The 72,089-nt window shown below is 37.5% G+C and overlaps 1 protein-coding gene across 1 annotated transcript; it reads right to left on the bottom strand.

Annotated features, from left to right (window-relative positions):
* Nucleotides 1-14,894: 14,894 nt before the first annotated feature.
* On the bottom strand, nt 14,895-69,808 carry LOC139721662 (semaphorin-5B-like). The gene is made up of 17 exons (XM_071632989.1): nt 69,711-69,808; nt 60,063-60,163; nt 59,202-59,344; nt 46,278-46,337; nt 45,124-45,264; nt 42,952-43,078; nt 39,604-39,750; nt 37,281-37,426; nt 36,933-37,050; nt 33,793-33,847; nt 33,071-33,224; nt 30,243-30,399; nt 29,160-29,218; nt 27,280-27,385; nt 23,548-23,778; nt 21,227-21,324; nt 14,895-18,884 (listed from the first exon to the last, which is right to left on the bottom strand). Exons 2-17 carry the CDS (start codon nt 60,142-60,144, stop codon nt 18,756-18,758), a joined length of 1,953 nt encoding a protein of 650 aa, XP_071489090.1. The 5' UTR covers nt 60,145-60,163; nt 69,711-69,808; the 3' UTR covers nt 14,895-18,755.
* Nucleotides 69,809-72,089: the final 2,281 nt, after the last annotated feature.

Raw genomic sequence — 72,089 nt, 5'->3', positions numbered from 1 at the left:
ATATTACCATCTGACTTTTTGCAGTGTACGTTATACGTGCGTGATTTCTTGGACATGCCCATATACTGTACTATACGTTTTGCAGACGACTTCATAAAAACAGAAGATGAAAAGAGGAAAATTACATAAATACATACTAAATACAAACGAATAATCTACATCAATGATCATCATATATCAAGAGTTGAAACTCATTCTCTGCACGTTGCATTGACCTATATAGGCACTACATTTATTCTTTTAAAAATTGAACTATAGATTATGACGTCTGATTTAACACCATTTCACTCAGTCCCCAAGATATATTAGTATCCTTTGAATACTCCAACATGTGTTTTTTTATGCCTCCGCCACGAAGTGGTGCCGGAGGCATTATGTTTTCGGGTTGTCCGTCCGTCCTTCTGTCCGTCCGTAATGTATTTTGTGGACAGCGTAACTAAAAAAAAAAAAAAAACACTTTTGAGGTATCCTAATGAAACTTGGCATGTATGTGTATCAGGGGGTGAAGTTGTGCGTATCAACTTTTGGGTGCACATGCTCAAGGTCAAAGGTCAAAAGGTCAAGGTCAAAAACATAAAATTTCACTATTTCCACCATATCTATGCAATGCCTGAAGATATTTTCTTGAAACTTAGTGTATACATGTATTACCCAATTAAGATTCTAGTTTAGGGTAATGAGGTCAAAGGACAAAGGTCAAAAGGTCAAGTAAAAATATCAAAACTTCACTTTTTCCCGTACCTTGGAAATTGTTCAAGGTATCTTCATGGAACATAGTATATATACATGTATACTGACTAGCAGTGATTATCTAGAGAATTTAGGGTTCATGGGGTCAAAGGTCAGGGGTCAAAGGTCAAGGGCAACACTTAAAAATTTTGCTATTTCCCTCGTATTTATGCGATGCCAGCAGGATTTTTTTTTAACACTTGATGTATCCATGTATAACCTAATAGAGATTCTCTGGAAAAAAAAATTTTTTTTGGCTCAAAGGTCAAAAGGTAAAAGATCAAGTGAAAGTGCCGAACTAACTTTTTCCTCCATATCTCGGAAGTGGCTCGAGTTATCTGGAAACTTACTACATATTTATGCATGTTCTGCCTGACAGTGATTATCTTATGAATTTTAGGGTCAAAGGCCAGATGAAAATGGTAACAATTTACTATTCAATACAAAAATTGCAGTTTTTCTCCATACCTTGAAAATTACTCAATGCATAAACTTATTAATGGGTCAAAGTCAAGTTCAAGTCCTTAAATCCCCAAATACATGCTCTCCTATTCATCCAATTAAACCTAGGTCAAGGAAGGTCAAGATTCAACACATTTGTTACACACTTGTCATTTTAATATTTTGCCAATTTTGTGAAAGTGTAATCACACATTGTCCACATGTACTATAGACCTATTAGGAGAATTATGCATTATGGCGGAGGCATACCAGTCGCCATAGCGACATTTCTAGTTGTTTCTGTAATTCTGTTTTTAAATGTTTGTTAAAGAATGAAGCAATCAGAACATTGAATATTTCAAGTCATATCGCATCTAAAACAAACTTTATTGCACTATGATAACGTTTCCGAGTGAGTTTTTAGCCCACCTTATCAAAAAAGGGTCACAGGGGGGGGGGGGGGGATCCCAGAATTCCGTAAAGAGGGGGCGCCTTTACAAAATTAAGGGAGCGCATGTTCCCCTACCCAATTTTTTCTTTTATTTCTTTTGTTTTAACAAAAAAAAGGGGGGGGGGGTGAGCGCCCGGTGCGCTTTCCCCACCCATCCCCCGTTCCTCCACTGGCTCATTAATGCGACCTTTGTATAATCATATATATATATATATATATATATATATATATACAGGGGTTACATAATTATAGTTCAGTCATTTGAGAAAGTACTAGTGACTGTACGTACGTATCATGTTTGTAGCAACGAATAAGTGACCCAATTTCACATTTTCAGTTTCTTTTTGAAAACCCCGTGACGGATTTTCACAATACCTAACAGGAAGCATCCCTGTATAGCGGGGTGGTAAGATCTTGATTGTTACAAGATGGTCACCATGCTCCTAAATCAAAGGTCCTGTTTACCTTTGGGAGCAGTGATTTACAAAATGTTCAGGCTATCACTTTTGATGCATATGACAATGTGTAGGTCAGTTGTATCAGAAAACATTTACCCTATGAAGGGGTCGGTGCGATAGTGCTAACCCACACAAAAGTCATTTTGAGATAAATCGCCATTGAATCACTGGAAAGTCCACACATTGTACATTAATAAAACATGAATGCATGCATTTTTTACCATCTTATTGTTTAAATTCAAATATATTTTCACGGAGGTTAGAGTGAAGGATAAGGATTATGAAAATGCATGTAACTCAATTTTGACGAGTGTTAGTTAGCACTATATTGCACCGACCCCTTCATTTTTTTTCCCGCAATAAAGCGTGAAATATAAGAAGATATCACTATTTTTCTCCTTAAACTATAACGGTAGACGGTTTATAAATCTGGAAACATTTTTATCATAACTATTGTTCACATTTTGTATATTTATCAATACTTAACATCGATTATCCTGGTTCAAAATTTTACATTTTTCAATCCCAAACTAACATTGTAGATCTATTTTGAAGCACTAATGCTGGGTTTTTGTTTCATCTGTATAAAAGTGGTAAATTATGCCTTTAATGAATCTCTAAAAATTTTCTCCGAAACAGGAGTGATAGCGATTATCTAATGCTACGAATAATAAAGTACTTTTTTGTGACTGCAGTTTAACTTTTGCTCATGCTGAATCTGGCGGTGATCCTTCGGGCCCCGGGGAGAAAATTGGGTTCAGTATTTACATTTGTAGTTCGTCCTTAAAGATGCACGGTTAAATTGATTCATGTCATTGTGGGTGTTATTGTATACAATGGACATCATTCACCACTGGGTAACTCGTATGCAGAAAAAAAGTACTTTTTCCATTAAAGAGAAAAAAATGTAAAGAAATACTCAGACAATACTTTGAGTAAATATAAAATTCAAGGTGGCTCCCTTAGGGTGGATATCAAATAGGGGTCCAGTTTTGACATTTTAATCTCCTCTTGAAAACGCATGACCACTTTTACAAACTTGGCAGGCATTATTGCAAGTGGGATATAATATACACAATTAACATCATGCCTTTCTGGAGGTCTTTCAAAGCTTCCCAAGTTTAACAATAAAAGAGGGAAAGTCTGCAAGAGTTTGTCGGAGATGACCTTAAGAAGCTCGTGTGAGCGCGAGACTCCCGGGCCTTTTGTTAGATACACCGATCTATGAAAAATCAGTGTGATACAGTAACTCATTTGTGTAAAATTGTGATAACATGGCATGTTTCGTGTTTTTTCCACCCTTATGAACTCTCTAGGCTGGCTTCATCTCTCAGAAATGCGGACTTCGGGGAGTTGTGGTGGCGGATATACTACTGACGTACACGATAAAAGATTTGGAATGACCTCGATCTTTTGCTGTATTGTATTCAAATCAAAGATGGAAAGGAGTGTAAGTAATAAATGTCCATGCTGTAATGTTTATGTAATTATATTGATAGAGTTGCATGGAAATATGTATATTATGCATGACATACTCTAGACTTTCAATGATGCATGAGCATCGTATATAAACACTTGTGTCTTTAATTACACACTGCACAATATGAATAGCTCTACCACGTGGACATGAAATTGAAAACGAAATACCACCGACAATTTATTTTTCCGTTAAAGTAAATGCCAAATATGTTTTTTAATAAACTTCAAAGAGATGAATTATGCATCTTAGACCATTGTATATTGAAGAGAGTAATATACTGTATTATCACAATACATACTGCCCTACACTTTACAAGGTGAACCTGAACTGGTCTTCTTTGACATTATCGTTTGAAGGGCTTATCACATGGAGGTTAAATATTATCCTTGGTACTACAGGCCTACAATAGTTTTAAGGGTAAAAAGAAACAAGAGAAATGAATGACAGGAGGAATATTGAAAAGACCTTGGCAGACCATGATAGTGACCAGTATGACCTATACTGACTGCATTGGGAGGAAAGGCAGTCATTTTCTCGTGTTTGGTCAAATTTCATGAACATGTTGAACTGTTGGTCTACGATTTCGCGAATGATAGTACAATGTGTATTCTATTCAAATTGTGATGTCTCCGGAAGCATTAGTCGTATGCTATTTTTGCTCTAGTTCACTTTCAATAAGATAAGTGATGGGTAGGTGAAGATGTCGTTGGCTGTTATGGTCTAAACGTGAGATCAAGCGAAACAACCTTCTAAAAACAACTTATTAGATAACAGTATAAACACATGTCATTGCCAATTATCACATTAACTAAATCCTGTTCATCTGAAATATAATGTGACTAAGATTCACATGACTATAGTAAACTAATGATCATGAACAATTCAGTGGACTTCACTGTAGAAGCAAGGCCGAAAATGATCATCAAAACGTGAGATGGTGTTTTCTGCTTATACAGTCTCTTTTGTTTAGTTTTTACAAATGTGTTTACATAGTCATTGTTTGGCAAGGAAGCGAGCTATTTTTTTCATTGTTGTCTTATGTTCCCCCTTCTCATGATTCCTATACCTTTTCTTACCTGTAGTGCAACCTTACAGCTATTCATAGGACCATATGTCAGATTAGCTCTGTGGAGGTTTCCTTTGTTATTTTGTTTTTAATTTGAATTACAGTGCATTAGGATTCAGATGGTAATATCTTCAGAAAACAGTATCTTGTCATATATTATCTTGTGTTTTGGCCACCTTCCGGATCCCTTACCATACATATAGTAATGTCAGTGGTTTATACCGTATTGTCATTAGACAACTTTCCTTTACATTCTCAAATTGTGATGTCATTTCACTAAATCCTTTCTATACGCATATTATATCATCATACGACATTATTTTCTTATCATATTCAAGTGTCACCTGCATACGTAATCCAAAAATTTGTCTTAGAGATTGCCGCAAAGAAAAGACTTTTAATTTTTTTTCTCCTGAAAAGTCAATTTCCGAAAAGTGATCATAGTTGAATACTTGTACTTTGCAAAAACAATAAATGAAATGAAATTTAATAGTAAGGAAAAGGTTACTTGGGACTTGGCGTTCAATTAGTTTACACGGTAAACAAAGGTATGAAAAGACTGGTGAATGTAGGGATCTTCTGCAAATGATTCGTTGCTTGTGCCCTATCCGCTTAAAATTAAACACAGCATGCATTGTTTTACATGTATTATTAAATCAATTTTTATTAGTTCTTTATTATAATGCATGTACACCTGTAGTATACAAAGTTGTATTTGGATATCTGAGGGAAGACATCCTTATGCTGCTAATGGCGTATAATGCCGCCTTATATTCTACGCTATGAGCAGCATTATGAGCTGTAGCTCAGATTTTATAGATTTTAGTGTTGGGTCTTCTGTAAATCCAGTTATACAATATAAACGTTTACCATCTGGGGTAAGTAATGGTAAATGTATGAATTCTATAATAATGCACCGTTCTGCTTTCTAAGTTAATACACTTCTTATAATGTATATGTGTGTTTCTATTGCAAAGTTATCGAATTAAAACTTGCTAAAACATCTTCTTAACATATGTTTTGTCGCCTAGAATAATCCCTACAGTCTAATTATCTTATTTTGATATTTTGGGTGTAGATATTATAGGCATCACAAGTCACGCGATAAAGCGCAAGCATGCACGATGACAGTACTGACACAAAGAAAGCATAAGAGTCCGTCAAACCTTCAGAGACTTTAAAAGATAATGCGCTAAGATGGATATCAACACAGACTTCTAAAAGTGTGTTCTGTATTGTTTACATTAAAAAAACAGTATTCTTTGGCATCTTGTACAGCAGATCTCGGTTAATATTTGTCATTTTAAAGGTTCATAATTGTTCCAAAAGTTTGTTATTCGAAAGGCATAAAATTGTTATTACTGAATTGAAAAAGGGATTGTTTATTCTCACTTTAAACATTGTATTACTGAAGTGAAATAGGGATTGTTTATTCTCACATTTAATATTGTATTATTCCAAAGGTAAATTTCTTCGTTCCGAGTTTTCATTACTCCATGGGTCGGTTTGAGATCATTATTTCGACATCCGTTTGGCCGAATACCAAATAGGCCTAAGGTTAATTCGTCAATCGTATACACTGTACTCGAAAATGGAGAATAGTTCCTCATTCCGAAAATGAAGTAAGGTTGTATGATTGATCAGAAAACTATCAAGGGTTCGTTAATCCGAAAAATCAAATAAGCTAATAAAAAAAAAATACTTGTATTATTATGTAAGGTTGAGATTTGCTGTGGGTTTCTTTGAATTATTGAAGTACTAATATGACAAAGAAACCTATATAATAATGGAAAAGTTTTCGTTCAAGAAAAAAACAGATACTACTCAGAGTCTCTAAGTTGTATAGTCAAAGGAATCATTGGAGTCAAACCTATCATTGTGGATCGCTGTATTTTTGTTCCTCGGAAAATTATCTGCAAGCTGCGTAATTGTATTTTTTTTTAATACACGTATCCGTATAATACACAGTCAACAGTCCAGACACCGCATATGGCTTTCACATGCTGGTAAGTTGGCAGGAAAAAATATTGGGTAGTGGGTCATTATGCTCGACGCCAAGGTTGACGTTTATTATCTGAATGATACCTAACAAACAGTGTAACCAACTGCTTTAATAAAAGGACTGTGGGTTCAAAGAAGTGTGTGTGTGTGTGTGTGTGTGTGTGTGTGTGTTTGACAGGTACGATTGTATGTTGTGATCGCTGAGACCTGTATGATAGGGGTAATCCCGCACCATGGCATTATTCACTACCCCGTGCCTTATGTAGCTGAAGTGGCAAATATTACATGTACTTGAAATTGTTTCTCTCAGACATTAGAACATTACATATCTGTGTTTTCTTTGACATGTTGGCAATGATTTTTACCTCTATACTATTGGCAAATAAATATTATCAGAATATAAATTGATCATGGTAAATGCGGTCACATGTAATGATCACCTGCATCTTCACTGAAATATCTCGCACGATGACAAATATGGCGTTTGAAAGGGGAAGTGCGTAAACCATTCCGTTTTCATTTTTCCCAACTAAACCTCAATTCACCAACAACAAATTAAAACAAAGTTTGGCACAGAATGAATATGCTGGTTAATAAGCAGGCGGCTCATTAAGAGCTAATACTCAGTACAATGACGCTCAGATGCAGGCCAACTTTTATTTGTACAATGTACCCCATATCAATATGGCACATTTATACCTCAAGGGCCTATCTCACTGACTTGTACCTCTACTTGCCAAGTAATTGCGGGTCAGGACATGAAGTGATATGGTTCATTCAGTATAGAATGCACATGATTGTATCTTTGGTTTCACTAAAATGTCTTGCACAGCAATGACGCACACGGTATTTGAAAAGGAAAGTTTGCGGAAACATTCCTTTTTTATTTTTCCAAAATTCATCCAAATCAGAACAAAGTTTGGCACAAAAATGAATAATACTAAAGAAGTACCACAAAGAGCCAAGAGAACGAAATCTAAACACAAGTAAACAATAAATGTTACATGTACTATACGTCTCAATGAATACCTTACATTTCCCAGGTCAGTTTCATGATGTTCTCACGATCTGTTTAGAGAAAAACGGAACTGTGTACCGAATATAAGTGAAACAAAAAATATGTGCAACAGAAGTAATAGACACGAAATACAACTTGTTTAAAACTTCAAATTATGCAAAAACACCAACACAACCATACAATGAATGCCACACCCACACTTTATATTTCTGTGTAAGTACATAAAAAGTAAATAATCAAGATCCAAAGTACCCACTTAAAAGTAAAATATAGCTACTCCCAGCCAATTTCATAAAATTGTCATCCATTTTCATTTTATGCGCATTTGAATTTGTATGTTTGAAGCAATGGAGTGACTTTGGTCAATCAACATCAAATTTAATAGTGCTTTCCAATTCATTTTAGGTATCCTATTCACTGGTAACAAGTTCAAATTTGGATGTAAATATCATATTTCATGTTTGAAAATGAATGTTCAAATTTGCACATTGAAATCAAAGCGATAGGCTGGGCAAGCACTTCAAAACACTTTCAATACTGTTTTGAACCATCAATTTTCAAAACTGAGCATTCAGTTGTAAAATACACATAAACAATTGAATAATGTTACATTATCAATAAATAAGAGTAATTTTGTCCTTTTAATCATTATGTGACTCTTACGTTTTATGTCATTATGATCAGCATTTTTCATTAATTTGGGAAACATCCAGATTTTTCCTCTGCTCAACATCTTATTTGAAATTCAACATAAATCCTTCTCATTATGATCGTCAAATTTTTGTTTTCAGTATGATCTCAATACTGTTTTTGTGATCTTCATTTCAAATATTCATTGTATCATCATCATCATCATATGTAATCCACATATAAATGTTTTCATGATTAAATTTAGAATACAGTACACACAGGTAATGTACATCGTACACGTTAAGTTTGAATGCTCCTATTAAGAACTTGTTTGCCTGTTGCACTTGCGAATTTAACATTTGGAATGAGCTGGTGACAAGTTTTGACAAAATTAACCATTCCTAAAATGTTTGCGCATGTAATGAATCAGAGTGCGTAGATGGCCTTTTAAAATCAGTCGCCATCACATTTGATAGTTTGAATGACAAGAAAGAATTGATGACCAATGCTTGAGCATATCTGAAGAAATTAATACTTCTTACAATGAAATTGAATGACAAAATGATGAATTTGGCTGGGGGAAAAAAGCACAAAAAAAACTATAAAATCAGACTGCATTATTCATATATGACAGCGATATCAACTAATTTAATGTGCATGCATAATGCCAGTTGAAGACACACAAGTTGTCATTTCTTAAATCCATGAATGTTTTTATCTAGGTATAACTGTCAAACACATTACACAAATAGCAATGACATCTGAGTATGGCAAGATTGAAGAGTAAGTAATATACTAGAATTCCTATCACTCTCTGGAGCATGTCAAAGGCACTCCGATATATATATCAACAACAGAATATACACCCATTTATGTAGCATGCTATTCTAAATTACACATAGCTAATTTATGTTACAGGCATCAAAACATTGATTTGATTAATCTGCCTGTAATTACTCAATTTCGTTTTATATCATTTTGTAGCGTAATTCATTATTCGCTGTCATCTTACATATTTTCTGAGGGTCCCATATGGTACAAGCTTTGCTTTTTACTGGGACCCTCCATTTTCATTCTTAATTAATGAAATTTTACTATATATGCATATGTACAATAAAAAAAATACAATTGCGTTTTCTTTATTTGTTACATACTTTCACATGTTCTTTGTTAATTCATGGGTTTTTTCTGCAAGTATTACAAATATGTTCTGTTTATTCATTTCTTTATTTGATGGAAATGCAAATTTGAAACTTGAAACTTCAATCTTGCATCTTGAATTTTAAGTCTTATTTCATCTTATAATACACAAGGCCCTTTCTGCATAAAAGAAAGTATCCTACTTCTGGATTTGGCAATGGCTTCTTTTGCTTGGTGCACCTCATAATTACCTAGCAAAACTTCAAAAATTACAGAATGCAGCTGCTTGTGTAGTAACCCTTTCCAACAAAGACACTCACATTACATTGGTAACATTGTGTGCCTGTCGAAAATCACATTGTTTTTAAGATTCTTTAGCTTTTCTTTCACTGTTTTAAAACGGCTCTGCTCCACAGCATAACATTGGTCTGTATAATCAATACATTACCTCTAGACTTCTATATTCCCTGAACTCTGGCATCATTTTCAGCCCAAAGTTTCACATGAAGTGGGTGAACAAACTTTTGCTCACGCGAGGTCTTTTTTTTTAATGGAACTCACTCCCTGAAGTTATTAAGAATATCAATTCCATTCAAGCATTTAAGAATAATCTCAGGAAGTACTTAGTTAATTCATCTTACAATAATAGTTATCATTTTAATATATCCTGTACTGTTTGTCATTTTGGTCATTTTCTTTGCTTATGCACCTCAGCAATTGTATGTATTTAGTATTTTTGCATATGGTTGCTCTGAGAGCATAATTATTAAATGGATTTGGTGCCTTATATATCCCATATATCATTACTACTATTATGATTATGAAAGCATTGGTATTGATCATGAAGAAAATGAGCACACAATTACCTGTTATAGAGGACTCCTGGTAACATGGTATAACTCGTTATAAGATGAAGAGTGCAAAATAACTCTTTTCCTTGGTATCATGTAGTTCAACACCTGACATACCTTCATGAAAGCTTAATGCTGTTAGAAAAACGATACACAGCAACCAAATGACACAGCACTGTTAAATGTTCAATACTATAAAACACGATATCTTGGCGGCATGAAATTTTCACAAATTGGAGCCGACGGCCTTTTTTGCCATATGAAATTTTTGTGAGTTGCCTCTAATATTTACTGCATATAGTGTAGACAAGAACTTTCGCGAGAATTTTACTTTTGCGAATTTTGGCTCTAGCATTTTCAATTCGTGAAATTAAAATGCACGCAAACATTCGTTTTACAGTATGTGGTAAACAAAAGGATAACTCTTCAAAATCCAATTCAAAATCATGCCACTAAATCACTGCCAGGCACCGGTAAAAATCTTATTTTAAGTCCTATGCCTTCATTCACAATGAGACCATCATTATGAATATTAACCTGGTTGCAAGGCAAGTGAAGAGACATTGCTGAGTTTTTGTCTCGCCTGTAGCAGCTGTTTTCACTTCTCATTTCAGTCTATTTTGAAATTATTTGTGTTTACATATTTCCCACAGGTACTGTATGCGCTGTTATTTTCGCGTACAGATATTTTTGCCGACGTTTTAAGCATTTTCGCGAGACATTGTTTTCCCGAATCGATGCCAACGCTTACGTTTATGCTCTATTTACACAGTGCATGGAGTCATTTTTTCATGTTGTTGAATTTGCGATCCAACTGTGATTTGCCAAAATTTGCAAAAATTAAACCCTCACGATAATAACAGCTTATACAGTGATACAATATTAAAAGAGTGAAGAGGATGTCTTTCATCATTCAAATGAACTGAGATGAACAATACAACATGTATACAGGTCACTCCCAATACAAACAACACGATTTTACTGAAATTTCATAAGGCCTACAGCAGAATGAAAAAGCAGGTCCCAAAATTATGAACAATAATGTCCATAGTGCAAAAGGAGCCATTCGATTAAAACGAAATTTCAATGTAACAAATGTAAACATTCAGTTCTGAGAAAGTTGTTTTATAATGGGAGTTGCCTGTACTTGATTTATAGACACCGAGATCTTGGCATCAACACACTTGCTACCTTTCTAGTGCATATTAGAAGCAATGAATGATCACAAGGGCTTTTAATCATACAGTACATTTACAGGTGAAAGACATGTATCAATCTGCGCATATCTTTAGTATAACACTGCAGTAATCAAGCATTTCTAGTATCAAGGTGCACACAAACCACAACTGTAAACCGTGATAGAAATACAGCATGAAATTTTTGCGAATTGGAGCCGACGGCCTTTTTCGGGAAATGCCGCTGGCATTCAATGTATATAATGTAGACAAGAACTTTCGCATGCATTGTAATTTCGCGAATCTTGGCGCTCGCGAAATTCACGAAATCAAAATGCACGCGAACACTCCTCATTTGACAGTATTCAAACTTGACCTTAAATACAAAGGTCGTCCACGTTAAAATTGGTACTTGTAAAAAATCTAATATTTGACGGTACAGCATTTTCAGATTTTAATAAATTTGCTGAACTGTAAAAATACCCCCCCAAAAAAAAACAACAACAACAGACAAACAACCCTATTAATCTGCACAATTATTATCCATACATAAAAAGTGTACTTGGGTAAATTGTCCAGTGCCAAAAAGAGAAAAAGATAAACTTAAAGAAATGATTGCACTAAAATATCCACATTCACAGAGTACTTTCAAGCTTGTATACGTGTCGCAGCATCTTTAATATTAGTAGTAATACATGTAATAATGTTTTATCTATCCAGGGTAACCTCTTCAGTGTTCCCACTGCTCTACCAGAGGGCCCTGCCATTATTATTACCCCAGCATTGACAGGTACCCATTTATACACCTGGGTCGAGAGGGACATAGTGGGTAAAACCATCTTGTCCAAGTATGTAAGCACTGGACGTGAATCACACTTGTGTCCTCCAACTGGGAGTCAGGAGTCTTATCCATAATATGCCACAGCGCCCCCACACATATTCCTCCTTCTGTTCATTCTGCTTCTCTCAATCTTGAAACTGACAACAGATCCCCAATTCACCTGTATGTACCAAGGTCTTCGAGATTGCGAGGACCGCAGAGTAACCCAACATCAGGTAACATCCCAGCATGACGATGGACAATCGATGAAGGAATCCAGTCCTTGGGTTCTCTGTAATCAACTGCTACAATTAATCTGCATATTTACGAGCAAGACATCTAACATGCACATTGTAAGCTGCTATCAATGCTAGACAATGCAGACATATGACACAAATAGAAAATTACAATTAAATTAAACAATATTCCACTTTATACCGGTGTTCTAGCTTTGTCAGTGAAATAAGCTACTGTAAAAGTGGACATTTGTGCGGTGTTAAAATTTTCATGCATTTCGCGCAACCAAAAACCAGAGCTAAAATAAAAGCATGCCAATATTTTGTTCCAGTAGTGCATGTCTGGATTCCACAGAATTAAAAACACACAAAACTCATTACGCATTTATACAAATATACACTTTTGCAGAACTCAAGTTCCGCAGAAGAAATTACATGCATATATATTCATTCTTGCTTATACAGTAAACTCATGCATCTTTTAGTTGCTGAGAAAATTACACATCAGTCTTACCAATATACAAATATCATTAGCAATAAAAATCATACAAATCTATAGTTTATATATGATCAGGTAAAAGTTGGTATCACACATAAAGATTAGTTTCAATCATACACTGTTTTACACATCTGCCATGAGCAGCATGAGTCTTTCAATGTGGGCAGAATAGCTAAATATTTTTTTGTCTTTTTTTTTTTGTGTGTGTGTCTTTTTTACACACACTACATCACAGAAAACTGGTATTATTTCACTTTAACGGCTAAAAGTAAAATGATAAGATTTTTATCAAATGTAACAATAGTTCAGTAAGACCTGCTCAATCAGCCACTCGAGCAAAACACAAAAGGTGGTCTTTGCAGACAGCCGTCCCCTATACACAGGTTAACAGTCTGTCTGATTTCATCATATGTGATGTCTAGGATTCACATCTCAAACCTGTCACCAGAAAAAATATCACTGTAAATGGTTATAAGGCATTTCCACTTCTGGTATCTCAGATATACACACATGCACAAAAAAAAAGAAAAAAAAGGAAGAAAGGAATAGAATAAAATAAAAGTACATATAAATATACACACATGTGTGTGTGTGTGTGTGAGATACACATAATTAACTTTCATTTAATTTCAAATGGTAATCTGCTTGTCCCTTTATGTAGTAGGAATAAAAAAAAAACAACTAATAGCGTGAAATAGTAATTACAATCTACAAGAGAAAAGTTTGTAGTGCACGATATACAGTAAAATGTAACCTGTTGGAGACAAACTAGGCGTCAGGTGGCCACTGTAAACAAGATCTTTTCCACTTTTATGGATGAGTTTGTTGAGGTCACAAATAACAGGCAACCACTATTGATGGGTGGTTGCTATGGGAGGCTTGATTGTACAAAAATTTCATAGTAATTTGATCCAAGGCCAGTGACTAAGATGCAGCAGCATAATCTTAGATAAATATGCAGAGCAAAGTGCCATAATGCTGTTTTTAACCCTAATAACACTGCACATCTGCACCCACTGACAATTTTTATGATTCTTGCTTTACTCCTTTTTTTCCCCCCTCAAGTCTTGCGCACATTGTAACACCATATATGCCCATATTGGATATAGGCCTACAGTGGCGGATCCAGAGGGGGGCGCAACCGGCGCACGCCCCCCTTTAATTTTCTTTAAAAACAAAGAAAATAAAAATAAAAAAATGAAATGAAACCCGGAAGTGGCACCAGAAATATTAGTCACGCCCCCCCCCCCCCCCCCCCTTTACAGAATTCCTGGATCCGCCCCTGATATACATTGTACCTGTGTGGTGTTACATGTCAATAAGTATGCACATGTCATCAAAGTTACTCTTTACTACATATATTTGTGTGCAATCAGAAACTGTCAATTCACAGAGGCTTGCATTTCTAAACCCATTGAAGATGAGTCCCGAGTATACTCTGCTGGTGTCTATGAGAAATGTGTGTTGTAGCAAAAATCAGTCCGTTCTCAATGGGTTAATGAATCTTGCACAGAAATTGATGTTGCACTTGCTCCATACTTCTTTTTGGTTCATATCGAAAGTGAACAAAGTTTGGAAACTATGATATACATGAAAAGAGCATAACTGTTTTATGTTATCACATGGTAAAAAGATTTACTGAGTAAAACCTAGAGAGCGATAAAATACATTACAATTTTAAACAATAAAAAAAAAAAATGAAACCATTGTAATCACAAGAGAATAAAAGTCTTTCGTACTTTTTTTTTCAGAGTAAACTGGAATGTAAGCATATCATGGCAATTCAAACTTACATATACTTTGATAATAATCAAGGGAAAATTTGCAATTGATGGAAAACCAAAAAAAAAAAAATTATAGAGATATAAGATAAATAAATATGACTTTTTTTTCCAATTATATTTCCTGGATAAAGGTCTAAGGTCACTTATGGTGCAAAAGATTATGTAAGAACTCAAGTCAATTCAAAAAATGTTTGGTCAAAATTGCAAATGATTTCTTTGCTTTCTCTCTCATTTCCAAAAAGGCAGCACTCATCTCTGTACTTTGTCCTCTTTTTGCACAAAAAATTGCATATATAGTATGCTAAATATCTCCCCCCCCCCAAAAAAAAGAAAATATATATGTAATAATACTTACAGTTACAATATTAGGGAAAATAGAAGACAGCAGAATGTAATGTTTGTGCCTATAGGTCCTGTGCAAGTGTGTATTTCTAATATTTTGCTTACTTTTTCATTTTAGTACACTGTAGAGTTGAATAGTATGTGATAATTGGTATTGGTAAATTTACATAACAATACTGTAAATTTTCTAAATACATAAACATACATTCACAACTTGATTAATTCATGTGTCATTACATATATAAAGGACATGTTATTTTTCATTATTACATATCTTTAATTTGCACAAAATATGCATAAAATAATTACTCAGCTAATTATTTAGCTTTAATGGACATTGTGTTTCCAAGGTCAATGGGGGCCTCTGGCAAAGTGTACCCTATAGTTTCCTCCCTTATTCTTTTAAATGTGTATTTCCAGTATATTGTTCATGCATTTGCAGAGACTCCAACCCAAAGCACCTTCTGATCTGGAGATTCTCCCGCCTGAAACCCCTAGCAAACGGGAGACTCCAACTTGACGTGTGCGAAGCGCGAAGTTCCTAGGGTTCTACATGCTCTCTGGTGCTATCTAAGGCTTATTTTTTCAACACACGATAGAAATAAAATAAGAAATCCTTTCCAACGGGAGACAAAGAGCCAGGGCGGGAGAAATTAAATCTCAAACGGGAGAACGGGAGATTTTGCAAAAATGGGTTTTCGGCGGGAGATCTCCCGTCGAAAACGGGAGAGTTGGAGTCTCTGCATTTGTTCATTAGTATGGAAATATGGCACAGAGTACACAGAATGAACACTCTCATGATAATAATAGACACAGTAAAGAAATTGATAATAATGAAATAAAGAAACACTTACATTACTCACCATAATGATACAATTACACAAAATATAATACAGTAAATTATGAGTACAAAATATAGATAGGCACTAATTGTGAGTGAAGGAAAAACAACAGTGATTCAAACAGAATGCATGTAAGCATGGAAATCAAATACACTGTATGTCAATATTCTGAGAAACATAAACGCTGGGAGGAACATTGCACTAATATAGGGCTTTTTATAGCTCAGTCGGTGGAGCACCGGGCTAGCAATCTGGAGGTCTTAGGTTCAAATCCAGATAGAATCCCATTTTCTTTGCTCATTTTTCCACTAATAAATCTTATCTATTTCTGGTCAGTTTCCCTTTGTTTGTGTTTATTACATATTCAAAAAGTTGCATCGCTTCAGTGATCCCTCACATTTATCACCAAGTTCAATTATCCTTTGGGTTTATGCCTGGTTCAATTGTGTGCGTATGTGTCACATACAAACACACTGCTATAGCGTCTGACCACACGAGCATTGAGAATTAAGGGTTTCGGGGACAAACACGGAACTAGGGCTTTCTATAGCTCAGTCAGTAGAGCACCGGGCTGGCAATCAAGAGCTCTCTGGTTCGAATCCCCAGGGAATCCAATTCTCTTTGCTCAGTTTTCCATTAATAAACATAAAAACCATTCAAAATGTCAGAGAAATACTGACTTCAAGTGAATTCCTTTCCAGCTGCATAACAAATATAAAGCACCAAAGAGTCATGGTAATTTAAAATAGTTTTTTTTTTTGGTTGCATTTTGAATGTCAGTAGTACACCAGACACCATATCCCCCTGGGATGTGCCTCCCTTGGGATCCAAGTCCAGAGTTTATCAGGGGGTGGAGCATTTGATGAAACATGCTACGCTAACCATGTGAGGAATGACAGGTTTTCTATTGTTTTTTCCCCCCCAATTTTTCAAAAAAATCTCTTTTTCCAGCTTGACAATGCATCTTGGAGTAGATTTACTAGACAAATGGTGCAATACACATGCATTGTATTATTATTATTATTATTATTACTGTTATCATTATCATTATTATTATTATCATTGATACCTCCGCCAAGGAAAAAGGTTATAGTTTTCATTGGGGTTTGTTTGTTTGTTTGTCGCTGTGCAAAATAACTCAAACAGTTATGAACGGATTTTGATGCATGTTCATTCATTCATTCATTCACATTGTGCCTGGTTGATACCATTTGCTGACTATTACTAGAACCTGGGGCGAGCCATGAGGGGTCGGTATCATTCATCTGTTTTCTTGTGTGGGTGGGTAGGGGGACCACTTCAGGTTGGCACCCTGCTCTTTGCGATGAATGAATGAAGTGAGATCTTTTACGTGCATGTGTTGTAAACACACACATGGGACCTCCATTCAATGTCCTATCCGAGGTACAGAGTGTTTTGCCTATTACTAGAGGGGAGGGAATGCTTACACACAACAGGTAAGGGTTAGGATGACACAAGGAACAGATACATGTAATTACATTTTGGTAGTGATCTTGGAATTTTTATGGATCTTTATAAAGGATCCTTTATATTTTGGTAGGTAGGGTCAATGAACTTGGGAGTTCAAGCTGCCCATTTTTTAGGTTTGCATACGAACACTAAAGTGTGTGCTCTGCTCTTCTTTCAATGCTTACGAAGAGAAGTGACAAGCCTTTCAGTCATTATAGAGGCAAACCCTAATTTTTAGGACCAAACGAAAATCTTGCCTTATCCATAAATAGACTGCATGATATTGTTTTCGTAAATACATGCATTATGAATTATTAATTTTCATTGGCCCTCTAAGGCAAGCAACTATTTTTTGACAGCGATGGCACAATCTTGGGAGGAGCACATCTCCCATCAACTGTTTTTAAAAAAGAAAAAGAAAAAAAGAGAGAGACGCATGGGTCTCATGTTCACCTGAGTATCGCAAGTTCACCTCCCACACATTCTTGGAGACTATGACCCAAGAGGAACATAAAGAGCTACAGGGGACCTAAAAGAGGTAAAGTATCCATTTGCATAATTTTATAACACTGGTAATAATACCTGCCAAGTTTGAAGGAAATTTTACGGTGCATTTTCAAAAAGAAGATCAAATTTTAAAAACTGGCTGCCAGTTTGTTCCTGCAGCAAGAGGGCCACCCCTGGGTCTCCAACAAACAAAACTGAAAGTACACTTACTAATGCACATTGTATTTACTATGAGCATATCTGCTTTTATAAAAGAGGATTTTTTTGAAGATTCTCTTTAATATCCATCATTCATCATCTGACACATCATCTGAATTATCATGAACAAACTTGAAACTGCAGTCATCAATCTACTTCTCATAGCACTGAGGGAGTGCTGTCACTTCTGGGTTGAGAGAAGATGTTTCTCAATTCCTAATTTAGGCATTTGGCACCCCCTGTGGGGGAGGGGCATGGCGCTCATTCCATTTTGAACAAATTACGATCCTATCAACTTAGGGACGCCACTTTCCAAGTTTTGTTAAAAGCTGTCATGGGGTTTCCAAGAACAAGCTGAAAATGTAGAATTGGACCCCAAATTGAATAAGGATCAATTTGGTCCCCCTGGCCCCAAGGGGAAGGGGGCATCCCCAGCTTTATCGTTTCTGGTTCTATTAAAGATTTTTACTGACTCATTTAAGAAAATTGTTGAAAGCGTAAAGTGTTTATGAATGATGCACATGGGACACCAATATGCTGATACTGAGCAATGAACAATCACAACAGCTCACTTGAGAGTTTATCTCAGGTGCGCTAATTAGTGTGTGTTTTTGCTCTTAACACAGGCCGTTGCAAGATCTGGTCATGGCGTCATTATAGTAGGTGCAGTCAGGACAGTACTGGAACACTTGAAGACTCGAGATCACAGACATATTAAATGAGCCTTCCTGTCCTACCTCTCCTTCCTGCAGCATGAAAAGTATGAAAATTCATTGACATTGATTTCATCAACTTGCACATCTTGAATCTTGTGATAGCAAGAAAAGTAACTGATGCAGTAGAATTGGTATAATACAGGCTAGTTTTGACATTTCAATTCAGAAACAAATTTGATCTGCACAGAATCCCCTTAGCCTAATGTTAGACAGAAGGGCTTGGGTTCGGTCAGCTTAGCATGCTCAAAGAAGCACACTGGAATCAGCTGGCTATATCCAGTTAGCTGACTTTTAGCCCATTTAAATAGTCAATTTGCTTTGCATGGACTTTCATGCAAATTCAAGTTGTAAAATATAAATATTCATGGAAGGATTATGATTAAAATTTTATATATATATTTTTGGCACATGCAAATAAGAAAATAGTGGCTGATAACTGAATATTCATAGATGGATGCCTAGGCTTGGGTGAGTTTAACAAGTTTCCATTATTGCAAAGACTGTAATCAGTGAGAAGTAAAAGAGGAGGAAAATACAAAGTTGTGTCTTGTGACGCCCCTTTGGGTTTGAGAGGAAGAACTATAGGTAGAGCTAGTGTATGTGATAGGTAGGGTGCATGTGTGTGTGTGTGTGTGTGTGCATATATGTGTTTGTATGTGAATATGCAGAGGCTGATGCACTGGCTTATGGAGGGCTGATATACCTAATTACCGAGGGGAGAACAAACTGCTATAAGAAATTCACAGCGGTGGATCCAGGAATTAATAAGAAATTAGAATAAGAAATTAAAGGGGGCACATGCCCCCCCCCCCCCCTTATTCTTTTATGCCCCCTACTCTCACCCCCTTTCTGGGTCAGAATAAATCCCTACAGTATTCCATTATTGCCTCAGCCAAGGTAGAGATTATGTTTTCACTGGCATTGGTTTGTTTGGTTTGTTAAATTGTTTGTTTGTTTTGTTTGTCTGCATGCAATATAAACTCAAAAAGTTGTAACCAGATTTTGATGAAACTTACAGGAAAAGTTGAGAATGACACAATGAACAGATTATTAAGTTTTGGTAGTGATCCCCAAATTTTTGTGGATTTTATGAAGGATTTTCGATATTTTGGCAGGTAGGGTCAATGAACTAGGGGGTTCAGGAGTTTCTGCAAGGGCGAGGCTTGCCACGCAATTGGATATTGACAATGTAACAAAAGGCTTCTATATTGGGAAATCACGCGACTTTCAGCATACATGTACTTGTGGGTGGAAATCACTGATCTCTGTGGAAGAGCAAGATCAGTGGTGGAAATGAGCTACTTGGTGGAGGTCTGTGCTCTCAGAGTGCTTCTCTAGTTAATAATGTTAACAACCATAGCAACTTTTCTCCCAGTAACCATTTTTAATAGAATGGACAGGGTTGGGAACCATGAAAGAAGTAAACAGAACTTAAAACTGAAAATAAAAAGCGTAAGGAGGATGAATGACATGGGACTGCATACAATATGCTGTAGGAAAACTACAGATATTTCATTTATTCCACACTAACTGATTTTACCAAATATATGTCTACTGTCCTGTACTACCGCAATGTCCCATGGTTAAAGAAGTGATAAAATGTGAAGTTTTACTTCCTGATTCTGTTGCATACACCGTGAAATTCAGAAGGTGACCTCATCCCATGATCCCCTGACCCTAAGTGATGCCCCAAATCTACAGTGACGAGTTCAAAGTCCGCATCTACTAGTAATAAGTTCAAAGTGCAGGACTAAGATAAAACATCAATAATCACAGGTTTTCAACTGAAGACACAGCTCACTGCAACTCACATTAAATTATGTAGTTAACCCATTATGGACGATTCCCGAGTATACTTGGGCAAGTGTCCATTGGAAACGCATGTTGCAGCAAAATCAGTCTGACCTCAACGGCTTATTGATGATGACACACTATTCTTACATTATGTTTGCTAAGATGATTTAAGGTAGCTTATTGACAAAATGCAGTAAAAGAACACATCATTTACACATTATAAGCTGTTTTGGTTGTTTGACATCAGATTTCAATAGCACTTCACATTCTGATACCAACTAATATTCATAGATGAGCATCTGACAGAAGTTAGGAAAAGAACACTGACCCTTGATTTCTACGGGAGATTTGCAATGGATTATGGAGTACAATTAGACGCCTTTTCTCCTCTCTCACATTATGTCAGCAAATGAGAAAATGTTTCCTGGTATGAAACCTCAAGGGGCTCAAATTTCAAAGTTTATGGAAATCTATAAACTGTATTCATGTCTTATATCCATATTCTTTTTTTTTTTTTTTAAATGGTATGTCTAGTTAATGCCAAAAATACAAACTATAGCCCCAACACAGCATCTTACCTTCGGACAGCGTTCAGTTGTTGTATAATTTGCCTGTAAGACCAGATTATGTTCATCTATGCGTTCCTGCCATTCATTTGATGAAATCAATTCATTATCTGAATAAACAAACAACAAGGAATCAAATTGAAAAAAAAAAGGCCAGCATATATAATCTTCCATTCTCAGATTCATCTCTAGAGGTGTGTATGATAACCTACACTAAATTTGATAATAGAATGGGCAGCGAGAATCCTGCAATCTCATTGGTCGAGAGCTATGTGTTGATTTTTTCTGGCCGCAAGCTGAGTCACAGCGGTACACATGTTATCGCCCACTTGTAGCAAGAGTACGTGTACTTGTAACAAAGATTCGCGCACTAAGCAAGCGTTCGCGCACCCAGTACGAGACGCCTATTGGCTAAAACAACCATGCATCAGTATACAAATAGTGAATGGTCACGAGTGCAATAAACATTCGCACGAGGTGAAAGATAGAGGCGCTCTATTCAACGAGGCGAAGCCGAGTTGAATAGTGCGCCTCATCTTTCACCGAGTGCGAAATCTCGTTCCATTGCACGAGTAAAGACCATACACTATTTGATTTATACAATGTCCAAGTAGATCTTTTTGGTCTAAGTAGGCCTAGAAGTCTATATATGTATGAAAAATATAGCCATACTTACATTTGGATGCACTGCGATTCTCTTTCTGGCTTGTGCAATCAGTGTAGATACACAGGTCACAGCGCTCATACACATTACACGTACACTAGCACTATAGTAGGCCTACGTACGCGCATGCATGTACCGCACACGTACACTGTGCTAGCTGCATGCGATCCTCAATATGCAACACACAGTACACGCAGTACCATACAATTTCTCGAACCGTGGAATAGAACGAAAAAATCGAACCAAGTTGCACGCAAAAATAGAACCGAAATTGCACGCGCGTTGAATGGAGTACTTATTGAATATCACGTCACCAACAATCCTCCAATCAAATTACAAGGATCTACTTGGACGTTGTATAATATTTACTGATGCATGGCTGGCTGTGCGTCCAGTAAAAACTGATACATGGTATGTGTATGCCAAGCCAAAAGGAAATGCATCCAGTAATTATGTCATCGGGTAACACGATAGAAAAATGGTTTTTTGGCAAGAAAATTACCCATTCTATAAATCAGATGATGCACATGTCTTTTCGTGCGTCAGTCGGAATATAGTGTGCATGCGGTAACTATGGAATTTAGCCTAAACCCACTCGGCTTCACCTCGTGGGTTAAGCATTCCATAGTTACCTTATGCACATAATTCCGACTGACGCACTCAGACCTGTGCGTCATTTGTATACTGCTGAATGCAGTTCACCAGTATTCTTTTGCCTTCTTCTGAAACAAGTATTTAGTGTGATAAAAAAAGGTCGTTCATAGACATGTGTATATTTACAGTTAACTGATCTAAACGTTGATGTTGTTTTGCTCCCTCATTTTGATTTTTTTTTTCAACCTTACCACTAAAGTATTGTATAAAAACTATAAGATTTTGCAAATTGGAGCTGATGGCCTTTTTTTGCACCATGAAATTTTCATCAATTTTACTGGTATACAGTGCATTATAGAGTAGACAAGAACTTTCATGTGCATTTCAATTTTTTTAATCTTGGCTCCTCTTGAAATTTACAAATATTCCATACACACAAAAATGTTTGCCTTTACAGTACTAGTATACAGTAATTACAGTTCATGTAAGTTTCAGAGGAGACATGCCATTTTAAGTTTGGACATCATTAAATTTGACGTTGGCATCTGTTTTAACATCCCTCCCCACCTTCCTCCCACTTGACAAAAATAGGTAACCTACTTGTATCTTAGTCCTGTACAAGAATGCATTAAAAGCAAACCATTCTGAGTCACAAATTGAATATGAAAATTACTGTATCGCTAGTGAGTCTACATTTCCACAAATTCAGACTTTTCAACAATTTTGCAAGTGGTTAATTCGCAATCTTACAGTACGGTACTGAAAGGAGAAATGTATACATGTGCGTCACATTCATATTGGGATCTGAGTCATTATTTTTGCATGTCTTTAATTTTGTGAATATACCATCCGACTCGCAAAATTCGAGAAAATAATAACCTTGCGAAATATTTGGCATATACAGTACAGTATATTGTCCAGTGTGTATTCAATCATTATTATGTTATTCTGTATGCCTATTTCAACTCTGTTCAGTCAAGTTACTAGTAACTCAAACATGGAGCCAAATCAGACACTTGTGGTTGATGCAATCACATAACAAAGATGCTTTTGAGAGTGAAAATCATATTCTTACCCAGTGTGATATTCAATCTGTAATCACCATAGTTGACTGCATCATTTTCTAGAACAAGAATCTCAAATATCATGATGGCAGGGTCTGTTTCATCTAGAGTCCCATTCTTCAGGATCTGCACAGTCTCATTCTTCAGATCAAAAGAAACCTCATCTCTACTTCCTTGGTAAATCAGTTCCACCACTGTGTTCGCATGTGTGGTAAGGTTCTCATCGGGACTGAGAGCTGTTTCTGTTTATTCACAATATAGACCAACAGACGAACACCAAACAAATATAAAATTTAATCATAGCTCACACAAACACTGCATTAAATGTGTTTCAAGTGATATTGCTTGTAAAGCTCAAATATGTTCCAATATTAGCATGTGAATGTGACTTCAATTACCAAAAATGTACTTCAACTTCTGTGGTAATAATCAAATAACTTTCTGTATCTGCTCAGGCACCCACTACTTGTGGATAACATATAGGGATACATAGGGTCTAACCACTCACCCCCACCCCCAACTTTACCCAGGAAGTGTCAGCAGAAAAAAAAAATGTGGTTAAGCTTTGTGGTGTAGCAGCCGGCATAGAAGTGCAGGTAAGCCTTTTCTTCTTCTTCTTCTTCTTCTCCTTTTTTTTGGCTTATTAGGTGACGAAACCCGAAAGTGGAAGCAGAAAATTGCACTGAAGGCCTTTTTTATTGTTGTTGTTGTTTGTTTTGCTTGTCACCTGAAGAAACCAGGAAGTGGCAGCAGCAAGTTGCGCTTTGGTTGTTTGTTCGTTTTTTTTTTTTATTACATTTCAAAAATAAATTTCTTCAAACAAAATGAGCCCACATCTCCTCAGTTTTCCATTCACTGCATCTCCTTCAATTCTTAAGTATTAAAAAGGAGAGAGAAATAAATGCCCTCACACTCTTTTAATTCCAAAGCGCAGACTATGAACACACCATTGATAGACATGTGAATAGATGCAATCACATATAGCACAGGGGCTGCAAGTTTTGCTTTGAGTACAAAGAAACTGTATGAATTATAAAATATGTGGATCAACTTGATAAATACTGAATTACAGTGTCCCACATAAGGTAGGCCTACTGCCATCATCTGATTGTCTATCCATCTCAGGCTAGCGGTACCTGTATGATGTCATACCACTTAACCTGTTAAAGACGAGTACCGGTACTGGTTACGTTATACACATAATGCAAAGGTGTGAGTGCACTAGTAATGATGCAGTGCACTCGAGGGTTTTTACAATGGTGTAACATGCACAACATTGTGAATACCCGAAAGTGACCTGCATTTCCACTACATCACAAACTTAAACCCGTGCATTATTTGTTTTATAAAATAGGTCTTTAAAAACATTTCACATGTACCTTTATGGGTGAATACCAGTCAGCTACAACATGTTCAAAAGCCAAGATATTCGAAAAAATGTCCACACATGCTTAGAAGTTGTTTACAGTAAATAAGTGATATGAACGCATGCTTGTAACTAATTGAGTGCACACCGCTAATGTATGCAATTGTGACATTAATGAATGCGATCACGGCAAGCTACATTCACGCGCATATTTGAGCAAATTCTGAGCGGTTGTTAGTACTGGATGAAATGAAAGACTGATCACGCCATTGCTCTCAATAATAATAATAATAATAATAGCTAGTTTTTAAATCGCACATTTCAGACTTGCTAAGAATTGAATACACCTTTACAGATAATGATTTCCCTCATCACTGGATACACTATTTCTGACCAGCACTGACAGTGCTCACTCTCCACTCCCTGGGGAGCCTTCCAACCAGTCGCTATCTAACAGGAGCTCACAATGCTGATCAACCTACATAAACATTCTCATCCTACCAGGTACCCATATATACTCCTGGGGTCTGTTTCATGAAAGTCTTATGAGAGACTCTTCTCTCATAATATGATACACTTATGAGACTTCATGAAATGGATTTGAAAGTTTCATAGAGCTACATATGAGCGACTTTGGCCACTCTCAGATTTATGTAAAGACTTACAACTTGTATGTGAAGACTCTGGGTAAAGAGAGCAGCAATGTGGACAAAGTGCCTTGATGAAGGGCAAGCATACCGGGCTTTGTTGGGCTCGAACCCACACCACACTCAAGTGATTCAGAGTCGAGCGATCTTATCCATTCTTATCCACTTTTATCCACTCCCAGCCAATCATTTGATTAGAGTACATATCACCATTTTATAATCCCAACTGCAGGTGTCTAAGGGAAATGTGCCATTACAGTATTTAAAATTTTTTTAAAAAATCAGTTCATCCTTGATGAGTTTAAGTACCTGTACATAAAATGTAGTCTTAACTCTCACATTGGCTGTTGTTATCCAATCTTTTATTCCACCAAAATATCATCATTGTTGCAAAACTGGATGCAAAGAAACAAATTTTAACTAAACAGATTCTTGGCCTGACTTACAGTGTACCAATACCCTGGAAATCAAATTTGTGTGAAGCTAGAACACATGCATACACACACACACACACACACACACACACACACAGCTTTAATTCATTTGTGATAGCCCCTGAAAGTATACATAATTTGATATATCAGATCATCATATCTCTATAACAATGTGGCAATAGAGCTCTGTAAGCGCCACTACTGATGTACAGCATGCATACTCTAGCTATACGCTTACGTTTTTACGAATAATATCGAGACTCCATGTCGATCAGTTCGCGAGGTATTGATGGAAGAACATGTGCGGTGTGCATATCACTATCGTTTAAGACAGAAGAAAAATATTGATAGCGTGATCATTCGATTGAAAGAATCGGGTGATTGACTAGTCTATTTCAAGTCGTGTTTTTTTTTTCACTCTTTAAAATTTACATTTAAACCCTAATAAATAAAAATCAGAATGACAAAAAATTCTAATATTTTGCAGAGGGCTGTCTCAATTATATTCTACAAATACAGCAAACATAATACTCAGAGTATTGGTACACTTTGATGCCCAGCATTTCTGCTGGTGATGCTGTGTGAAATATCTAAACAGAAAGCCAGTAGTACACTACTACATTCACACCATGCATTACGCCTTCAGTCCTTGTACATAGTGCAAAGATACTATGCCTCTACATTGCTCACAAATTGCTGGAAGGTATATGTGATATGATTCTCATCTGCCTTATGCTAGACAAGCCAGAGTAAGGCCAAGTATTAAAGAGATGTGTCAAATGATACAGATGATTAAAGGGATCGTACAGTTTTGGTTGAGACATAATTTCAGGTTTCTAACATTTTTTAGTGAGATAATGAGAAACCTCTTATGAAATATGAAAGAGCATGTATTTCTATGAGGAATTCAACGTTTATATGATGAAAATTGGTTTTGAAATGGCTGAGATATCCAGAAAAGAGCGATTCTAATAAAGTGTGGGACCCACACTTTATTACAATCGCTTTGTTTTACTCTGTTTTGGGATGGTTCATTCATTCCAAACCCGATTTTCATCAAATAAACGTTGAATTCCTCTTAAAATGGTATGCTCAGTACTATATCATAAGTGTTTTCTTGGTATCTCGCAAAAAGTTAAAAGCCAAATTCTCATCTCCACCAATACTGTACTATCCCTTTAAAGACACGACAACAGAAACTGTGACATCTTGTATAATTTATAAGCATGGGATTGTCATTCTCCCTGAGTTCTCATGAGACTGGCAAAGAAGGGGTGGAGAAAAGCAAAGTCTCACCTTCCACATTTGCAGCATAAATGCCTTCAACTGTTGTCATGTACAGATCGTAAGCACCGTTTGCTGTAGCAGGTGGTACAGCTAGTCCTGTAATTGTCTCATATACCTTTAGGTTAAATGTAGGAAGAGGAAAAAAAGAATGAATCAGTCTGAGATACATGTACTGCGAGCCAACATCCCCCCAGCAAATACGGCGAATATTTCGTGAGGTTTTTATTTTCGCAAATTTTGTGTGGGGTGCTATTCGCGAAATTAAAGACACGCAAAAATATTGACTCTGATCCCAATGTGAATGTGACGTTATACGCGTGTACATTTCTCCATTCAGTGCAGGACTCCAGGATCGCAAATTCAACCACTCCCAAAATCGTCGGGAATTCCAAATTTGTGAAAATTTAAACTGCGAAATACATGGCGTAAACAGTAAATTTAAGGGTAGCCCTCTTGAGGTTAAGATTTTCCCTACTCGCCATGAGACTAATGATGATGAATTCTTATTCTGTACAATCAAACCTGTATTAACAACCACCTGTCTAGAATGGCTAGGTGCTTTGGTGTGGCCTCTTAATCTTCCCCCGGGGAGAAATTCTTTGTGTCATACAGACGTTTCATTTTATGCATTCCTGCCTAAATGCCACCAGAAGTCACCAATTTACTTTTCATCCATTGGGAAATATTTCACTGCATATCAGTGACAGATCCCAGATATAGGAAAATTCTCATAATTCATTATTTACTATTCTTTTTGCGGGAGTTCTTGCATCTCACATAAGAGCTCTTTTAAGGGGGGGGGGGGAGGAGGGGGTAACAATGCGTTATCCACAAGTAAAAAGAACTAAAAGACAAAACTGTTGTACAATCTTTGATTTCTGGGAATTAAAGAACAATTAGGAGGGTTTTGTTCTTGTTGAGTGGTGTAGAAGTCCTTGAGTATTTAAACAAGAGACCCAATGGGTCTTGTGCTCACAAGAATATCACAAGTTAATCTCAGATGTATTCTAGCTTGCAAGCTATTCCCTTACAAGAACATAGCAAACTTTGGGAGCTTTTGGAAACCTGGGGGAGGGGGGGGGGGGGGGAGAAGGTGTCCACTTGTAAATTCTTTCACACTGGTGATACAGTAATACCTGCCAAGTTTGTAGAAAATCTGACCATACGTTTTCAAAATGAAGATGAAAATGTGAAAACTGGTCCCCAATTTGGTTCTGGTCCTAAGGGGGCCACCAAAGGACCTGGTATAAAGAAATTTGATAGTACACTCTCTCTTGTACGAGCTGAAAATGTAAAAAATCTATCATGATGTACAATGGAAAATGCAAAACAGACGTCACAAGACGGACGATGAATGCTGGGTGGTGAATGCTTGCTGGTGAGCTACTAAAAGGCACTGTTATTTTTACTAGGAATTGCAATCAACAAATATCACAACAACTAATCACTCAAATATTTGCTGTTCGATATGTTAATTGATTTCAATATATGGCCTAGCTGTTACAATATCACAATAAAAAGAAAAAAAATGGTGAGCTAATTTCCAAAGTGTTTCACTGATGATGCTGCAGCCATTAGTACTTGAGCTCCACATTCCAAGTATGCATGCTGGCTGCTAACTACAAAGTAACTCACTGTTTACTGTAGCAGTTTCATGTTTTACTTATGTTCAACCAGTATTTCCCCTACACACACACACACACAAAGGAAACCAGTAAAGTGTCATTGCATCTTATTTCCATAATGCCTTGCTACAGACTGTACCACTAGTTTACAATACATACAATATTGGTCTGCAGTTCTCCAATAAACTATAAAATGTCCAAAGGTAAATAAACTCCCCCCCCCCCTCCACTTATCATTTTATACTGTCATACCATCATACTTACCGCACAACTTTCCAAAAGTATATCTGTTTCAACTCGATATTGGTACAAACAGCCACTCTCTACAAAAATTAAAATGAAGGAACAGGAGTGTTAGAAAATTACACTGACAACAGAGACGTGAATACCAAATTCAAGACTACAACTGCATAATTGGTTTATCCTATATCAGAATTGCAAACCAAGATGTATAAACATAGCACTTGAAGAGTTCTGTGACTGGGAAATGTGCAGGCACTGTTTACAAAATTGCAGAGATTTTATTCCTCTTGCTGATTTTGCCTTTCTTTAGAATTCATTTTGAATGGCTTCTATCTTAACATATATGATAGAACTAACAGGTTTCATTTGACCCCTTTAAAGCCATGTTCAAGGAGAACAAATAATAGATGTGTCCCTCATTCTTAATTGTTTTTTGGATGTATGAGAGCAATAAAGATTGTCACTGTTTTTTTTTTGCAAGGCTTAACTGTTTCTTTGTCATGACATTTTGCTTTGTTACATGCAAATATGTGATACTGTAAAACATGATAGTTTCGTGGCATGAAATTTTTGTGAATTGGAGCCAACAGCCTTTTTCTCAATATGAAACTTTTGCGAATTGCCTTTAACATTCAATGCATACACTGTAAACAAGAACTCTTGCGTGCATTCTAATTTTGTGAATCTTGGCTCTCCCGCAATTCACGAAATTAAAATGCACAGAAACACTCCTCGTTTTACGGTAGCTATAATTGAGGACAGGCAAATAAGCTCCTAATGAGCTACACTTGGTGATAAATCTTAACACTAGGCTAGATGGCCCTCTGTCCATTCGAGGTCATGTGCTGATCCTGCTGTGCTTGTTCATAATTAAAAAGGTGCATCTTGCACTTTTGGTATATATCCCAACCTACAGAAGCAAAAACAATGCCTCATACACAGATTCTACAGTATTTCAAACATGGATAACAAAATAGACATATATCACTTCATTTTGTATTTTTCTTGGGGACTGAAATGTTATGAAGGTAATGTGAGGACAGGTCACATATATTTGTGAGATGAAATTAGTGAGATATGAAATTAATTTTCACTCAGTCTTACCTGAACCAATCAACAGAGTGTATGGATTTTCTTTGAACAAGGCGAGCTTAGAAAAACGATCCCTATCACGTGTCACTTCAGCTTCTTCAGTGGCATCGGGTTTGAGATTGGGATAATCTCGCTGGAAAAATGTGTCTGCAGTATTTGGACTACCACACTGCAGTGTTTAAAAGAAACAAGACAAACACGAAATGATACATACAAGATTCCTTCTCATCACCAAGTCACACTGCACTTTATGCTCCAGATCTTACAACCACCGGCTATATGGTCGGTACTAATCCTTTGTTACATATGCAGAAAATTCATAAGCAAAATAGACAGCAGATTACCATTAATAGTGATGGAGGGAGAGTTAAGAGATCTTTGTGCTGTCCTATAGATGCTAAATGCTGTGCTGGTAGAAAATGCTGGAAGCAAATGGTCCAGTTCTTACATACAACAAGAGAAAGGTGTGTCTAGCTCTCACCGAAGCATAATACCTCATGTTTGTGGCAATCTGCCTGAGACAATTCCTATTCAAACAAGGCAAGTGCCATAATGTGTCTCGCCCATTCGCGTACAAGAAATTGTACACGAATGGGATATAACAGTTTAAAAAAAAAGAGATAAAACAGATAAAAAGAGATATAAAAGCATAAAAATTTATGGCAAAAAAAAAATGTGCCATAAAAACTTAACATTGGACCCTTAAAGTTTGTTGACCCCTCCTGTGACCTTTGACCTTGTGGTGACCATCCACTCCCCAAGGGACATCTACCATCCCAGTTTGGTCACAAATGGAGTTATGGATCAAAAGTTATGACCCATAATAGAAATGCGCCATAAAAACTTAACATTGGGCTCTAAAAGTTTGTTGACCCATGCTTGTGACCATTGACCTTGTGGTGACCATCCACTCCCCAAGGGACACATCTACCATCCAAGTTTGGTCACAAATGGAGTTATGGATCAAAAGTTACGACCCATAATAGAAAGGCGCCATAAAAACTGAACATTGGGCCCTAAAAGTTCATTGACCCCTGCCTGTGGCCTTTTACCTTGTGGTAATCATCCACTACCCAAGGGACATCTACCATCCAAGTTTAGTCACAAACGGACCTATGGATCAAAAGTTATGACCCATAATAGAAACTCGCCATAAAAACTTAACATTGGGCTCTAAAAGTTTGTTGTTCCATGCTTGTGACCATTGACCTTGTGGTGAGCATCCACTCCCCAAGGGACATCTCCCATCCAAGTTTGGTCACAAATGGAGTTATGGATCAAAAGTTATGACCCATAATAGAAATGCGCCATAAAAACTTAAAATTGGGCTCTAAAAGTTCATTGACCCCTGCCTGCGAGCTTTGACCTTAAGGTGACCTTCATATATTATGGTAAAATGTGAAACTTTGTATGACCCCTATTCCCTCGAAATTTGATTGCAATTGAAGCCCAGAGTAAAGAGTTATTGAAGTTTTTGTAGCGTTACGGACAGATGACGGACGGACGGACAGACAGAGCAGGCGATCCCTTACTCTCCCCTCACCTCCGGTGGGCTCGACAAAAATCTTTAGATTCTGGGACTGCTGAAAATAAATCATGAAGATTTCTACTTTGGGGTACCAAGGCTTACCCTAGAGGTACCTCTCTGGGAACTAATAGTATTTGTACAAATCAAAATCCCCCCCCCCCCCCCAGCAATTCCTGCCATGTTTCATCAAAATCCAGAATTCTGTTTCTAGGAAGAAAACACAAAATGTCAAAAAAAGTTTAAAACTTAGCTTCTTTTGGTATTTGGGTCCCCCACCAGGTGCCAACTATGGGGCATTACAATCATCTGTATAAACTATAATCCATTGATGATTCCTGACAAGTTTAGTCAAAATCCAGTCACCAGTTTTTCCAGAGGACATGAAAATCAAAGGAAAATTAAACTTTGGGGTGCTTGGGCCATGCCCTATACCAGGCCCATGGGGATATGCATCACCACCATCTGATTCCCCTCTTCCCCCCCCCCCCCTGATGATCCCCGCCAAGTTTGGCCAACATAAACATTTGTACAGCCACTAGTTTTCAGAGAAAAGATGAAAAACTGAAATGTTTACATGTGACGAACAATGCATTATAGACATCGTACTGTGAATGACTGCAAGCACTCACTCGAGCCACTTTGGCTCAGTAGAGCTACAAAGTAAATTCTACGTCATGGGGAGCAGAGAGCTTATTCTCCATGGATATACTGTATGTCAAAAAAAAAATAATAATAATAATAAATTACAACGGGACTCTCCACAACAATAACTTTAAAAATAGTGAATCAATCTAAATACAATTTCAGGGTATGAAACAAAAACTTATTACAAACATCTTACAGCTTACAGAAAGCCCCAATTTGCTTCAGTGGTCAAAGAGAAATGAGGATCTTTGTAGAGCATTTCAGGAATCCCTTCCCTCCAAGTTCTGTCCATTGTGTTCACACATCAATACACAGTTCCAAGAGCATCTATGATCTAAGTGCTAAACTTGGACGAAACTTTACAACTTTTAAACTTTACAACGATCCACATTTCTCTGTGACCACTTAACCAAATTGAATGAGGTTTTCTGAAAAATAGAGGTATTAAGATGTTACATTTTCAGACTCTGAAATAGCATTCAGATGGTTTAATGATATTGAAAGTTATCAATGTGGAAATACGATATTGTGATATTTTTTTGGGGGGATGCATACTGTATTTTGAGCATTGGGCAAAATGTTATGAATAAAGTATAGAGTACAGTAAAAGCGTAACTCATTCAAAAAATGTTAAGAAGCAGCTGGCTCTCAATGGTGTGTCACTCACATCTAATCCTGGTCTTGGGCTAGGAGGGCTACTGTTTTCTCTCCACAGGTCATTTGCTGTCTGACCATCAGAACCATAAAAGGTGCCTGTGTCGAACACTGTATCAATTTCAGTTAGATTGAAAGTGCACAGGGCCGACATGGGGGGTGCATATCTACAGAAACACAAACAAAGCAAAAATATACAGCATAACAACACTATTTCTCATCAATCTTCAAGATTCGATCTATTCGAAGATCACAACAGTACGCACAAATCAACATCATCTCTTTGACACTAAAACAAAGCCTTCAAGTGAAGTTTTGGTCCTACACACAAGAATTCTGAGGTATAAATGCAACCATAAAAGTTTGGTGTTGTAAAATATAATGTGATTTCATTGACCACAAAATGAGAAGAAATCATTAAAAACAAAGAAAATACTTGACATTTGGCTATGCTTCAAAATTAATCTATCAAGCCCTCAATACATTTCTGCAGTTTTCATTGTCGCTGTATCTTTCCAGCAGTTTTCACTTCTCATTGTTAGTGTTCGCATTACACAGATTTTAAAAAAAAAAATCTGTCACTGTCAGCTCTTTATTTCTGCATAATATATATGGAACAAACAATTATCATTTGTTACCCACAAAGGTCCCTACAAATCTTTTAACGTCACAATGCAATAATTTTAGTGTTGAATGCTTCTCAGGCTGCTCATGAATATCACTGCGTTTTCTTACCGTGCGGTTGTGAAGATGGCATGGATGGTCTCATTTCCATCATAGATAAAGTCCTCTATACAAAACAAAACACAGAGAAATCAAAATTAGTGTTTGCATAAATGTGTTCTTCATAGGTTCTTCTTTTTATTTACCAGATTGTCACTCAATGCATATTGGAGTTTCATACAATACAATATGGGTATTTATATAGCGCCCTTACAATACAATGAGTAAGCATGTATCACAGCGCTTCACAGAAATATATCCATCTTAAACTTGGGAGGTAGGAGGAAAAAAAATGCAACAAAGAAAAAAAAGTACATAATGAATCAATCAGTTATTGGAAAGGAAAGTCTTCAACGATTTCTGGAAGACTGACAGAGATGGTGATTCCCTGATACTTTGAGGGAGCTGATTCCACAGGCGTGGGGCAGCTGCTGAGAAGGATCTGTCTCCTGTCCGAGTGAGAGTCCTAGGAACAGACAGCCGGGTTGGGTCTTGGCCTGACCGCATTCCTTGTCTTTCAGATTGGTGACGTGAAAGTAGTTTCAGGATGTTAGATGGAGCACAGTTATGAAGGCATTTGTATGTGATTGACAAGATTTTGTTCATAATTTTAATGACTTTAAAACAGGTACTGGTAGTGAGTGCAGTGATCATAAGCACATCTTTTTTTTTTTTAAACCACAATTAACAAATCTCCACTCTTAACCCTCACCATGCTCCTTCCCCCCCCCCCCCCCCCCCAATGGATCGGCTTTAATATCTGCTAGCTTGTCTTCTCTGTCAGACAGGACAGACATATTTGAAGCAGCAGCCAATCAATCAGCATTACCGGTGTTTAATCCTCCCAATCCACATATCCTACCAAGATAACTTTCTTGCACAGGGGTATCATAATGTTTCATTTGAGTGAGGTGTGTAATTCACATAATGATTTTCTTCTTCTTCTTCTTCCTGTTCTTTTTTTTTTTCCTTTTTTTTTTTTTTTTTTTTGGGGGGGGGGGGGGGGGGTCAAACTGATACATTACTTTGTACATTGATCCTTGACCCCTAGCCCCACCCTCATCTAACAAAGAATTTAAAGTTTTGCAGCCTGTGCTGTACATAAATAATGAAAGCTAAGCACTTATCTTTGCATTCAAAGTCAAACAGTACAATGTACATTTCTACTGATAAAATATACATTTTGTAGGCCTACAGATAACAGACAATGTGAGCATGTGACGTGATGCTAACATCTGTCGTACATTGGATGTTAAAATCTACATCGTGGACTCATGTCACTATGTATGTTATACACACAGGCATGCATTTTAATACCTCAAGAGTGAAAAGTTTTTCAATGAGGAAATTCTTGTACATTTTGCACAATCACAAACTAGTGCAAACATCAAAGCGCATGATTTTCATTATTTGTTATTATCATTATTATTATCATCATTTTTTTTTTTTTTTGGGGGGGGAGGGTTGTTATTTGCAGTGCTCTTCATAATCTCCAGCTGTGTAGCAATGAGTATTTGCTGTAGTAATGGAGACCTTAAGGTAGTATGTACATGCTACCAAAACTTATGATTTTACTAGGCAAGGCAGCAGTGAGCTGTTCAAAAAGATCTCTACGATGTCACGACTTTGTGAAATACATATTCAACTCTCACGCATTGAGCGTGAGACTCACACATTTTGGTCCTTTCTCACTCTAAAACTTTATTTCATTTGCATGCATTTCTATTGCCCGGCATATAATGCGGCCTATGCCAAAAAGCAATTGTGTGAAAGTTTCACCTTTACAGTGAAGTACAGTATATCCCCCACTATATTGACATCACTGTTTTTCAGCCAAAAATGATAGGCCTACATGGGCATGGTAACCCATGCTTTTAACAACAGGGAATTCCTCCTTGCTGTGTTGTCTCATTATGAGGGTATGAAAAAATGACTATCAGGTGCTAGTTTCTACACACCCTCACTCTATTATTAAAGCAAAAACTTGACACTGTTATAAGCAGTGGGCAAAAGCAGTGTTGATTGTGTATTTACTTATTAACCCATTGAGGACGAGTCCCGAGTATACTCGGGCAGGTGTCTATGGGAAATGCATGTTGTAGCAAAATCAGTCTGTCCTAAACGGGTTAAACCTTCTTTGCTTCAAGGCCTAAATTTCTCCCAATTACACTCTGATACAAAATATTAACATTGATTGCCACAGCTGCTACTATATACATGTAATACTATACACTGGCTCCATCACTACAGAACATTCCCCAACTCTGGAGATGTTTATACATTCCAAATTTATTGCACAGATTTCTACTTACATGTATGATAACAATCACATTTACATCACATACGTACAATAAGCATACTGTCTTGCAATCTCAGTCTGCTATTAAAATTACAGAGGGCCCATAGAGTACACACCAACTCTTATATATGCCACAAATACACGTATACAAACAAGAGGGCATTAAGTATGTGTTTTGCGATTCAAGAGCATTCCCTTATCATAATGTATTGTTATTGCTGTCAACAGGTGTATCATTTCATTTTGCAATTATCAGGATATAGGATGAACAGGTGGTAATGGATTCATACTTCCCACATGCATTTTGTGTCAGTATGTGTGATTGCTGTAGATGCTTCTTCCAAGTCATGTGTATCCCAGTGCACTGGATCTTTTTAAGTGTGCATACTATCATTATGTGAACATTAGCAACAACAGCAACAGCAACAACACCACCACCAACAACAGCAACAACAACAACAACAATATGGACGATTGCTTTGGTCAATTACCTGATATCTGCTGCCTTTTTCAAATAAAAACACATAACAGAAAGCCAACCGGGCTATTGAGAAATATTTGAACTGTGGAAATACATGGAAACAGGTGAATAATTGACTTATACATACATTGTATGTCTAGGACCATTTGTCTCAAAAATATGAAATTAATAATGATGAGCAGGTGCCAATTACGCATTAAGGAGAAAAAAAACCCTAGAGTCTGCATATCTGCTGTTCAAGTGTTACAGAAATGCACAAGACTATTATCATAATATAATGGCATCATAATTACATATTATATAATACGATCAAAGATAACATACTAGTTCATATATATACACTCTATACTTAGTGTTACTCTTGAAACTTACGTATTTCATCATAGATGGTCGCACTGAATTCATCTTCCCCTGCCTTCTTGCAAACAAGACGTTGCTTCAAGAAACTGGACCATACTGTATCTGACCCTGCTGTGTATCCAGTGTCACCCTGTGTATAAGTGTCAGTTTCAAGAGGGAAATTACATGGTTTTTGCTAACCAACTTTAAATGAATCTGCACTGTCCTACACTTGTCTGCACATGGTTTGATCAAGAAATTTGGATGCCAAAAATTAATACGAGAATATAGGCTCAACAGAGGACAGCATGGTGGATCAGACTGTAAAAACTTAAAGCACATTTTCACCAAATGTACAAACACACCATAATTCCACCATACCTCACAGACCCGGGCAATACGACTGTACACGATTCCAACTCTATTGTCCTGGCCAGTGGACAGACTCGCATACTCCTCTGAAGTTTCTCGGTACAGGAAGTACACATAGTCTCCGCGGGCAAACGGCGTCCCAACAAAGTTGGCATCTGTACAGAGCACAATTCGAAAGTGAGAAGACACAATTATAAAGACATGTGGATTACCAACCACACTGTGATCACACACAACAGCTCAGGGATGCTACCAGAAATGCTGCAGGGTGAACACTATCCTTAAAGTCCCATTTGAGGACCCTTGCTGCTTTGACCCTACCATAACTGTATGGGGGGGGGGGGGGGATGTCAAATTGACCCCCTTTGACATATTGCGCCACGATTCCGCAACGCGCAAAGATTTTGGAATTTGACGCACCAATTCATGACTTTTACCTCCAAGTCTCCCGCATATTTGAGACCAAATTTGCGACATTCGGGTACACTGTTTTGAAAATATATAATATTTTGCATAGGCATGTCAACCCCAAAACAGCTGAAATTTGTGATGTTATGTGCAAATCTTGTTAAATTGGTATGAATTAGATTATTTCAATTTTTAATCATTGGAATTAATCAATTCTAATGTAGATAAGCTCAAAAAAGTGCCTGCAACAAATATTGGCCCCCCCCCTAAGAAAATAGTAAACAAAAGGTCCAAAAGACAATAAAATACATAAGAAATTCACAAAACAATAATAAACAAAAGAAATTAAATTTGATTGTGCCATTTTTTTTTTTTTTTGCAATAAAATTGTTTGACATGTCTGGAGGAATTCTGACACAAAAATTTAGCAATCCTTCAGTCTTTTTAATACAGTTACACTACAGACAAAAATATGATTTCATGAATAAATTTGCATTATAATCACTTTACTAAAAATAGAACATTTTTCTCTTGTATGATTAAACAATCTTGTAGTTGACATTCGCCTTTCTGTTTGGGCAAAATTTTGCAGCGATAGCGCCATCGGTGGCCTAGATCTGGGCCACATTTCATAAAAGATGCTAGGATAGCAACTCTTGCTGGAATGGCAACTTCCCATAGCAACAGCCAATCAGGAAGCTGGATTCTTATTGTTACCATGACAATTGTTATTCCAGCAGGAGTTTCTATCATATCAACTTTTTTTGAAATGGGGCCCTGAAGACCCAACTAAAGCTTGGTCTCAAATAGCCCAGTTAGAATAAGGTTAATCTGCAGTGACAAACCCACATAGTATCGGTGTATCACTAGTATCACAAAGAGTGTTGCAGGGTCCTATGGACTGCAGTTGAACTGATCTGCATCCAATGCAAGTTCTCACTATCAGTAGCAAAGTGTGGGCTGTTGTCTAAAATATTCTTTAAAACACCTGATTATCTGTTAGTATGTAAACAGAGGTGAAATATGGACAGGGGCTATTATAACAGAATGTTCACATTTTGTATGTAATTCCTCCATGACGTGTCCATTTAAGGATGCCTTTTTATAACCTGGGGAAAAGGCAGAGATGCCAACATCCGATGTAAACGACAAATTGTTCTATGTGTCCCACTCTTTGACTTCATATATAATATTATTTCTTCAGTATTCCCCTTTAACAGATGGCATCCTCAGTGCAATGGTGACTACTAATTTGTACTAAGGATAACATAACTGGTTGCTAGCCTCTCCTCAACCTTGCTCCACAAGAAATACCAGTTCTACAAACTCTCTTTTCTCTTACGAGCAAGCAAATTCAAGTAAAGTTTTATTAGCATTTAACAATTAACACACATCTTGCTTGTCACTCAAAGCTAGTGGCCCCCTTTTAGCAGGATGTCCATCTATCCAAAACAGTCTAATAACTAGCTGACATTTTGTGTCACAAGTGTACATTCTTACATCACGATCACAAACAACATACACGTCTAGTGGTGCTAACCCTTAGATTGAACTAAACATTGTATATGAGGGCATGACATAATATATACAAGAAGGTAGGGATGACAACATAAGAATGGGAGCTGCTGGGCTCAACTAATGAATCGGTTGTGAGATGTAATGAATGAACACACCTGAACTGAAAAGCTAGTAAAATGGACAAAATTGGACAAGAGGAAAGATATCTAGAGCTATGGTGATGGAGCTGACAACTGAAAATCATTTTTGCAAGGCAGTGCTGAAAAGAAAACTACACTGTAATCACAGACAACAAAAGGAGTGTAGACAGACAAGATATACAGCAAAGAAAATGATGACAAAATAACAGTCTTACAACATCCATACTTGCAGAGAGACATAGGAACTGAAGTGTTCTCTTTCTTACCACTGACAGCCTTGTCGGAATCAGATCTGGTGCGGACTTCACTTGGGTTGATGCTCCCATCAGATGGGTCAACAATCCTGTGGCCAATCAGTGATTTGCCATTAGTCCTACTCTCACGTGCTCCGAAATAAAACTGGAGTGTGTCATCTGTAAAAATGTAAGAAAAGTAAAAGTGCTTTCATCACTTTGCTATTTCTCTGTAGAGACAAAATCATCCTTCCTGAAAGGCAAAAAATAAAAATAAAAAAAGTGATGAGAGTGAAATCAGAATCGATGTGAAATCCTCTTCCCTACTCTTAATCACTGTACTAATATCAAGGATACAGGAAAAGAACAAACTGGGAACACCAAATGATACCCCACCTTCAACAGAGAGAGTTACAAACTGTAGCTTAACCCAAATCATTTTTTGTTTTTGTTTTTGTTTTCAGTAAAAACAATGTTGTCACCATGGCAGCACATTGTTCACGAGGGATGTGTTTTCTTGTCTAAAACTTGTTATTAAAACATATATTGGTCACAAATGTCAAATTTCATGACAAATGTTTTAAAAAACTGAGGGAATTAGCTAAATCCACAATGCTGTATACTTTTTATTGAAAAAAGCGTAATTACCATGGGCATTGCTTGACAAAAGATGTGTTTTCCACATATGAAATTCTAATTGATCACACCTCCCAAATTTCAAGTCAAATGTTCACAAGCTGAGGGAGTTAGCTAAACCCGCAATATTTTTGTATGATTTCATTGAAAAATATTATCACGGCAGCACATTGTTCAATACTGATAAAAGGCAATGTTTGCAATGACCACAGCTGTCACAGGTGCCAAAATTCAAGTCAAATGCCTAAAAACTGAGGGAGTTACATTAATTCACATATTTTTGTATGATTTGTAAAATAATCCTGTTATCATGGTAACAAATATATTGACACTCACAATAAAGTGTGTGCACAACAATATACTGATCATATGTCAAAAATTCCAACTCAAATGCTCAAAAAATGAGAGAGCAGCTCAATCAACAAAATTTTATGTGAAAACTGCTGATGCCATGGGAACAGATTTCTTAACACTCAAGAAAAGAGATGTCATGCACAACTACACATTACAGTGATACATGTGCCACATTCAACTGAATTGCTTTCAAACCTACAGTAGTTCGAGCCACAACATTTGTATGGTGTTTGTGAGAACCTGCTGTTACAATGGCAATGCATGACTCAAAATTTACGAAAAAGGTGTCTTGCACATCTACCTACACGTATGATAGCGGTCACTATACCAAACTTGAAATTAACTGCTCAAAAAATGATGGAGTAGTTCAATCCGACCAACCACCACCCATCAGCCCAATTCAGCACGAATCCAACACCCTTGAAATATGTGACCCGCTACAACAAAAGGATCCGAATGTCGAGAGAGGTCAATTTTCTGAAAATGACATATTATTCCCTTACTCCTCTGCTTTAATTTCATATAATATGACTCATAAAAGTACTCAGTTGTGGAGATATTGATGATTTTGTGAGACCATGTTGAGTGGTCCAGGAAATTAGCCCTTAGAGAAAACCGTCTTCAAAGATTTCTTTCTGACGCAATTGTGACCAAAGGGAGGTTAGCCAGTTTTCACCGCTTGACAATAGAAGGTATGCTCATAGCGACCTCAGCGATGTTCATTTAAGCTTAGCACCAGCAGTCTACGCACGACCAATCAGTAACCAGGATGCCACGCACTGACCAATAAGATCACTTCCTCGTTGCTAGGGGTGGAGTCTATCTGCAGCGCTAAATCCAGATCTTCGGACATGTTTCTGTTCGGTTGAAAGTCGGAAAATCATGGCCCAGGAAAATGCCAATTTCCTGCCTTTCCTTTGATCATCTAGCTTTGAGATTTCGGCAGATGATAGACGAAACATTAGACTAAAACATTATGATAACCACAGAAATTTGATAGTTTTGACCGATTTTGATGATATGACTTCAAACTCTATTTTCTCAGTTCAGCTGTCAGCAACTTCCGGATCCTTTTGTTGTAGCAGGTCACATATGGTAAAACCATCAAAAAACATCGCATGGATGGTAAAACAAGTTTAGGCCTAAAATCTGACTTTGGCACCCGAACTTTAAAGAGAGAGAAAAAAAAATACATGAAGTTAGTTTTCCCCTACTTTCTTGCAAGCATAAGAAAGAAATTCTTACACAAAGCCAAGCAGGAATAACTTAAAGAAAATAGGAATATCAAGAATGTATATGGAATTACTGCTACTTAGAACAATATCAACAATACCTGGTTGAGCTGACTAATTATCCTGTACACAGTCCTACCCAGGTACATTTATATATAATGCAATTTCTTTTAATAACTTTTGTAATGCTGCATTACACAGACATGATTTCATTCTGGACGATATGACAGAAAATTCATTTTCATTACAATTACTCAAATGAATAAACTTGTATTCAAAGACTACTTTATCTTGATAATTTGGCTTTTGTTTACTTAACTTTACATCAACTTAAAAAACAATTTAGAAATAGAATGGCTGCTAATGTAATTTACCGATATTTAGCATACTCTTCTGCTGATATTCTGTGAGTTTGATAAGAACTTTATGGCATTTTCCAATTGTTTCATCTCCAAATGAAAAAGGAAGTAAATTCCTTTGAATCCAAGAATAAATGTCATCAAACCAAAGAAAAAGGCAACTAACCCATACATTATGCATCAAAAAATTTCTTAATTCTGGTAGTATATTATCAGATTACTTTTTCACTGATAAGCATCGACTCTTTTTAAAGAGAGTAAACAGCATTAACAGAAGACAAATATTTGTCTTTTAAAAGGTCATTGTGAATGTTGGCATTTGCTGTAATACTTCAGAATCAAGATAAGTGTATCAGAATGATGTTGCAGACATTACTTGCTATTTTTTTTTTCACTTACAATATGGAAGTATTCATACACAAAGTGGGTGCTTCCCCTTGCTATGCAAGGCCTCAGCATTGTAGGCTGATGTGGACCTACACAAGTGTACATCAATGCTCTAGAGCTTGATGGCATCTCCATAAGTGACTAGCGATGAGAAAATAAGGACCTACAAGCATTTCATATGATGTCATATGTGACAGCACGTGCTGTAGACCTGTCATCCTTTTCTTTAATATTGAAGCTGATACCTGTAAGACTTGTTGTACAAATTGCAGGCTGCCAACATCTCTGCATTTATTTCCATTTTCATTTCTGTCCGCTTCCTTCTATTCAGAATGCTGCCGTATGCATTCCCAGCTCACCGATTATCACATCGTTGATGTAAATGCACGATACTTTGTAAATATTTGGCTTACTTATGTACAGCACAGTAGCATTCTCGTCCCTAGTCCGTGGAAATGTGTAACCGCCATCGGGGTTTTCAGTTTCGCAACTCTGATCGGAGACATCGTCTTCATTGTCCACAAACGTGCAATTTAACAACTGCAAGAAAAGATTTGACAGATGTTTTAAAGACCTGCGTGAACTTATAAATAAGCGTGTTTTATGCTAGAATTAACACTCACTGAAATGGGCTGCCTTCAGTTCTCTCCAACAAGTTACGATATAAGAATACTATAGTGACTATTCAAAAATTATAGAGTAATTCATCCTAATATCTCATGATACGTACAGGTCAGCATAAATTCCTACAATGATAAATTATGCAATGCAGAAGCTTATGGAACTTTACTATACTACAGTAGGTTAATTGCTACATCATTAGAGCTTGTTTACAATTTATAGGCAGCTAGTCATACTTTGAGTGTGCATTCATTTTCACCTGCATAACTTCATAGTTTACATTGACCAAGCATCAACTTAGTTTGATGGTCCAACACTACAAATTCACAGGAAAAAGACATAACATGGAAAAAATCACTTATGATTCCATTTCTGTGGTCTACAAAACTCATACAATAATTTTGAATGTTCCAACTTATTGTGTTTCACAGCAATCAGTACTTGAAACAAGACAGCGTAATATTGCAACGAACTGAAAGAGTTTGATGTTAGCAAGGGTGTGCATTTATAACTAGTGATTAAAAACAAAAGACCCACTGGGTCTAGTGCTCACCCGACTATCTCAATCAAGTTCATCCTCAACGCATTCTTGCAGACTATTACCTAGAACACAGCAAATGTGGGGAGCTTTTTGGGACACTTCAAGGGGGCATGGTCTCAATTTCTTTACCCACCACACTGGCAATAATATCTGCCAAGTTTGTACGAAATTTGACCATGTATTTTCTAAAAGAAGATCAAAATGTGAAAAATGGCCCTTAATTCAGTCCTATAGCCCAAAGGGGGCCAGACATTAATCTGCCACAGATTGTAAACTTAAAACAACAAACATTATTGTACATCATATTTTTGGTTTTATAGAGGAAAATATGTACCTATGGTATAAAGATTCTCTAATTTGAGGGTTCTGGGGTCCATATTAGCCCCTGCCCACCCCCCTCCCAACACACACACACACACACACACACACCTGGTGCATGGTGTCCATTTGCACAAATATATATTCCATCATCCTAGCAATAACACCCCCCCCCCCCGCCAAGTTTAGTGAAAAATTTGACCATATATTTTCAAGATGATCGAAATACTGTAAAACATGAAATATTCGCGGCATGAAATTTTCGAGAATTGGAGCCGAAAGCCTTTTTCGTGGCATGAAATTTTCGCGAATTGCTACTGGCATTCAATGCATGTAGTGTAGACAAAAGCTTTCGCGTGCATTTTAATTTCGCGAATTTTGGCGCTCGCGAAATTCGCGAAATTAAAATGCACGCGAAAATTTCTCGTTTTACAGTAAGTAAATCGTAAAATTCAGTCTGCCCCCCCCCCCCCCAATCCTTCTAGGGACACTACCTACCAAGTTCAGTGAAATTCCATCATGGGGTTTTCAAAAAGCTCAAAATGTAACAAATTACTGCATGACGCATGATGCATGATGGATAGTGCACATAATGATGCACAAAACACGGCATATGGCACACAACGAATAATTACATTCCCTCACTTGAGCCTTTGGCTCAGGTGCTCAAGGTAAAAAGGTCTCTTGTTTGAGCCAATTACTGTTCATACATTATCATTAGATTCAGTTGCAGAGTTTAACTAAAGAGCCCCTTATTTCCTGCTTCAAGTTACAATTGATTCTCATATATGGCCAATGCATTTTAAGAGGTCTCAATTCCTATTGAATTGGCAATTTTTTTTTTTTTTTAATCTGATTTTGTATATATTTCACAAATTTAACCAATTCTTTCTCATCATCCTCAAATAAACATTTGTAGGATACACCATAAATTCAGAGTTGCCAATTTGACGAAGACCTGATGATATTTTTTTTGCAGCTAAATTTCATCAGGACTTGATGGGTTAAAAAATAAAAAGAAGACAGGCAAGAAGGAAGGATATCAGGTAAGTGCATGAAATCACACGTGAGTTTGATGAAGGTATCAAAACATAAATCCACTTACGCCACTTTCGACTGTAAAGTTACATAAGAAACAAGCAGGATTCAGCGCGTTCGTGCCGCAGAAGTATAGCTTTGGACAGCTACTGCTGTCACACTGTTGTCCCAACGATGAAACATACCGAATGTAGTTGTAACAGTCCTCCTGGGGGAAAGAAATTACCTTGTATGAAACCTTGAAAGGAATTATACTTTTGGTTTCTACAGCAAAGAATTCTACAGGCAGATATCTTTACAGATCTATCTTTGGGCAAAACTGTACAGACAAACGAGGAAGTAACAATGAGTGAGAGTGCTTGTAAATTAATAATATTCAAAAATAACAATATCTTTAAACTCATTTACAGTCAACTTGATGAACTTGATTTATTGACTTGATACTTTGAAAATTGAAAGATTAGCATTTCCTGTGAGGCTGAAACAAAAACTCTGGCTGCCTAGAAATCCTTGAAGACCGATAACTGCCCCATGCAGTGCCCACTTAAACAAAGAAGAGAGATTTTGATTTTGAAACAACATCAACAATAAGGACACCTGTTACAAGTTGTTGAGAATACATATCATTTCTTTCTATAGACTGCTTGTGAGAACTGAAAATTCTTTTATTTCTCATCTTCTCTTAAAATTACAAATGAAAAAAAAAACTGAACTTGACAAATAAATTCATGCAGAAAGCACTCCAGTAATATCTAGTGGATGCTGACCTGTTGGGTTGCCATATAATGATATTACTTTGAGATCTCGCCAACCTGAAAGTTAATACCAATTACAAGAAACTGCTTACAAATATTCATTCACTGTTTCATGAAAACATGTTGAAATTTTACACACCATAACTCCCTTAATATATTGTATTCTAATTTGTTGAAATATCTACCTCTGCTTGATATTACACTCTTATCTTTTTGAGCTAGTTGGAATGTTATGTGGAATTACATCTAAATAATGACAGTTTAGACAACGATGCAATGTCAAAATTTGCATGGTTTGCATGTGTGTAATCACCTCCTCAATGCAAGTCTCACTAGTTTCTCAAACTGTTTTTCAAGGGTTAGCTTCCTGGTCTTTCCATTGAGAATTAATAACTTGTTGTAACAGTTCAATGATGTAAACTTCTATGATCACATGAAAGTCATAATATGTGCAATGTATACTCACAGAAAGTGGGTTCCCATGAATACAAGAAAAGCCACTATCGTCATAGCACACTCCAATATCCTGTAACATTTAAGGCAAATCATTAGATAATTATGAGAAAAAAGTCTACCATCTATGAGATAGGGCAAACAAGATGATATGCCCACAACATACACTTAACAGTTGCATACAAATTGAATTCCACCCAATCTATGGTAATTCAAAGACAACTCCATGAAAAATTGCAAGAAAGCCCAATGGGGAGGGAAATTATTGTGCCCCCTACCGCATTTTCGTTTGCTACTCCTTTGCCCTTTAACCCAATGTTACCCAATTTTGATGATTTTTCCTAAAATTTTATTGTGAAATGTGAAGAAATCATGGTCATTAACAACCCCGAAATGGTCTTCTTATCATTTCCTGTATTTGTTCAATATGACATCATAGGCATCAAACAGTATATCCATGTATGATAGAAATAACTGAAAATACATCATTTTCCAAAGAAAATCCTTTTACCTTGTGTCATTTTCACTCAATTTTGCCAGTAGAATCATTTGTTTATCATAAGAACAATCTGCAAACTCCAACTGGACCCCATGGAAGACCAGCTAAACGTAGCTGATTAATATGGGCTATCCACCCATCTTCTCAGATGGAAATGAGCAAACAAACAAACAAACAGACAAACAAATAAACAAATTCCAATATTATGGAAATATAAAAAATGTGATCAATACCAATTTATATGTACCTATCCCAAACAACACATCATAGGTCTCATTTTTTTTTATTATATTGTAATGAATAGCACCCCCAATGTAATGACCTTGAGAAATTTCAACCGTAATAGTGAAGGTTGACTCAATTTTACTTTGAGGCAAATATGGAACTGATTGATATAGAATAAAAACACATATACTGGGGATAAACAAATATACAGAAAACCAAGATTTTAACATTGTTTCTTGTGTAGGCCACATATTTTGGTAAATAGCACCCTCAATTGGCGACCTTGAGAAATTTCGAATGTTGGATCATGGAGAGTATGAGCTGCCCTACTCTTGTGTCAAATATGAATCATCATATACGGTAGATATAAACTGAGAAAGTATGCTGTCAACATACAATACTACATTCTTGTTGTTTATCAAATGATTTTATATGTAATATTCTCTCCTCTCCTGACAATGGAATGACTTTTTTTTTGTAATTTTGTTTTTATTACTTTAAAGGAAATCACGATATTTACAAATGATTCTCAAAATTATCAAGATCATGAAACATAAAAGTAACAAACAATAACCATAAAGTCACTTACACAGAATAGATACATACAGTAGCAGTTGAAATGTGCAACAAATATCAATTATGTGTGAAACTGCGAGACGGAATAAACTCATCCAAAGATCACTAACATCACCAATTTTCCATTATTGCATGTACATATTATAACTAAGGCCAAGTAAAAAAAGATAGTATCGGTAGTTTCTCGTCCGGGTTTTTTGAGCAAGGCGATGAGGGAGGTCCTTACTATTTGATATCTCACTATTTTTTCGAGGATTGTCAAAATGAAAGTAATATGTGTTTCTCGTCCGGTAATTCTGAGAAAGGTAACGAGAGAGGGCTTTACTATTTTCTATATCCAATTTATGAAATGAAATATCACTCTGGTAGCTGTGTTATGAGAGACCAGGTCTCAAGCATGTATGTCTTGCCTGCACTCTGTGCATTTTCAAACAAATAGATTATGTACCATACTTGAAATGAAACTTCATGCATGCAGAAATACATTTGCTTTTTCTTTCCACTACAGATGTCAAGGGAAGAGGGCGAGGGAAGAGGAAGAGGGCGCTCTGACGAGAGTGGACGTACTTTTAGGATCGCTGCGGCGGCTCATTTTTATCCTAAAATATCATCTTTTTACTCGCACATCTTGTTTGCTTTTTATGGAAATCTTGCCTATTAAATGTTTGTCGTCGAAAATTGCACCGTTTTGATGTCATATTTTTTCACTGGAAGGAGAATTTTAACATCTGAAAACCACCCTCCGTTTTTTACCTCGTGCTGTGTCACCACTATTGCCTACAACGTGTATCGTACATCGAGCACCGCGGGAATTTCAACATCCACAATACACGACAAGCCTACCACTGTATAATGGCGAAATTAAAGTTCAGAAGTCCAGGTTTCCATGCACTACTTGGATTACTCTTTATTGCAACACGCATCGTCAGTGGAGATTTACGGGTGAATGAGACAGCCAGCTTTCACGGTAGGAACTTTCCATTTCATACTGATCTTCAGTCGGACACAGCAACTAAATACATTGTCCAAGCCGACATACCTATTCAGACCCGTTTATATCTACAGTATTATATATCGTACCATTGTGCAGCCCACACAGAACGAGCGAGAGGTCTGCAAACTACAGTTGTTATTCCTAAATTACCGAGAGGTTTATACGCCATTGTGCAGATCACTAGCATACTTGCTGGAGATATAGAACTGAACCCTGGCCCCATTATAGGGCCGAAGCGTATGAGTATGAGTAAGAAAAGAGGAAGAAAGCCTAAGTACCCATGCACACTATGCAACTATGCAGTGAAGAATAGGGATAAGGGAATGCTTTGTACAAACTGCAACAAATGGTCACACAATAGCTGTACAGGTGTGACAGATGAGCTGTATGAATACCATATGAGAAATTCCAGTGCCATCTGGTACTGCCCAGCATGTGAACTTATGAATATTGTAGCATCGAATTCTGATGACAGTGACTCACATCGAAGTATTAATCAGTTTAGTGTGTTAGATCCAGACTTGAATAATGACAATAGTACTGAACCCCTGGATTCTGAACCACTTTTTTCTTCAAGCCCTAAACGTACTGTTAAACAAAGGAAAGTGGAGAAGAAACGAGAGAGTATCATTACCAGGAAATGCAACACAACTGTTTGTAATCCAGTCAACAGATCAGTGCATTGTAACCCACCCAAGAAATTAAAGAAGAACTGTGTTAAGATAGCTGTAGTTAATTTTCAGAGCATTAAAAACAAAGTATCAGAATTTCATGCATTCTGCTCTGTAACAAATCCTGATATAATACTTGGCTCTGAATCCTGGCTTGACGGGAGCATAACGTCAACGGAGGTTTTCCCTACCAATTTCCAGGTTATTCGAAATGACCGTAAGAATAGTAAGGGAGGAGGAGTTTTCATCGCCGTCGACCAAACAATACCGATAGTTGAGAGACCGGATCTTAGACAGTGAATTAACATGGTGCCAACTCCTCATGAATGACGGGAGCTTTATATATATTGGCTCCTATTACAGACCACCGACTGATAGGAAAGATTTGGATAACCTTAGTGAAAGTTTGAATAAAATTCAACAGGAAATTAAAACGCCCTATATTTTATTGGGAGGGGACTTCAACATCCCAAATATGTCATGGCCTTCATCTACAACCACCACTCCAACCCAACGGGAAATTTTAGGAATTGCTGACGAGCACAGCCTACAACAACTCGTTAATTTCCCAACCCGTCGTGACTCAAGTGGAACTGAAAACATACTAGATCTGTTCTTCACTACCCACCCATCTTTAGTGAAGAGCATCCATCCCCACCCAGGTTTCTCTGACCACAGCATTGTTATGGTGGAAATCAATACTAGAGCACCCTTACCCGCCAGACCCCCAAGACAGATTCATCAGTGGAATAAGATGGATGAAGACAAGCTTAAAGCAGATGCACAAATATTTTGTGAAAATTTTCTGAGTTCAAACCCCATCAGTAAAACAGTTGAAGAAAATTGGTGTAACTTCAGAGATAAGATGCATGACCTGATCAACCAGCATGTACCTTCAAAAGTCACGTCCGGTAAACCACATGTTCCTTGGCTTACATTTAAGCTTAAGAGACTGTGTCGTAAAAAGGAGAAATGTTATTTAAAGGCAAAAAATTTTGGAGGGCAAGATAGATGGGACAAATACAAGCAGATGAAGAGGATAGTCAATAAGAAACTCAGAAACGCACAACGGGCATACATATCCAAGCTCTCTGAGGCAGGTAGTAAGCAGTTTTGGAAGTATATTAAAACTAGACGGAAGGATAACATAGGAATCCGAAGTCTTAGATCTGGAAACCGCACTGTCACTGATGATCAAGGGAAAGCAGACATACTGGCCGAACAATTCCAAAGTGTCTTCACTAAGGACAGTAAAGAAGTACCCAATCTTTCACCAAGTAATGTACCAGAGATGCCTGAAGTTGATATTACCGTCAGTGGTATTATCAAGTTGATGAATAAATTGGATGTTTCAAAAGCAGCAGGCCCGGATAATATCCCAAATCGTATTTTGAAACTTACAGCCGAACAAGTAGCCCCAGTCCTCCAGTTTATATTCAAACAATCCTATGATCAAGGACAACTACCCGAAGACTGGCGTAAAGCCAATATTGCTGCTATCTACAAGAAGGGTGACAAGAACGAACCAGTTAACTACCGTCCTATATCTTTAACTAGTGTATGTTGTAAACTGATGGAACATATACTGGACAGTCAACTAATGAAACACCTTTCTACAAACTCAATCATCACTGATTACCAACATGCCTACAGATCAAGTAGGTCATGTGAAACCCAACTGGTAGCTACTATCCATGATCTTGCCTCAAACTACAACAATAAAGATACATGTGACATTGCCGTCCTTGACTTCAGTAAAGCTTTTGACGTCGTTCCACATCAGAAACTACTACAGAAGCTTCACATGTACGGTATCCGCAACAAGAACCTTGCCTGGATGAAATCCTTCCTGACATGCCGTCACCAAAGGACAGTCGTCAACGGTAAATCATCTGACTGGAAGCCAGTACTGAGTGGTATACCACAAGGCACTGTGCTCGGCCCCCACTTGTTCATCTTATATGTCAACGACCTCCCAGAAGCAGCCAACAGCACAGTGAGGTTGTTTGCAGATGACTGCATAGTCTACCGTACAATATCTAACCCCTCAGACGAAAAATCCTTGCAAGAAGATCTCGACAATCTAGTCACATGGGCAAACACATGGGGAATGAAATTCAATGCAACGAAATGCTCCATCATGAGAATCTCCAGAAAACGCAACCCAGGGCATACCAAGTATACTCTCCTTGGCGAACACCTCCAAGAAGTCGACAATCACCAGTACCTAGGGATCTACATAGAAAATAATCTGAAATGGGATAAACAGACCCAACACTCCGTCAATAAGGGTACAAGGGCTTTAAACTTCATAAGAAGGAATTTCCATCACTGCTCCAAAGCAGTTAAAGAACGACTTTATCACACCTTAGTAAGACCCCATCTTGAGTACGCATCCATAGCATGGCACCCCGGCACCGCCAAGAACACCAAATCACTTGAAATGGTACAGAGGCGTGCAGCCCGTTTCATAACCGGAACCTACTCCAGAGAGTCTAGTGTCACTAACATGATGACCACACTCGGCTGGATCCCCCTGGAAGACAGAAGACAACATCTACGCCTCATCAGCTTTTACAAGCTTATCCAAGGTGAACTTGACCTAGATCTCCACAAATACGCCTCAAAGAAAGTAACCAGGCTACGGCGGACACACGACAAGCAGTATGACCCCGTATCGACCTTCATTTCTACAAGCCAGCTAGCACACTCATTCTTCCCAGATGTAATTTCCCTTTGGAATAACCTCCCAAAAGAAATAATATTATCCAAGAGCACAGAAGTCTTCAAAACCAAACTAAAAAAGTCAAAGCTTTTATAAAACAAAAGAAACTTGTGTTACCACTCTCGTCAGCCCTGAGTTACCCTTCCTAGTGGAGGTCTTCGGGGATAACAACTACAAGGTACAAGGTACAAGGGAAAATGACCATCTTAATACTGGTATTTAGTGTTGTAGTGGCATTTCTGATACCAGTGTACTTGCAATTCTGATGTATTGTGCTATTAAATGAAACAGGTATAAAACATGTCTTTCAGCAAAGAATGTACAACTGAAATAAATTCCATGATATTCAAAACACTGCTTTATTCATCATTGGTGTTTGTGACTTTTTGTGTCCACACAGCTGGTATGTATCTGCATTTCTTCACAGTACAATTGTAGCACATTCAACTGGAAACTGGCTTGTACAATTGCAGGTATGGATGTCAAAATGATACTGATATGGCAGTATAGCATTAAACATTTAAAGATGTTTCTTAATGTTCCAAAAAGACATTTGATAATCACTCATCATTTGGATGATGAATGATTGTATACCACACTACTAATACGACTCACGGCCGTGTCCGTGAATTTACATCGTAAAGAAAAGTATCCCGCAGAAATACAAGACAAACCAGAATCCGTGGAAAAGTTATTTATTTTGTAGATACAATTGTACACCCATTTGATAATTCTACATTTGCTGGAAAAGCGCATTCATTTTCTCTTCAAAATAGAACACCGTATCGCCGTCAGATGCAACGTTATAGAGCAGAGTGTACGGGCTTCTACACATTCGAATGTGTTCATGCGTGCGTGCAGACAGCTGAGAGACAAGGGGATGGACAGGTAATACCGGTGACCGACCCTGGACAGCTACTACAGACACGCACACTTTGCCAATACGGTGCGGCACGGCCACTCATGCACCGGCGCCGTACCTTCCGACACTGCACACACATGCACATAGTCACAATGACATGAAAATGTAAAACTCGATAAAATCCTCACAAGCATTTTTACAGTACAATTCATCCGCTTGAAATATGAGAAACGGGGAAAAATACGAACAATGCGCGAAATATGCGTGGAATATCAGCGATTGATCGCAAAAATGTTGCTGCTATCGCGTTCACGACGTACCGAGTGCGCTGTACATCACAGCCAGCCCAGGCCCGCCCGGGCGCCCGCGCCCATCCAACTGGTACAGTTCGACTGCTTTCTGGGTCATTCCTTCTTGCCGAGCTCGCAGTGTGAAATGCATGCGTTATTACATACGCACTAAGCTCTAGCTACAGCTGTACTACAGCTAAGTAGAGGACGCAAGGCGTACTGGTAATTAGAAATGAGACATCACGATTGGTAGGTAGGTGAATTGTCGATTTCTCTTTTTTCGGCGGCCGAAAAAATAGTAAATATAAAAAAGGTCGATGCGGCAACTGAAAATCGATGCGGGCGGGGAGCGGGCTGGGACGAGAATTATGAATTTCTTGGTATTTTCAGCGCCATTTTGAAAATAGTAAATAGTAAAAAAATCGATGCGGCGGCCAAAATCGATGCGCACGAGGACGAGAAACTGGTTTCTTTTTTTACTTGGCCTAACCTCTTAAACACAACAGAGCCCAACCACTACGAAAGTCCTGGACAAACAGAACTGGGTAGTGGAGCGATCCATGACACAAAACATAACCTCCCCCGCCTCCTCCACACACACACACACACACACACACATTCACACATCAACACCCAAGTAAACCTCCTCACCCCCCCCCCCCCCCCCCCACCACACACACACACACACACACACACACACACACACACAAACAAACAAATACAAAATTCGCTCCAGCACCCAATCCGGCCTATCCCAGGTAGTCTGCAATGGATTCTTAATGCAATCAACTACTCAGTATTAACATAAAACAAATATAAATAGCACCATCCAAAAGAGGAAAAAGGCTGTACAATTATTAATACGCGGTTGCATTGAGGCTGGCAGAATGCCGTGAGCACCGTCGCGGAAATCGCCAAGTGGATTACATGAATCTGATGGCTGTCAGTAATGTAACATTGTATAATGCATTTTTAAAACACTAGGCAAGTAATACATGTGGAATCCTAATGAAATAAGGTGATAGGGTACAATAAACATTATTACCTGGTCATAATTACAGAGGTGCGAGGGGATCAAATCTCAAAACACCATTTCTTAAAATGGGCTCTTAGTTTGTTTTTCTTTTTTGCTAAAACATATTCAATTTCTTTCTGCTTTTTAACAAAAGATTTGAATTTTACAATATTAGGGGGAGGGCAATTCCAGCGTTATGGACATTACATTTAGAGAATTTTTGGTGACTTTGTGGGCTTATTTCAACAACTCGGCATAATCATTCTATAATAATCCATTCATGGTTTATTCTAACCCAGTTATCCTGAAATGTCAACAGTCCGAGTTTTTATCAGTTACTATAAATCATTTGGTAGATATTACACAAAATGTTTGCCATTACGGACATTACATTTTTTGGACACAATTTTTTACCTTCATGTGGATATGCTGAGAAATTTATGAATCAGAGTATTAAGTAAAAGGAATTTTCTTCTGAAATGAGTGCTCTGGTCCTGCTTAAGTTGTAGATTGATAGTGGTGTGCAACACATTCAGCATTTACTCTACAGGGTCACAAATGTAGCGTTACGGACATTACATTTTTAGCGTTACGGACATTACAACTTTGTCCACTTTTTAAAGTCCAAATATTCATACTTTAACACAGTCCATATCTCAGACAAGGCTAATATTAGTGTTTTTTGGTTCATTCTTAGCCATAAACTGCTTTGAAACAAATGCTGAAGTGTTTCTGAATATGGAATAATGAGAGTCAAAGATTGTGTGTTTTTACAAAAATTATCAAAAATTTTGCCCCAAAATGGGTTTTTTAAAGGAAAGAATGCCTAAAAACACTTTAATTGTATCAAAATACCACTTAAATGAAGAACTAAACAAGTTCTAGCATTTGATACTAAATTTGTCCCTGTAGCTCATACATTTTTCAAATTATTGCAGATTTATGACTTTTAGGAAAGGTAACATTTTTCGCAGAATTGCCCGGGACTATTACTAAACTTACTACTGTAACATAAATATGATATTTCTAACAAAAATAAATATGACAAGAATTTGTCCCCACAAATGTCCAAGAACATTTCAAAATTGGTTATATTCATTACAAGAGGGCAATTCCTGGAGATTATGGTCAGGAGGTCCTGCCAAATTTGAGCAACTTGATCACAATCACAAAATAAGTGGACCATTGTTTCATCCTTTTCATCACATAAAGTGCACTTCGGAGAACCTTTCCTTTTAATCTTAAAAAGAAACTCATTCAGAGCTATTGACCGTTTCTGTGACGCGCTTTGTGTATTATCGGCATGGGCAGTGCCATTACTGCGGTGTCCCAGCAGACCCCCCCCCTCCCCCACCCCCTCCCTACATTAGCACGCCCATGGAATGAAAAACTGATGCATGGTTGTTTTAGCCAATAGGCGTCTCATACTGAGTGCGCGAATGCTTGCTAAATGCGCGAACCTTTGTTACAAGTGCGCGATAAACATGTTGCCGGGGGGTGGGGGGGGGGGGGGGGTTTAAGCTGGGACACCGCAATTTGAGCTAATGGCTGCGCCCAGTGCCACAAATTGTCTGCTGCCCTCAACAAACCCGAATCGGTCAATAGTGTTATGAAACACTTTAAAATAAAACGGACAATGGAATGACTTGTTCCCAGACCTCTCTTTTCCTGGTCTTCCTCTCCTTCTCCTCTCCTTTCTCCCTTCTGTCTCTTCTGTATTGTACATTGTAATGTCATTTTATCTTTCGTTCTTGCCACAATATTATATCTTGAGTTTTACTTTTATATGTATATGTGCTTTTGTTTTGTTTTGCATTGCTTTTGTTTGTGCTTTTACATGCATGACTAACTGTATGGGTGCGTATGTATTGTTTCAAGGGGTCATCCCACTAGACCAACACCCAAAAGTTCGACATTGAAAATAGGTCCATGAGTTATACAGCTCATGAGTCATACAACCCATGAGTTCGACACTAGGCAAATAAAGCCCATGGGTTTGACACTAGATAAAAACAGCCTAGATGAGTTTGACAGATATAACACAAGGCTTAATATGTCTGCCTCATTGGCCTTGTTAGCTTAGTGCCAAACTAATGAGCTGTATGACTCGTGGGCTGTATAACTCATGGGCTGTGTGGCTTTTGAGCTCTACGGTTCGTGGGCTGTATGACTCATGGGTGTTGGTCTCGTGACGTAGTGCATCCACTTCAAGATACCTAATCTACCCAGTACACACGCTTCAATGGATATAATTGCTTTTACTGCTTAATATATTGATACTGATGTCTTACTTTCAAATGTTTTTGTTTTTGTTTTTTTTTTGGGGGGGGGGTTCTATTCAAGTGCTGTTGACAATATGCTTTCATGATAACAGTAGATATTGTTTACTCAATAAAGATACATTCTGGATAGATCAATGTGATATCTTATATTTATATGCATATTGTTTATAGAGGTATCCATGTCTACAAGCTGTGCTTTTTAGTGGATTACTTTTTTCCATCGTTGCATGTATGTACTTCTTTATGTCATTTCTGCAAAGTATTATACTATTATGCATTCATTCACAAATACATTTAGTACTATTCTTTATAGTGTGTACATCCTTTTAACTTTTTGCTTGAATACTTTGTATAATGTACTGCCTTTCGTTCGATTGAAATGATATTGAATAATGGGAAAAATAACAAGGAAAAGTAGAAATTACGAGGTGCGTAATATATGTCCCCGCCGGAAGTAGCATTTTGTAGCAAAATGTGCAATATAGGTAAAAAATCAAGGTCAAAGGTCAAAGATGTCAAAGGTCAAAATTCTGTGTAAAAGTTTTGAAGCCCTCACCTAGTGCCATCACATAAAGCAAACGGAATCGAAATCGGGTTAGAAATGGCGAAGGAGTAGCATTTTATAGCCAATGTACAATACAGGTCAAAAATCAAGGTCAAAGGTCAAAGAAGGCAAAGGTCAAAATTCTGTGTAAAGTTTTGAAGCCCTCACCTAGTGCCATCACATAAAGCAAACGGAATCGAAATCGGGTTAGAAATGGCGAAGGAGTAGCATTTTGTAGCCAATGTACAATACAGGTAAAAAATCAAGGTCAAAGGTCAAAGAAGGCAAAGGTCAAAATTCTGTGTAGAAATTTTGAAGCCCTCACCTAGTGCCATCACATAAAGCAAACGGAATCGAAATCGGGTTAGAAATGGCGAAGGAGTAGCATTTTGTAGCAAAATGTACAATATAGGTCAAAAATCAAGGTCAAAGGTCAAAGAAGGCAAAGGTCAAAATTCTGTGTAGAAGTTTTGAAGCCCTCACCTAGTGCCATCACATAAAGCAAACGGAATTGAAATCGGGTTAGAAATGGCGAAGGAGTAGCATTTTGTAGCAAAATGTACAATATAGGTCAAAAATCAAGGTCAAAGGTCAAAGAAGGCAAAGGTCAAAATTCTGTGTAGAAGTTTTGAAGCCCTCACCTAGTGCCATCACATAAAGCAAACGGAATCGAAATCAGGTTAGAAATGGCGAAGGAGTAGCATTTTGTAGCAAAATGTACAATATAGGTCAAAAATCAAGGTCAAAGGTCAAAGAAGTCAAAGGTCAAAATTCTGTGTAGAAGTTTTGAAGCCCTCACCTAGTGCCATCATATAAAGCAAACGGAATCGAAATCGGGTTAGAAATGGCGAAGGAGTAGCATTTTGTAGCAAAATGTACAATATAGGTCAAAGGTCAAGGTCAAAGGTCACGACTGAAATTCTGTGTAGAAGTTTCAAAGCTCCCTTGTAGTGCTATCATATAAAGCAAACAGAATCAAAATTGGCTCATAAATGACAGAGAAGTAGCAAATTGAAGATTTTGATCACACACGGACGCACACACGGACACACGGACGGACACACGGACGGACACACGGACGGACACACGGACGGACGGACACACACACGTACGGAGCCCGTTTCATAGTCCCCTGCTCGAACTCGTTCGGCGGGGACAACAAACCTGACAGATATTCTAACCTGCATGTGCATCAATGCGAAACATATTCACACCTTACCCAGCTTTTGTAATAGTCATCTCTGCATCAAGACTGCACACTAACCCATTTTTTTTTTTTTACTGGTCAGGCCTGTATGTTGGACCAGTAGCTACCCAGTTTTAAATTTTTTTACTGGTCCATTCCTGAAAAAGATACCGGTCTGACAGTGACTTTTTACTGGTCCTGGACCGTCGGACCAGTGCAAGTGTGCAGCCTTGTCTACATGCACATCAATAAATGTATTTTTCAAATGCAAGAAAGCTCTACAATATGACTTTTTTATTTTTTTAAATCTATTACTTATTCAGGATACTCAAAGTATGATATAATGAGATCATACAACCCAGTGGCGGATCCAGAGGGGGCGCAAGTGGCGCACGCCCCCTTCTTTATTTTTTGTTAAAAACAAAAGAAATAAAAAGCAAAAAAAAAAATGAAATGAAACCCGGAAGTGGCACCAGACATATTAGTTGCCCCCCCCCCCCCCTTTACAGACATTCCTGGATCAGCCCCTGCAACCCAACAAAATGATTGCTAATCTTATGAATATCATGGAGTGATGGTGATACAACTTGTATGAACTACATTGTAAATACACATAGTCTGTGACCAAATATTAAATGAATTGTGACTTTTTCAGAACTTGTTTCAGTTTTGGTTTCTGTTTCTTAAATTATTTCTCCATTTGTGCAAATGAAATCATCATGACAAATCAACAACATACACATCAAAATATTAAAGTACTGGTACTTAAAAAGTATGTAAAAGATACAGTATGTAATACTGTGTGTACACAAACATACATCATTATTGTCTCATAAGGGACAGGTGGAGGAGACCATTATCATTTTATTATTAAAGCAGTTTGTTTGACTGAGATAACCGTTCTGGGCAATATATCTTGTAATTTTCTACTGAAAAAAACAAAACACATACACACACACACACACATACACATACACACACTCATTCACAATCATCAACACAAACTTTTAATGTTCGTGACATAGCAGCACAAAATATCATCATCTGCTATGTGTGTATCAAACTAACCTCTTGACTCTCCACATCTGTGTAGTAGGAGTGGTAGATTATGGCTCCATTGCCACCAAAAAACACCCCAGGGGGATTCGGAACATCCAAATCCAGGACGCGAAAGTCGCTTCCTCCTTGTAGTAGCATGATATTTCCTACAGCTGGTAAAAGTATACAGCAATACCAAATAAATGTGGATTGAGTGAGGACAATTGGACAATTCCTTCAAATGTTTTGAATATTGTTAAAGTTTTGGTGCTGCCATCACTGGATGAGAAGACAACAACAGCATGTCTGTGATGTGTTCTCATCATTGCTGAATGATATCAATTTTCACACACATGTATTTGGGTATCATTCCTCGTAAATGTTAAGCACCTTTAACACTTTGCTGGATTAGCTGTAGGCTAGAGTGTGAGAAATGACTGTTACTTTTAGGCATTCGTTGATACCATTTAAATACTTATCATAACCTTTTTAGCCTTTGGATGAACATTAATTGTCAGATAATGTCAATCAAAGTGGATGGAGTACTTGAAATACATTGTACATGCATGAGGCTTACATGAAATCCCCTCGACAATACTATCATGGTGACAATTAGCATATGTATGCTGAATACATGAAATGGGAAGTATTGACTGAGAAACTATGACACTTGGGAGTGTTTTTGTCAATTTGGTTTCCACTTTACAAACACCCCTATCAAAACTTTACCTTTATCTTCCATGAGGAAGCAGAGGGCTGCCTTAGCTAGAGGTTAACACATTCCATTCTGCATTAAAATACTTGTATTACGCTTGTTCAAATTTCACTCATTACAGGCAAAGAATTGAGGGTATGAAACTCCTCCACCTTGTATCTCAGACAAATACTCACAGAAACCATGTCCATTTGAGAGTTGAATGGTAAGAAGAGCATGACAGCCACAAAAGATCAGCGCACACAGACTTGACTTCATGTTGCTCTTGGATTCTTGACTGGAAATAACAAAACAAAACAAAACAAAACAAAAAATTAAACAAACTATTGGAAAATAAAGCTTAACAAAAGTGTTGAAGACTTCTGTGGCGGTAAAATGTTTGTAGTTGGACTCCCATTATAACGGAGTCCTCCGGATTGGCAGTTCTCTTTTGTTATCATACTGTATCTTTAACTTTATCAAGTCTTTTTGACAAAGAAATCAGCATTTTACTTGAATCAAGACACTTACCCACTAATCCAAAAAACAGTAGGCCTATGTACCAAGTACTGATAAAATCAAAACTGTCTTCCCCAAGTCCTAATGTGAAATTGCCTGTCAGTAGCAATAAAACCTGAGCAATGTGTGTACATGTGCAGCAGGCTCTGTAAATTACAACACACCTTTCAAACCATATTTCTTCAAATGTACAATTCACTGTACTTCCTTGTTGACAAATAGAAAATAAATAAAGAGCAAACTTTGACAAACTTTAGAGCCACATAAGTGATACAATAGATCAGTAGTTTGCCGTGAAAAAAAGACCATTATATTACAACAGACTGACATATTTAGGTTTTTGTGAATTCACGGGAAATTCCCTAAATTTGTTAATGTCTTTCTTTTTCAATACATGCTAACTATACATTGCACTGTATACGGTGTGTTGTGATGTCAATGGAAGAGCAGTGCCAAAAAGACAACAGGAAGGTCTGTGGGGGAAGTAAAATAGTAAGGCATACTTTTCTGAAATAACAAACTTGGAATCCCAAAACCAAATGACACAAGCCTCTTATCTGTAATAATATAAACTGCTAAAATTCCAAAGGTACGCAATCTCAGTACATCTGCATCTATTGCAAAGTACCATAAAGAAATATAAATGTACATACCAATGCTGGTGCAGCCTTTAAAGATGGTAAAAACTGAAAACAAATTGGAGAAATTTTATAGCAATGGAACAGTGTACGTGCATCTGTCAAACCTCAACATTTGGCAATTGTGATACCACTTTTTGTGCATTACTATTAATGGACTTTGATATTTTTGGCTTCCGTCTGGTCTGGCAATTATTACCAATATTCAATGCACATTGCAATGTAAACATTGCGGAAAGCAAAGTTCAAAGATAATTCTTGAACACAGAGTCACATTCAGTGAAAAAAAAAGAAGAAGAAGAAAGCAATTAAAATCCAACTTGTGACTGATTCAATCCAAGTAATGTTACAACTCCATGATCTACAATTATCACACATATCTACTCCTTTGAATGTAGATTGAGATTAAAGCGAAGGTTAATTGAAATTTATGCAAACTATGTTGTATCAATAAAATTATGTTAAACACCATAAGCAACTGAAATGATCATTAAAAGTACACCCTACTCATTGTTCAAATTTGCAAATGTATACAGTATTGATACAAATGTTGAGAGAAATAGAGCACAGTAAGAGTTTTGTTAAATGACTAAAATTTGAAAAAGCTGTAGCATTTCACAGTTTAATAAGCTCTTGCTAAAAACTGGCATTAGTCACAATCTCACAACCATATAAATTCAAGAAGGCTTTGATGTCATCATCTCATTTGACAATCCCCTTTCAAGAGTGATCTATAAACATACAAGATGTACTAAAAATTAGTTTTTCTTGTCAATAATTCAGGTCTCTCCTCCCCCCCCCCCCCCTTTACAAAGTGATTATTACTAATAAATTGAAGCTCAAAACAAAAGTAGCAATTATAGATCCTGTAAAGAATGAGTCTCCTCACTATTGAAACCTCGTAAACAAAAGGAAATCAAGCAAAAATATGCATGAGACAGAAATTATGAAGACTTAGTGGATAATACCTCTTCCCTCTATGTGACCCTAATAATCCCACTCTTATGTTCACACTCCAATCTTCTAACTTACGTATCTTTCTCTTTTTTTTTCTTCTTTTGGTCCGTCTCTGATTTTCATCACTCTATTGATCTCATTTTGGATGATGTTTGTTATTCCGAAGGTCTGTTCTCCCAAAATCCCTACACCTAGAGATTCATTAATCCAACATTAAGGGGTCAATAATCTGAATATTTCTGGCATTATTCCCAAAGTTTGTTATTTTGAAGTTTCATTAATCAAAAAATGAAATTGGGTTCATTCTTCTGAAGGCAAGTTGCTGCGACAATGAAATGAGGTCCATTAATATGAAGGCTCGATAATCTGAAGCATAAAATAAAGGGCTGTTATTCCGAAGGTTCCTTCATTCAAACATGAGATATGGTTCAAATGTCATTCCACAGGCTCATCAATCTGAAAATGAATTACAAGTTCTAACATCCAAGTAATGAAATTAGGCTCGTTATTTCCACAATGAAATAATAATATGTGGCGAAGAACGGCTCATCCTGATGATGAAGGAGAATGGAAATGGTGGCATTCTACAGCGGAGGAAAAAAATAGCTTTTTCATCGATAACAAAATTACAATTTAGAAAGGATTGTATGTCAGTTTGAGAATAAGTAGGCTACATCACAGTGGCAGACCCAGAGGAGGCACACTGAGCGTGGGACCCCGTTTGATTTTTAGGAGATAAAATAAAAAGAACAAAATGAAAGGAAAGGGCGGCATGTGTGCCCCCTTTATTTGCACCAGATAATTGCGCTGAAGCCTTTTTTTATTATTATTTTTGCATGTCAGCAGATGAAATCCAGAAGTGGCATGACAAAACAGGAAAAAAAAATAGCTTGGCAGCCTTTTATTTTTTTTTCCTTGCTCGTCAGCTGATTAAACCCAGAAGCAGAACCAGAATTTTTTTTTTTTTTTTTTGTGCCCCGCCTTTATGGAATTCCTGAATCCGTCACAGCATTGTATGTGTTTAAGCATGTGTGTATACATACCTGTGTGTGTCAGTAGGTGTTTGTGTGAGTGGTTTATTCAGTTTTCATTGCTGAATTTCCTACCATTCTGTTTTTCACTACATGACAATATACTTTGTCACTAGAAAATGAAGTTTACTTCATTTTTGGAAAAATGAGCCTTTGAAATATAAGAAGTTGCTTCAGAATAACAAACTGTAACCCCTCACTTCATATTCCTATTTAACCCGTTGACGACGGACTGATTTTGCTAGTGACGCATTTCCCATAGACACCTGCCCGAGTATTCTCGGGACTCGTCCTCAACGGGTTAAAGTCAATTTGGACAATTTGGATTTTTTACTGTGTATTTTTTTATTTGATCATTGAAATTGCCATTTCATGCCAAATTAAAATTGGCATTGACCGAGTCAAACATTCACTCTGGCTGATGTTTCACCAATATGGGACTGTATATGATAACACAGCAATGGCATTGTAACATGTTTTCATCAGGACAGTAATAACCATGGTAACCACACAATATTTGATATTCATTTAGATGAGGAGGGCCTGGATGAGGATGATGTGGCTTCATGAAGCTCCACATTACTATCACACAAGTGTGTACAATGCATGAAGTCTCTCTCTTTTTTTTTTTTTTTTTTTTGACAATCGAGAATGTACTGTAAAACTTGTATCTTTGACATACAGTATTAGCTTCTGGGGTATAAACACTGATCCTTCTAGGAGCAAAGGGCATTTATAATACCTTTGTAGGCCTACAGGGTATGCATGTGCCCTACCCATTTAATGCCACAAGGGGGGCATTTCATGAAGCATTTTTGTCCGACAACTTGTCGGACAAATTTGCTCTCAACCAATCAGATGCAAGGATTTCAGTAGCTTTTAACATTTTGTCAGATGAAATATCTGACAAAACGCTTCATAAAATGCCCCCAGGTTCTGTGCATTAATGTCTTTCTTCAAGAAAACATCCTGCAATCTATACTAGTACAAAGATATTTCGCTCAGATTGGAGATGTCCTAGTTTGGGTTATTCCCTAAATGATATAATATTTGACCTATCATATATGTTTTACAGTCGTATACCTAAAAAAGACATTTCAATGCCTGATATTAGCTAGCCTGCTGACAAAATGTTTGCTCACACAACATTATGTGCATGAACAGCAACTGGCTTTAGTAAACGACAGCAACTCCAAAACTTAACAGTGCAATGGCCTTCTAACATGAATCAGCATGTTGTGCTCAACTCGCATGCATGACAGCTATATCTATTAGTCATGCATGATGAAAGTCTCGCTCAATCTATGAGTGAGCTGTGCATTATTTGGCTGCAAGAATTGTAAGAAAACAACGCACAGTACCGGTATGTCACATCAACTCGATTGCCATTGGCTACAAAGTACAATACATTTTCGACACTGCTTCAACAAAAAGTTGTATGTTTCCAGACGACCCCCATTTTCAGGTTTCATCAAAAACATGATTGCACTTTTGACCTTCTCTGCAAGTGACATAGATAGGCTTAGCATGCAAACACTGAAGAAGTACAATCTGATCATTTCTTTTTTTTTTTTTTTTTTTCTTTTTTTTGGTTAGAAATATATGTATTGTGTATGAGTGTGCATGCCCAACTTAAACAGACACCCATATATACACCTTGTAGGTTGCTTGCACAGGGGACAAATGTAATGGTTGTAGGACTATACCTGTACAGACAGAATTGTAACATGTTTTTAAAGCCCTCTGTGCACACATTATAGAAAGGTCATCTTTCAGCATTGTATACAATGTAATTCTGCATCACAAAACCTGAAAAAGTCGCCAGACATTAATCTCAAATTTGGGGTAGATTCTGCAAGAGCATAGACTCTAAGCTTTAAAATGATGTATTAACTCAATTCAAATGGAGATCCTAATTATAAATACTGAAAAGGAAGTACACACCTGGAAAAGTGTGAACTGAGGAAAGAGGCTCGCGGAAGTGTATGTAGGGTCTATTACCAAGCTGTGCTAGCCATGCTATGAATGCAATCACAAAACAGGAAGTAAACCACCATATTATGACAATAATGTAGGGATCATTAGATAAGGCAACTGTTTACCACTGGGAACAGTGATTTGATATATGAAATATGTTCAAAATATCACATTTGATGCATTATGTGTAGGTCAGTTGTATCACAAAACATCCTACCATGATGTAAAAATTTCACAACATGGATGTTTCTACAATCTAGTCTAAACTGTCCACAGTTTAGTTTATTGAGAAAAATAGTAATATCTTCTTATATTTTAGGCTTTGTTGTTAAATATTTACATCATGGCAGCTAGCTATTGTTTTGAACACATTTTGTATGTACACTGATTCAAATTTTAATGTTAGTTTTTCTATCTGTAACATTTTACAGGGGCAGATCCAGGAATCCTGTAAAGAGGGGGCACAAAAAAAATGTCTCTGGTGCTATACTTGTGGGTTTCATTTCATTCTTTCTTTCTTTTTCACAATTTATAAAGCTTGATATTTTCTCTACAACTTTGCTCAATCACTACGTGTCAAGCTAAACATAAATCTGCAAATGTTATTAAATTTGAAAAATAGAATGTTTTCCTAAAGCATAACAATGTTGTAGTCTCAGAATAATGTGGCACACAGCAGGGGGTTTCCACCATGGCACACAGAGTTAATATTGCATGATTACTAAGACATGAGAGCACTTTGGGGCGAGTATAAAGTCTCACAGTGTTAGTTATATGAAAGGTACTTTAACCTGAAACACAAACTAAGACAAAGGAAACTCAGGGAAACTTTTGAGGTACCAAAACTGGGTATAATAACCATTGTCACAAATGTACACACTAGTAATTATGTACATGTATGATGTACTGTATGCATGGTTGTTTAATGTGTATGTACACAGGTTGACCAGATTAATGGAGAACATTCTATGTGGTATAGATATAGTACATACAGGCTGACCAGATCAGTGGAAAATTTTCTAGGTGGTATACAATGTAGCTATACAGTACATGCATGTAACAGGAAATACATTATAACTCACTCAATCTAGAATGATTTCACCCATTCCAGAATGTTCTGGGAAGTGCTAACATATTTGGCTGAGTGAGGCACTGTCCCTGTAGCCCAATGTGATTGGTAGTTAATTTTGGCAATGATGTTATGCAGTGAGTCATCCAGGATTCCTGGAACTTGGACTTGCCAGTATGTTCAGGTGTGTGGCCCCAGGTTGGAGAGAGTTACAGAATGTGCTAGAAGGGGGTGAATGGATAGTATAAAAGCCAGAGAAATTCTGCAGTAGGCAGAGTACCCAACACCTCTGCTCTGAGAGTTACGTCACTTCTGGCTCTGAAGTGACTTGTTATAGTCAGTCCTGTGTTACCTGCTGACCTATGTTTGTGGAGATAATTAAGGCCTGGGAGACATTTTGCCTGCAGAGAATTAATTTGCCTACATTGTAGATAGACTCCATTTTTGTGTCAATGGACATTGCTACGGCAAAGCTGTGACGGGCTGGATTCCTAGCTGGACAATATACAGTGAATCATCATTCAACGCATCGACTGGACGTGGTGGTTGGATTCTGCACATTTTGCTGTGAACATTATACCGTGGACCTATATCGTGGACATATACCCTGGATTAATACCGAGGATTATCGCAACCTGCGCCTCTGGATTTACGTTGGAGGTATTATTCATCGGTGCATCGCGGATCATTCATCGTGCATCGAGCATCGTATTTGGACTTTTCCGGGGATATTGCATGTGAATGAAAATGCGTGTAAGTGATTCCACTACCGATTTGTAATTGTTTCTATCGATCATTATTGTACTGATGTGACGCCGATTACCAGTCTGTACCCACAATATCACTGTTAATAAACTGCCTGAACATCAGTTGATTGTTTCTTTTGTGCGATCATTCTCAGAGTGATTTTGGTCGTAACACCATGTCAGTCTCGAGTTGTTAATATGTAATTAATATTTCATGAAAGAGCAATATCGCTACTATTTCTACATTAATCAAGTTTGTGGGATCAAAAAAGGAATGGGAACTTTTTTTAGAAGTTTTTACAGAACAGTATTTCATTTTAATACTTAGTTGTGATTAGGTGTGTATTAGACTTTAGAGCCGAGAGGTCTTTCTTCATTAAAAAAAAATAAAATACATAGGAACCTACTGTTTACTTTAAACTCTAGATAATTAGGCCCTAACTTATGATAGGATAATGGTACAGTGCACTCCCATTGGTTATGACAAAATTCCAGGGGCCGTATTCTGAGAGCTTATTAAGTGTCTGATTAGCACTTAATTACCGAATTGGTATTCTGAGAGCATGATTAAGTAGGGGGTACATTAACTACCATAGCAACAAGCGTTTTGGCGGGAAGGACCTATGCGTTTGCGCGTATCAATGCGCGTACACCTCTGAGAGGACTTAATCACAGAGTTAATTACGAATCGGTATTCTGAGGGTGTAATTAAGTATGAAAGTTAATGGAAAACTTAATGATACCAAAGAGTGTCATTAACTCCTCCGATATCACGCATTACATCGTGTTTTCTCTGCCACAACGATGCTTACCGTCTTCGGTAACCGAGGAACGGTTGAATCTTGTTATCATGGTATCCATAGAATTCAGAGAAAAAAAGAAATATACCCGATCTTTGAGGAATTTTGTCATTTTATGTGAGCAAAGAGGTTGAGATCTTCGCGTGCGTAGGTGAGGGGTTGTAATCAAATACCGGAGTGTGCGCACGGAACTCTTGGGTTGTAATAGCAGGGGGCGTGGAGGAGCGCGCATTGAGGGCATATTTGCGCGTGTAATCATCATTTTGGCTTCTAACAACGCGTCTGATTGGATGGAATAACAGTTAGATGGGAGGGACCTTGAGAAGATAATTACAGGGGACTTAATCATACCTTAATTACGTCCTCAGAATACCGATTTTGCCCATGATTAAGGGCCTATTAACTTCACGACTTAATCACAAAGTTAATTACAGACTTAATTACGACCTCAGAATACCACCCCAGTACAACTAAGGTGGTTAGTACAAATTCAGGTCACAGCACCATCATCCGCTCTTTAGCCCCCTACCTAGGTTCTACACTTTTTATTAAATATTGTTTATTTGTTTGGTAATGAAATTGTAAATGCGTTTAATGAGTGTGGAAATTTCCAGCAAAATCAGAGGGTGATACCAGCAATCCCTTCAATTGTGGTTTTACCATTACCGGTAGGGTTGGACCTACTCATCGACCGCCTAATGTTTATTTGCTTGATAGGAATATTTAATACTGAAATTCACGTTAAAAACTTGACCTACGTGATTGAGAAAATCCAGCTCTATCAAATGCCTTTGTTCCCTTTTCAATTCGAAGTTTCAGTGCAAATATATCGCCGACGAACTTGCATAGCCTCGTTTCAGCTCCCCACGGTAAATCGCGTTATTAGAATCGACCGCTGTTTTTGCATTGACAATGCATGCAAACCAAGTTGTATTGAACACCGTGTTGTAGAAAAAGTCTACGAAGCTTTTTAGAAACTTCCATAGACATTTTACATTGTGCTGTCATTACGATTCGGTGAAAATATTCATTCGAAATTTTGTCCTTGATTAAAACCATTAATGAACAGTGAATTATCGCGTTTTCCTACACCATCCTCATCTACGATTCAAAGCCAATCCATTTTTATGTGCTTTGCGCGCAGAGAAGTGCGTACTAAGTGTTCAGTGCGCGAATTATACGCGGTCGGTTTAAAAGACGGTGGTCGATATGTAGTAGGGCTACCATACAGAGTTTCCATTTAGTCTCAGACAGGTCAAACGGCCGGGTCAGGGGACTGTTGTAGTAAGCCCTAGCTATACTAATATCCCCTAATATCATTACTATATTGTTTTACAGCTTCTGATCCCGCCGACAAGTCTGCTCTTTCTCCATGAAAATTCAAGGTGACCTTTTTGTTGGTTTTGTGATGCAATAAATAGGAAGGTCACATCCAGGGATTCCCGATATAGAAACATCACAGTAAGTTGCGACTGATGCGCATTGATCTAGTAGAATTCTATTGTGTACAATACTGTACATCGTGCATGCGATACTAGAGTACAGGGCTGCAGAACGCGACTTATGCGGATGGAGTCGAGTGCAAACTGCATGGATGATGAGCATGATGAGCATTAATGTTGAGCTCCCAGACAATTCGTCCCCGCGCTATTTCGACCCTGCATGCACAGTTTGATCGCGTTGCATTGTCGGGTCTCGCGCGGGCGTCTCGGGTTGAGATTGCACGCATCTAGGACCTATATATGCAACGAATTTCAACTGAAGAAAACGTATTTTTGAATATGAACGTGATTAGATTGGATAGATCCTTTGCAATAAATGAAGTGTCTTTCAAAATCAAAACGTTCAGTCACTGCCGCGGCGTGTGCGCGCGGAGTTGAGTTCGACCTTCGACCCAGCCGCAGTCGAGCTTGTCCAGAGCTAGGGTTCGGTTATCACGAATCGGGATCGCCTAGGGTCGAGTTATCTCGCCTCCTAGCTCGCCCAGCCTTACTACAACAAGACTGACGTGACCAAAATTTAAATCAAATATACGAACAGAGAAACCACCTAAAATAACACACACAAAGAGTTAGCAGCAGTCTATCGAGGTGTATACGAAAACTTACATGTGAATGAGGCAATACGCTGTAAACTCAGCACAGCGGATACGTACAGTAGTTGAATTATTTCCTTTTAATAACTGCAACAATATGGCGCGTAGATCGACCGTGTAGTCAACGCCCAATATGGGGACTTCCCCACAGTTCCCCCTATTATTTATGTACTGTACTGCATTCACTCCGCTGCCATAGCGACATTGTAAACATTTTCCAGTCTCGTACTGGCTGATATTGTTCATAAACCACATAACTGCATTCTGTACAAGTAAAGCCAGTACCGGTATTTAAGATAGTTTAATTACTTCTAAGTATGGATTTCTATCAAAGACATGGAAATGCACTGCATTTTGTTACTAGAGCTGAACCCGAGGAGTGTTTAGTATGATATATTCAAACAGATTGCATATCCATATATCATTTTTTTTAATACATCTGAAAATAATAATTCAGAGCACGCCTTTAGGAATGTGAAATGCAATGCATGACATGAATATGATCACAAATGTGACAATGTGACTTGCAAGGCGGCGAAGGGGGGGGGGGGGGGGAGGGTGGGGGTAGACACATGCATGTCCCAAACAATTTCTTCGGGGCTGGGCGTCCCCATCGATTAAGCATTTTATCTTTTATTAACTTGTCTGTTTTTAATAAATTCTGTTTATCTACAAATCCTGTTCAAGGAGCTTTGTAATGAAATGATTTCGATATTTTTCCCCCTCCCAAACATTCCACTATACCAGTGTACAAGTATCTCCAATGTCTCCCTCCGAGTTTCAGGATATGTAGTAATGTACTCTTCATCACAGTCTCAGTTGTTGTGGCTGTAACTGGTAAGTGTTCATGGTTTATAGGGCCGTAATTTTTCTCTCTTTCTCTTCTCTTTATAACAACAATAACTAATTGGGTCAAGGGGACAAATGCTCCCCAGGGCTGGCGGAACGGCCACACGTCCCTTTAAAAAAAGAAGAAAATAAAACAAATAAAGGAAATAAAATGTACAGAGGTGAGTGCAGCTCCCTTTCAATTTTTAAAAGTTTTTTTTTTTTTCTTCTTCTTCTTCTTCGATCTTTGCTTGTCAAGTACCAGGAAGTGGCACCAGAATTTTTTTCGCAAGGAATTCCTGGATCCGCCACAGCTTTCCTTTGGTCACCTCAAATGTTTCTTATGTTATGCTGTCCACAAAATTGATTACGGACGGAAAACTCGAAAACATGCTGCAGAATTTGCCTCCGGTGACAGTTGGCGGAGGCATAAACTGGAAAACTAACCCATGCAATGGTAAAATCTTTGAAATGATCTAATTTTTCTACCTTTTTTGACATGAAATTTTCATTTGGCATGAGATATTGGCATTCTGACATTTTGAATGTCATCACATGTCAAAAAAATCAGTTTGTTCGCTTGGTAACAGAACGGCATTGGGGGAAAAAAATAGTACGTGTCACAATCCTTAAAAATGCTGTGAAACACACCCTCCTCCATATTAGAGCTCCGTCACATAGGCCATGGGGTGAAGCTGAAAAAGAGGCTTAGAAAATGGGTTTCGTTCCAGCAACACTGGCACTACTTTCTGAATGCGGAAATGTGATGTTTTGTACATCCTAAATATACTGTAAAAAGTTCTCCTCGAAATATCCTGTAGTTTTTGCGAAAATCCATATTTTATAAACTGCGACCAGCAGCCCAATACACATATCGTAATGGGGCTGTGAACTGTAGCATACAGGATCACGACGGAAGTTTTATCGCGGACAAATATCAACTTAAAATCGGAAAAAAATCTTCAATTTGAAGACTTATTGATAAATTTGAAGTATTGATAACAGAGTTCGTGCAAGGTTTGCTTCTGCAAATAGTTCCTTTCTGTTCAAATTGATGACTAAATGTGACTCGGTCGAGAGGAAACTGGGAGAACTACGCTGAATTGACGGTCAGCGCAGGCGCACACATCACTGCGCACAAATTTCGAATCCATTGACTGGATATTAAGCTGTCTGTGTGTGCATGCGCTGGCCGTCAATTCAGTGTAGTTCTCCCAGTTTCCTCTCGACCGAGTCACATTTAGTCATCAATTTGAACAGAAAGGAACTATTTGCAGAAGCAACCCTTGCACGAACTCTGTTATCAATACTTCAAATTTATCAATAAGTCTTCAAATTGAAGATTTTTTCCCGATTTTAAGTTGATATTTGTCCGCGATAAAACTTCCATCATGATCCTGTATGCTACAGTTCACAGCCCCATGACGCTATGCGTATGGGGCTGCTGGCCGCAGTTAAGCGTATGGGGCTGCTAGCCGCAGTATAGTTCCCATGGTGTTTCTAAGCTGAAATACATATACACATTTGTAAAGCACTGCTTTTAGCCATATACCTAGAAAAAAAA

The sequence above is a fragment of the Diadema antillarum genome, unplaced genomic scaffold (assembly GCF_040938485.1).
Source record: "Diadema antillarum isolate AM-2024a unplaced genomic scaffold, OU_Dant_1.0 scf00000146, whole genome shotgun sequence".
Lineage (NCBI taxonomy): Eukaryota > Metazoa > Echinodermata > Echinoidea > Diadematoida > Diadematidae > Diadema > Diadema antillarum.
Note: the sequence above shows the minus strand (reverse complement) of the source record. Positions and strands in the feature narration are given on the sequence as shown.

Bases quoted from the DNA above. Each gene is read 5' to 3' on its own strand.
- LOC139721662 (XM_071632989.1), bottom strand. From the start codon at position 60,144: ATGAAGTCAAGTCTGTGTGCGCTGATCTTTTGTGGCTGTCATGCTCTT. The intron at 37,051-37,280 runs GTATGGTGGAAT...ACTTATACACAG, and splicing joins GTATTGCCCGGGTCTGTGAG to GGTGACACTGGATACACAGC. The intron at 27,386-29,159 runs GTAAGTATGATG...TTTAACCTAAAG, and splicing joins TACTTTTGGAAAGTTGTGCG to GTATATGAGACAATTACAGG.